At 36.4% G+C, this 60,948-nt stretch overlaps 2 protein-coding genes across 4 annotated transcripts; both read right to left on the bottom strand.

The window, feature by feature from the left end:
- Positions 1-250: 250 nt before the first annotated feature.
- Positions 251-31,381, bottom strand: LOC128514209 (uncharacterized). Of its 3 annotated transcripts, none has more exons than XM_053487952.1 (9): positions 31,213-31,381; positions 30,806-30,931; positions 30,211-30,395; positions 11,441-11,553; positions 6,703-6,792; positions 4,058-4,184; positions 3,318-3,451; positions 2,420-2,622; positions 251-2,287 (listed from the first exon to the last, which is right to left on the bottom strand). In XM_053487952.1, exons 2-9 carry the CDS (start codon positions 30,865-30,867, stop codon positions 1,243-1,245), a joined length of 1,959 nt encoding a protein of 652 aa, XP_053343927.1. In that variant the 5' UTR covers positions 30,868-30,931; positions 31,213-31,381; the 3' UTR covers positions 251-1,242. The 3 variants fall into 3 exon arrangements, with proteins under 3 accessions (XP_053343927.1, XP_053343928.1, XP_053343926.1); XM_053487953.1 differs by having other exon boundaries at positions 30,211-30,392; XM_053487951.1 differs by having other exon boundaries at positions 30,806-30,886.
- An 8,135-nt stretch (positions 31,382-39,516) lies between these two features.
- LOC128513778 (ankyrin repeat and SAM domain-containing protein 6-like) lies at positions 39,517-56,036 on the bottom strand. Its single transcript, XM_053487312.1, has 16 exons — positions 55,536-56,036; positions 52,145-52,671; positions 50,057-50,101; positions 49,680-49,884; positions 47,614-47,720; positions 47,362-47,501; positions 46,899-47,145; positions 46,600-46,646; positions 45,752-45,961; positions 45,071-45,239; positions 44,162-44,352; positions 42,993-43,179; positions 42,088-42,155; positions 41,673-41,789; positions 41,452-41,536; positions 39,517-40,923 (listed from the first exon to the last, which is right to left on the bottom strand). Exons 1-16 carry the CDS (start codon positions 55,868-55,870, stop codon positions 40,883-40,885), a joined length of 2,721 nt encoding a protein of 906 aa, XP_053343287.1. The 5' UTR covers positions 55,871-56,036; the 3' UTR covers positions 39,517-40,882.
- Between the last annotated feature and the right edge of the window lie 4,912 nt (positions 56,037-60,948).

Genomic DNA, 60,948 nt, shown 5'->3' with positions numbered 1-60,948 from the left:
ATACTGGATATAACTAATTGCCTATAGTTAAATGTTTTTATTCAATTATTCATCTTTACTGAATGCCTTATCTTGGTCAAAGCTGAGCAAGGCAGTGGTTTACCTATAAACTAAAGATTAAAAAAAAAAAAAAAAAATATATTATATATATATATATATATATATATATATATATATATATATATCTTTGAAACATCAAGAGATAAAGCCAGAGATAAGGCTAAGTATAGTCAAATTTAATGAGCTGTTTGGTGCATCATAAAGCCTAAACTCACATAAAGCATTATATCTGTTAGAAAGTGAGATAATTATTTATTTAAATTATTTAATTAAATGTTTTGGAGGCACTGGAGATCCTTTAATCTGAATCTACCATGTTTAACCTTCATCCATTTATTACTAGTCATAGGTAAAGTGTGACCTAAAATTACATTCACTTTATATTGTAGTCTAACAGTTTTAAAAGGGCACATTTACACGTGCATAAATATTTTTTAAAACAGCTGTCTAGACGAATTATAGCCTCAGATAGAGCAGAATCTGTGAAACTAGCATTATGCAGGCTGATACTGTAGCAGGATGAGTATGATCAGCAATATGGCTGTATCAACAAAATTCATGTGCCGGTGTGACATTACTGCAAAAGCTCTATACCCTGGAGGGAGCACCAGTCCATTGCAGGATATCATTCTCACACATGAACATTTACACCTAGGAGCAATTTAATGTATCCAATCCACATATCATTATGATTTTAGGAAGTGGGAGAAAACCCAAGAACATGGTGGAACCCCACATGGACAACGCTAGTTGGAATAACTACAATTTTAAATTATTTTTACTTGACAACTAACATCAGGGTAAAACAATTAACTAACATGTTCCCCAGACTACAGTTCAAATACAGGATCTCAAATAGCTACAAATACAAATACATACAAAATGTATGAGTTAGGCAAATATTAGGATATAATTTCATGAAAAGTGCATTTAAAAACTAGAGAAACAAATATAAAATACTTTTAATACAAACATTTATTTAATACAAAATATTCCTTCCCCATATTTTGAAATGTTAACAACTGTAACTGTAAATGTCTCATGTACTTATCCTAAAGAAGTTTACCTTTTTTAATAAGAACCATGTGTATGTATTTGCTAAAAGTTTCATTAAGCATCTTCGATCTTTGGTTCATTGATGATAAAAGAGGTAGCTGTCACATGGCAGACTGTCAGACTACGTTATTGCATAAACATATATGTATTAGCTTTGGCCTGATTCATTATACAATTTGGCATGTTATTCCATTGCCCACCTATTTGTTCATATTTATTTTCATGCCAGGGTGGAGAATCCATAGGCTCACGCTTGATGGAATGAAGCAGTCCTTGTCCTTTGAACTGACAGCCAGGTTTATAATCCTGATGTATGAAGCCCTTGTGCTCCAGAGCATTGGAGCTGTCTATACAGTTAGCACTTTGGTTACTGCAGAGTGGGTGTAGGTGTCCTAGCCTCTGGGGACAGAGATATTCTGGATCTTTTTCAAGGACACACTTTAGAGGTTGTGCAGTTGCTCCACAGGCATTTGGGTACTGGCTACCATACAGTTGTCCATTACTGCTTGTGCTTTTTTGGCAAGGCATGTACTGTTCATAGTAACCGTTTTCTGCTTTCATTTGTAGGCCATCATAGGAGATGAGATTATGTTCTCGGTCTGCCCAAGCCTGTTCATAGAAGTCATGCTCATTTTCAGTATCAGAGTCTTGCTCTACCTTAATTGGTAACTCAGCTATCAGATGCGCATCATAGACTTGTCTTTGGCCTTCAAAACAGGCATTTTCATTTTTGTTGCTGTCCACATAATTACCGTCCACCATTTCCTGAGGAGGAAGACCCCCATAGATCTTTGGAATATAATGCTCTGTTGTGCTGTTGCAATACACTGGCGACATTTTGCAGGGCTTCCCATAGTGACCATGCTTGTTTGCTCTACCACCAAGAAAAAAATTCACTCCATGACCAGTGCAGAAGGACCCATAAGCACCCCTGGCAGGCCATGGTGCGTCCAGGTCAGGGGCTTTATGGTCACCTAAAGAGTCTTTGCAGACATTGAGAGGCTCTTCCTTACTACAGGGCTCCTCGTTCTTGAATTTGACATTTTCTTTGGAAAAAGGTGCCCAAGGTGTATGGTGGAGTAAGGTGGCTCCTGGAGTGGAAGAGTTCAGAACGAGTGTGTCTCTGCCTTCGTTCATCAGTAAGTGTCTTCTTGAGTGTTCATCTCTTTCACTGCAGGTGAGAAATTTTTTAAGCATTTTTAAAAGGAGATTAAAAGACACATTGTTCAATACAAACACAACATCAAGTCAAACTTAGCCCGATGTAGTCTTAATTATGCAGTGAGAAGACAGTGAGGCATACCTATGATCCATGATCATATTACTGCCTGTGATTTTGTGCTTGCCCCTTATTACTGTGTTCTTCATCTTCATCTCTGTGATGGAGGACAAGAGTAGCGGCATGGCCACACAGAACAGAGCCAGCTGTGGGGGTAAAGATGTGCCAGATGCCGTCTTCTTCTTTTGTCCGTGCAAGAACTTTAGGTGCCCCTGAAATTGCATAGTCTTCAAAGAGAAGAAAATAGAGGCAGGTCATATTTTTATTTTCAAAAACAAGCTCAGAAACATGTTCATTTAGGTTTACCAATTTTGTTATTATTGTTCTTATTTGCCATGTTAACTGATCATAATAGGCAAAATACACCAAATCATTGGTGCGGGGTTAGTTTTTTTATATGTTTGAGATAGAGAATGTATCCTGAAATACAATATTAGAGCAAATGATAAAGCATTTATACAATGAAAGCATCCATTCATCCTTCCATCCCTTGCCATCTCTTGGGAGTCTATCCCAAGTTTCTCAGGGCACAAGGTAGGGTACATCTTGGGTGGGGTGCCAACCCATTGCAGTGCACAAGCATCCCCACTATGGGCAATTTAAAAATGCCAGTCAATGTCAATGCCAGACAACGCATGTCTGTGGACTGGGGGCGGAAACCCACTAAGCACAGGAAGGACTTGCAAGTTCCACACACAGATTTGATTCAGTTTCAAGCCCTGAGATGAGGTGAGGTGTCAGTCAATAAAATATATTAATACCATCCTGTGTTGTTTAAAAACACTCTTTGTAAAACTAATAGATTAAGTAATTCCTTCACCTTTAATGAACAAAATTACATCAAACATCATTACATCATTAAATCTAGATAAGGTCATGAAAATACAAATCTTTTAGGGCTCTCGAGCTGGACATCACTTACAAGAAATCCTGAGGTGCTGTCCAGCAGACAGCGCACTCTTGAGATGAAACATCGGTTAAGGAAGGAAGAAAACTCTGGAGGAACACCATCTGCATTCTGGGATTGGAATAAACTGCTAATCACAAAATCATCACCTGTAAAACACACAAACGTTATTACTCAGGGTCAGCGGCAGCCTGGTCCTCATGTAGGTTCAAACTAAATGCAGTCTTTATAGATAAAAAACATTGCTGAGACCAAGCCTGTCAATGTTGCAGTATTTGCGTTGTTTTAAGTAATTAACACAGTAGATGTAAACATCAGAAATAAAAGCTTATTGTCTCATTTTTATCTTTTGATCTCAAACCTAAATGTCTTCAGTGTATATACAAGAACAAAAGTACGGTACTGGAAATAGATTGAAATCACACTATGCTTAAAATACAATATACAGAGTGTGACAAAAGTCCCCATACATGTGGAAATGAACAATATATTTTCTTAAAATGTACTTTTCACAAAAATTAAGAATACCTTTAAAATAAGGAAGAACACAGAGAAATCATTTTCATGGCTAGATCATGTGTCGCATGGATATGATGGATGAACACATGAACTTATGAATGAGTGAGAGAGATGACCCTGTGTGTATTTAACTAGAAATGGCAATTGTATAAAGGATGTTTTGTAAAAGTGTTACAATATATATTTATACATATTGCAAAAAGACTGCAGGTTACATTTGATTTAATGAACCATACCGTTTCCTGTGGCTACATCCTGATTATAAGTCACTGAGGGATTCATGGACCAGTGGAGCTGTTGCCTGAACTCCTGCCTATCATCTATATGAATGTAGTCAAAGAAGTTCTGGTGCATCACATCAGTCTATAAACAGAAGAAGAAAAACAGAAAGATCATGAATACCGAATGAAGACTAACCGTAGTGGTGAGAATGGCTTAAGAGAGAGAGAAATAGAGAGAGAGAGAGAGAGAGAGAGAGGAAATATTATGATGTCATCTAACCACCAAATGCATTAGACAATCTCGTCTAAATACCCATAAATACTTCACAATATTTTAGTCTACTGTTATATACATGTTGCCTCCTCTGTAAAAAAAAAAAAAAAAGAGTTTGAGATATTAAGATTATTGTATATTATAAACTATATAAAGTATATATAAGTATATTCCTAATACAGTAAGCCAATGTCAAAACTATGGTCGAGAAATGCAGGTAGGGTGGAATGGGTGGAAAAGAGTAGCAGGAGTGATCTGTGACAGAAAGAATGAAAGGGAAAGGTTATAGGACAGTAGTGAGACCAACAATGTTGTATGGTTTAGAGATGTTGCCGCTGATAAACTGTCAGGAGGCAGAGCTGGAGGATGAAGATGCTGCCAACTTCAAAAGTTTGTGATCACTTTCTAACTTCATGGTCTTTCCTCATTGTTATTTCTTTCTACATCGTAAAGCAATGCTGAAGGCACCCAAAATATTCCTTCTTTGGACAGATGATGTTGAGACGTTTACATATCTGTAAAGCCTTCATAATGTTTCTTAATTGGTGATTTTTGTTACTCTAAATAAACTTCTCCTCTGCAGCAGACGTAAGTTTTGGTCTTGCCTTCCTGGGATGTTCTTTATAAGAGACAGTTTCATCATAGTGCTTGATGGGTTTTGCAAATGCACATGACAATACTAAAATTTGTTGTTCTTGGAAGAAACTATTCCAGAAAGCCTGACCTTCATGTCTTAAAATAACAGCTGACTGTTGTTGTTGTTGTTGTTGCTGTTACATAATTACCTAATTCCATATGTGCTATTTCGTAGTTTTGAAATCCCCAGTATTGTTGTAGAAGGTAGGAAATAAATCACTAAACAAAAACAAAGAAATTTGCAAGTGATCCCAAACTTTTAAGCGGTAGTGTAGACACGCTAGAAGTAAATAGCTTGAAATACATACACACCAAAATTTGTTGGCTTTTTTATGATAACTATTTGTTTCCCTGTTTTCAGATTTGAATATACTCTCAGATGGGAATATAAGGCATTCATGCATAGACATGCAAATGTCAAAGAAATTTATGATTTTTGGTTGCCAATCTTAAAGTGAACTACACCAAACTATATAAATAACTTGAAATCTTGAAACCTTCTTTTCCAAATTTAACAGAATTGTAGTTTGAATAAAATGGCACAACATCGACAGTCATGACCTGGTCGACCTGGGCCTTTAAAGCCACCAAAGGAAAGTTAACAAACTATTACTAATGTATTAATAAGTAAACCTTACTAGATCAGATATTTAACAAATCTTGGTGCATACATTTTATTATAAGACTATGGGTATCTATTTGCTTTTTATTTTGCCATGTCAAACTATACTGTGCAAAAGTCTTAGGCACCATATTATATGCTGTACCAATGTTGTTATACATGTTTATCATGTCTGGATAATTATGTACAAAATCATTCAGTATTTCCATATATAACTTAAAAATTAATAAATAAATAACATTACAGGAGAATATATGAATGGCTGTAAAGAAAAAAAAATGTACAATACAGACCAGTTTTCAGATGGAAACAAAAACCCTAATGTACGCTCCTGGGATTTGTATAAAAATAAAAAGGAGCGAGTGTGACAAAGTTACCAGACAAACTCTTATTCTCCAGCAAGCTCAGTAAAACCTAACAGCTGTTTTACTTATAATACTGCACAAATCTGTGTCGAAAACTCCTGATTTTAAGCAATGAGTTTTTACTCCAAATATTGACTGTTTATTTTTATTACTATTTATTGCTCTTTATAGAAGTCTCTTTTATGCAAAAATATTTTCAAAGGCATCTTTTGCTTATGCCATATTTTTGTATGTGCCCAAGACTTTTGCACAGTATTATAAGCAAAACAGCTGTTAGGTTTTACTGAGCTTGCTGGAGAATAAGAGTTCATCTGGTAACTGTGTTACACTCGCTCCTTTCTATTTTTATACAAATCCCAGGAGCGTACATTAGGTTTTTTGTTTTAATGTAAAAACTGGTCTGTCTTGTACTATATTTTTTTTCTTTTCAGCCATTTATATATTCTCCTGTAATGTTATTTATTTATACATTTTTAAGTTATATATGGAAATACTGAATGATTTTGTACATAATTATGCAGACATGATAAACATATATAACAAAATTGGTACAGCATACAATATGGTGCCTAAGACTTTTGCACAGTACTGTATGTATATATATATATATATATATATATATATATATATATATATATATACACAGTACAGTACTGTGCAAAAGTCTTAGGCATATATATATATATATATATATATATATATATATATATGGTCTACTGCCTAATTATATGTGAGATGTAACATAAGTAAGGTATAAATGTACCTGATGGAATCCCAGATAGTCCACTATAGTGGAGGAAGCATAGAAGACCATTCCATCACTGCTCACAACAAGAGCAAAGCCTGTTAGGGACTGAAAAAGCGAAACAAATAAATATTTTACACGATTTAACCGGATGTATGTTTAAAATATGATATCTAAAAGTTAATGTAGGATAATAACAACATGATGCTAGTTAATTTCTAGTTGTGGTTCTATGTACCCAGCATAACTGCCAGGAGTTGTCAGAACCATTTGGATATCTTTTGTGTGTGCATGCATGCCAAGGCCTTCAGGTCTACTACATCAAAACACCAGTACTATGTGATTATGTACATAGATGTACTTAAAGGGATAACACACAGTGCATTGGGTCCCCACGTTCAAAGTCACTATAATTTATAACGCTCTTCACTTTATTATTGATTAAAATAAATCCTATCCTAAAGGTAGTGGTTACTTTGTGCATCACTGCGTGACTTTCTGCATGCCTGAGTCACTTCTCGCTGATGTGGGCTCACTCATTGGTGTCATAAATATGAAAATCATGGAGGTCTTATGCAAAGGCCTTCAAAGCCACCACAGCACACCTCAATCGAACACTTATGGGAGATGTGTTACACAGCTGTCTTCACCACCATTATCAAAGCTATGTGCCTTAATTGTATATTTTTAAACTTGCTTTTCAATACATATGCTAAACAGAACAAAACATTCTTTAATTGTAAAACATTGGTGTGTTGTGACACCCACAACATTCCATAAAAGGTCGAGTGCACAGCCTGCTGGGAGGATGAAACGAATAATTATTGTTAAGGCTGAAAGACGGAAAGTGGAACTTATTTTGACTCCTATGCCAATAAAATACACTTACACAGCACTTTATCAGGGCCATTTTACTAATATGAGGGTACAGCCTTTTCGCTTTTAAAACAGCATGTATTTAAAGTATAATGGCATGGATTCCAGGAGATGTTGGAAACATTCATTTGAGTGTCTGGTCCATGATGACCTGAGTGCTTCATATAGTTTGCATCTTCATGCTTCCAGTCTCTCATTCTTCCACATCCCAAATATATGGTAATGAATTCAGATCTGGTGGCTGGGCAGGCCACTGAAGAACACTGTACTCATTGGTATGTTCATGCAACCAGTTTAAGACTTTTGCTTTGTGATATGGCGTATTATCATGCCTGATGTAGCCATTAGAAGATGTGCAAATTGTGGCCATGAGGGGATGCACATGGTCAGCAACAATACTCAAATAGGCTGTGGCATTCAAGTGATGGTTGATTTTTATTCACAGGCCAAAAGTGATCCAAGAACACATTCCCCACAACTAAAAAACCACCTCCACTAGCCAGGACTGTTGACACAAACCAGGTTGATGCTCTCGTTGCCAAATTCTGACCCTACCATCTGTGTACGTAAACAGAAATCAAGATAAATCAGACCAGGCTACATTTTTTCATTCTTCCCTTGTCCAGTTTGGGTGATTCTGTGCACAATGCAGCCTCAGTCTGCTGTTCTTTGTTGAGAGAGGTTGGACCTGATATGGTCTTCTGCCCCCAACGTGTTGTACAGTCTGGGGTGCTTTTCTGCTCGTCACAAACAAACAGTGTTACTGTAGTCTTTCCTGTATTTTCAACCAATCTGGACATTCTCCATTGACCTCTTTTATCATCAAAGCATTTCCTTTTACAGAAATGCCACCCACTAGATGTTTTTTTTATTTATTATTGCACAATTATGACTAAACTCGTATGGGAAAATCCCAGGAGATCATCAGTTATAGAAATACTCAAACCAGCCTGTTTGGCACCAATAATAATGCCATAGTTAAAATCACTAAAAACATATTTTTTTCCTTATTTTGATGGTTAAATACTCAAAATTGCTGGCCCGTATCTGATTTTATGTATTGCTTTGCAGCTACACAATTGGCTGATTAGATAATTCCACAAATTAGTAGTTTTGTAGGTGTTCTGATTAAAGTATTTGGTGGGTGTATATAATATTAATAATTATTAATGATAAGGCAAGCTCCATATCATTTTTGCACAGACAGAGCTCAAGTATGGTGGAACAAAGATTCCAGAGCACTTCTGTAAGTTGCTTTGTAAAACAAGCATCTGCTAGCCATATAAACTTAAATGTATTTCATATATAAATGTGTGGTAATCCAAGAACATTATATGATCTGAAGCCAATCAAGTAGAGGGTTTTATTTACACAAACTCAAGTGTAAGGGGAAAAAAAACAATGTTTTTTTTTTTATGATTAGTGAATTTAGGGGATTTTCATGAATATTAAATTTCTTTTGTAAATGCTCATATTAATTATTTACAAATACTGTAAATCCCTTTATATTCAGTTTCATAGATTATGTGTAATGTGATCAATTAAATCTAATAGTCTCTTATCTTAGTCTGAGCGGCTTTTTTTTCTTATGGAAAAATGTTCTTAAAACAAGTACAGTAGATAGGGAGGAGAAAGTGAAATATGACCTCTGAGCATTGTCATCTGTTACCAGCATTTGTTTCTACTGTGAGATGACTATTGCGTGAGTTGAAGTGCGCTGTGGGCCAAGCCTTGTCACCTTCACTTTAATCTGAGACAGAGCAGGCCAGCAGGGTGCTGAAAGCCAGAAACAGTGAAGACAAAAGTCTAATCATTTTGTTGTGATCATCTTATTGGGCTGTTCATATCACTTTATCATTGTGTGCATTTAGAGAATATAGCACATTCAGTGTTTTTTTAGTAACTGCCAGTATAAACACACCAAGAAACAGTTTTGACTTGTGTTGACATAGTGTTGTTCAGATGTTGAAATGATCCATCAGTCCTAACTTTACTCAGTTTTTCATCTTAAAGTCTCTGGTTCGGTGTTTTCTATGAGTGAAAGTGGGGGAATCGAAATCCTGGACTTTAGTAGACCATAACTACCTTAGATTATACTTTAAGAGGTTTCTTATGTATTATTATTATTATTATTATTATTATTATATTTGGTTACTACTTGGTTTTATGATATAAAATTCAAAAATCTTTTCAGTATTACTTTAACAATACAACAGTTTGGAAAACCTTTCTTTCACCAGTTGACCTAACATTTTGATTTCTTTTTCACATTGTTGGTGAGACTTCAACAAAGCATCACCAGACTTTATAAACCTTTCAGAATAATCCAAAAAAAGGGCAGGATGTAATGCTGTAATGCTGTAGTTTTCTGAAAGGCTAAGCAATCTTGATTCCCACAAGGCCCACAACTGGTGCAAAACATTTCCATATCCAACAGAAAGTCTCCTTGGGAATAACATCAGTCTGAGAGCAGGAAAATTTGTGTTATTGTTGGGTTTTAAGGGAGAAAAACTATAATTTACCCTGTATGAAGCACATTATCAATTAGCCAAACTCACCATTCATCAAGAAAATGAATAGAAGTTGGACAGTTTAATGCAAATGCAGGTAACCCATGTTTAATAAACTCCAGGCAAACCCAGAGAAACTAAAGTTTAAACAAGTTTTGGTAGACAACTGGTAACAAAGGACACAAAACATTTGTCAAATCGAGTGAGTGAACTGCAAGTCATTTTATACTGTGTGTGGTTGTGAAAGTATGTAATCAAGTCAAAGTGTTGTTAATTAGTAATCCGGTAAGTTGAAGCGTGTTTTAGTTTTCAGCATCCATGATTGTGTCATGTGTGTTGAGACCTGGACATGTGCTCATAGCAAGCAGAAGGATCTTTACAGGTATACAAAACAGACTCCCCAGCCAGAAAGCCAATGCACATAATTATTATTGTAACTGAACTTCCATTAAATACAATTAAAGACCTCCATCACGACAACTAATTGTAAGGGACAAACATGTTACATTAGCTTACATTTGCTGAAAAGCAGACTCCCATCACTGAGCTCATTACTAGATACTGTATATCCAAAGACAATTATTTTATATGTATCAATAACCGATTTGGCTTTTTTTCTTACTGTAGAATGTTAATTTGTGAGAAAGTTATCAACTAAATCAATCTATTTTACCAAAAGACAAGAAAAATATCAACAAAATTTTGAAAGGCCATAGTATTTATCCCGAATGTCATGTAAATCTATGCTTCTACTTATTCCTTATCTCTCTAGGCCTGCAACTGTGAACGTATGAACAGTTTGACAGCAAAATTAAATGTCTCCATTTAGCAGTTTTCTGAAGAATTAGCTTTTCAAACCATGCAAGAAGTATTACAATCATTTTAAGAATATTGTATGCATTGTTTCTTTGAGTCATAAAGATGTTAAAAAGCAGAATATCAATGTGAATTTTGTGTGATTTTGCAAAATGCTATAAATCCACTTTCCACAGTTTTCTCCCAATAGATAAACCAGCATGCAGTTGTTTTCATGGCCATGTCACTATGCAATTTTGTGTCTCACTAAATTTTCTTTCCTAAATATTACTTTCATAAGTATTAAAGTGCATAAATGTTAAACACCTGTGCTAGTCATGGATCTAAACTTCTAATGAAGAATATGTAGCAATTTTCAACAATTGTTTTGTATTAGACAGCCTTTTTTACTTTTCTTACCTGCAAAAATTAATTTGCCAAAATCAGTGAAAGTCAGAAAATGACATTCATCTAATTTTCCTGTGTTACTTATTTATGACAAGGTTCTTTTAAAGTAAGGTTATCAGCAAACAAGCATTTAAATTTATAGGAAAATGGGCACTGGAGACACACACCTCCAGCAGCAGTTCACTCTCAGATGTACAAGGCACGGGCGACATAGTTTCCCCTCTGATGTCATTAATGGATGGAGGGCTGGGTTGCTTCATCAACTGCTTCTCTTGACTAGCTGTAGAGAAAATAGAGAAAAAAAGAATATTTCGTATTTTATTTGGAAAATTTTATTGATGTGAGAATATAATAAAAAAAACTTTTTTAGGTTATGCTGTAGCAGTACATTTAGTAAGTGGAAAGTTCGGAAGATTTATCTTGCATTCCTAAATGTAATTAGAGAAACAATTTGAAGAAACAGTGTGATGATTTTTGGAACATTTGGCTCGTTTTAAGTATTTTTTTTTTAGCATGAAGCTTTAAAGAGGCACAAATGCTACTCAGGTCAAAAAAGAGGATGTGATGAGCAAATCTGACTCCGTTTCCCCGCACGCTCAATGCTGATAAATGCAAGTTCTTAGGTTACAAGTTCAGATTTTGTAAAGTTTCCCAACCTGAAGCAATGAAAGATATGATCAATGAAAAAATAATTTAGAAACAACTGGCATATACAACCCTTTGCCTAAACTTAGTTCTGATAGCAACATGTGAGGAGTGCCGTGCAAGCTATGGAAATACTGCTGGCTATTTATTACATTCCTCTGATGCAGCAAGGAGTGACATGAACAGCAGTTATGGCTGCAGAGCTTGCTGGGAATTAGTTTTCCTTAAATGCTTCAACACAATTTGTCTCATTTTCTCAAAACCTCAAATACAATCTCAAAACCCCTCACTGCACCCAATTCACTACAATTCCAAATTCTTCATATAAATAATAATAAAAAAATGTTTAACTTTAACAATTCATTCCTCATTAGCATACCTAAGGTGACAGTGGCAAGGAAAAAAACCCTGAGTTGACATATGGAAGAGACCTTGAAAGCAACCAGACTCAAAAGGAAACCCATCCTTATTTGGGTGAGACCAGATAGCGTGACTATAAATAAAGCCTTCCTATAACCATGTGCTATATGGTCAAAAGTGCAGTTGTATAACAGAAAATTCTACTCATTCTAGTTAACAGGAAGTTCACTTTGTTGAGGTTACCAGTTTTTCACTGATGTAGACCTGGGTAGAAACCACTAAAATCCGAATTATTCGCTCTTCCACTTTTACACAGATCACACACGCACAGGCATCAAACACACATATAGAATGCATACTGCATACTGTCATGATACATTCAGAACAGTGCAAAAAAAAAAACAACACGTTGACCCAGGACCCATAGCAAAGACACTCCAAGATGAGATCTCATGTTAGTCTGTTCTTTGTCTCCTAGACAGAAATGAGCCTTGAATGAGAAATGTCTTTGAGACTTGAATGAGATTTAGGCGTTTTCTGCATCTTCTTAAAGGTGCCTTAAATATGTGGCTCATCACCTTTAAATCTCAGAGATAGTTTACTTTTGTCTTGTGTGCGGCTCACATATTTATTGTTTCCCCAAAGCAGTGTTTCCCACACAGAAAGTACACAGTACTTATGTAAGTTTACATAGTTAAAATGAAATAAAATGTAGTTCTTAATACTAAACAATATATCCTGCTGAAAAAATGTCACTCTATATTTCACAGTCACAATCCGGACTCATATACAATATATTTATTAAAAGATAATGCAAAGAATGGCTAACTGCTAATGATTTGGGGTTTAAGGGTTCTCTGACAAACAGTGCCATCTACATTAAAGAGTGTTTATACTGTATACTTCATCTTACTCGGAGGGGATGGTTAGTAAGTTGGACCTCTGAAATGACGATATGTAGATATGTAGGTTTACATTACATTTACATTTAGGCATTTGGCAGACGCTCTTATCCAGAGCGACTTACATTTTTATCTCATTATACATCTGAGCAGTAGTGGGTTAGGGGCCTTGCTCAAGAGCCCAACAGTGGCAACTTGGTGGTTGTGAGGTTTGAACCTGGGATCAGGTTGGTAACAACTAAAGTCAACTAAAGTCAATTACAAAATTGCTTTGTAATATATAAATGTTTTATTTCGAAATCTAGCTTGTTTATTAAAAAAAAATCCAACCATTATACATTATATATTATTGTGTTATATTATTATTACACATTAATATATAATACTGTTATATTATTATACAGTATACCCTGGTGTCCCTAGTTGATTAACATGGCTAATCTTTTACAAATGTATACACCTTAATGAATTTATTGAAATTGTGGCAATAGGGCCTCCGAGTGGCGCAGTGGTAAAGTGCTCGCCCTATCATCCGGAGATTGTGAGTTCGATGCTGTAACCTCTCGCAGCTGGAGGTCTAAAGAGAGCTGATTGGCCGAGCTCTCTCAGAGGGGAAGGATGAGAGGTACCTTGTGCTTCACATTAATCATGGCTCTATAGCCAATTAGGTTGAGCTCACGCAAGCAGAAGCCAATTTCTGTGAGCTTGTGCAAGCAGAAGGAGCGTATAGCGCTGTCCTCCGAGTGTGTTACGCCGCCCCGAACAGCTAGCAGGTCGAAAAGATGCGGTTGGTGATGTCACGTTTGTTGGAGGAAACAGGTGATAGTATGCAGCCCTTCCGACTGAATGTAGCTCCTTTTTGACTGAATTTTAGCTCCTTTTTGACTGATTCTTTTTACTGGAAGATTGTCACAATGCTGTGGACTTTGTGTAACTCCTATATAAATACTTTGAGTTGAGCAGTGTTACACTTAATATCTTTGTCAGGTTGGGTGACATTATGAATCATGTACTGTAGTGTCTTGATTTGCCAGATTTTGCTGGTGTCTGTTTTATTGTGTGAATTGTAAATTTATTACACTGTATGTTACCTGAGGATTGATGATATGTTTAATAAAACTATAATATTTCTAATTTGTTTCATGCATTTCATTTATATTTGACTTTAATCTCTTTATGGTCTTATATATGGCTCATTTGCTTCTCCTTCAAATGCAGTTCTGTTTCTCATGTACATCACAGATTTCTTAAATGTTTCTCAAAAGTATGTCTCGCATTGTGTCTCAGTTATGTCTCTTTGTTTCTTCTAAGTGGGTTTTAGGAGAAATAGAAAAGACAAAGTCGAGCTTGTAATGAGACAGCTCAATTCAGTCTCATGAGACAAGAAAAAGCTTATTCTGAGCAACAAAATTTTGCTATGGGGAGTAACTTAAGCAATTACATGTGTTGAAGAACATTACACTATAGCCCTCAAAATACTATGTTTAATGATTTTAAATGGTGCAAATGAAAAATACAGTCAGCTACAGAACAAACATACACATAGAAATCAATGGAAAGTCCCGTAAAGTTGAACATCATTAACTATCAGAGACCTACATCACACACAATGATTGCCATCCCAAGGCAATGGAGGAAATAATCTATGGCTCTGATTTTCTCATTGGTGAATAATGATGTTTTTCATGACTATGTTCTCTATTGATGTTTACTGTTCATTTGACTGGCAAGGGTCATTGTCTGGCCTCATTATGATTTCTGCTCATTTGTGCAATAAATACAAAATAAAAAGTACTGTTAAAATTTTTTAATGAACTAATACTACATTCCTAGGGGAAGTGGTGCCTCAGAGGGCTAAGGCACTGAGTTATTGATCGGAGGATCGTCGGTTCAATCCCCAGCTCCACCAGGTTGCCACTGTTGACTATGACCCAATGCAATACAGGGCTAACCCTAACCCTAACCCAATGCAATACAAATCACTGAAAAATGCTGGCCATGATAGAAATGCATTAGAACACCAGGTGCATCACAGCCCTTGCACAGGGCCGATCAGTCAAAGAGCCAAAGTCTACTGACCCGAATTCAAACTCTCCAGGTCCCAATCCAATCGCGTGCCCATGGGATGCACCGGTGAAAATTCCAATTGGCCAGAGCTGCCAAGATGGCAAAAAGGAAACACAATACTAGGCTTAATGTTTTGAATTTGTAATTATGTTATGGTTATGCAATATAATGTACTGTTCCTTATAACAGCAGATTGCCGTAAATTAAATGTTTTCCTGACTAAAAATATAGACTGCAGAAGCAACCATGCAACTGCTCAGATTCGGCTGGACTTGTTGCTCAGTTGTTGCTGTAAGTCCAGTGGCCTGAAAGGTCTTTTTAGAAAGTTGTTATTTTGTCCCTGTCTCTTCCTTTTCCTTCTCACACTATGTGTTGTCATTGTTTTGGTTCTTTGTTAAATGAATGGCTCTTTTCTGATCTGCAACATGAAAACACAGGAATATAGGTTATAGGTAGATTTAAGTTCTAGAAAGTGTGTAACTTTTATATCTTATCAACTGTGATAGTTCTACGTGTATATGTAATTAAGCAGGCTATTTAAACTTTAAACGGAACGTTCCTCTGCCATGTTGCATGTAAAATATTCTTGCCAGCAAAGGGGAAAGATTAGCAGTTTGCTGCTGGGAGAAGTTGTATATTTCCAACCTACTGTACATGCAAAACTTTGGTACCACAGTGGGACCTGGACTAAGCCAGTTCTGCAACTTTCTAAATGAGCCAAAGGGAGTGATGCAAATATACAGAGGTTTTTTTTCTTCTTCTTTTTAAGACAGTTTTATTTCCTGCCATTAAAACGGTTGAACAGGACATAAATTTTGATGACGTTATTTAGGTTCTGGCTCAATAAAGTGTTTAAACAGGAGGTGACGGTAGCATATTTCCAGTATTCTAGACGTCTCTCTAATTATAACAGTGCTTAGGCACACTTTATTGATTTGACACTCTTATGTTATTTAAAGAACTTAAGAGTGCTATTTAATGTAGGTTTTGCTTGTATAGTATGAGACAATCTTTTGGTCAGTATTAAAACAATCTACCAATTTATATTAAATTAATTGTAATAATATATATTATATTTGTATACTTATATAGTATATATTTACCTTCTTGGTGCAACAACTTAAAATTAGCTAAAGTTAATATAAAACACTTAGCAATATAGAGATGGACTATAAAAATACAGGCTGATCTGGATGACTTAGAATTTAAAATGTAAAAAATGATGTAAATTATAATATATACATTATTATGTTTATATGCACATTGTAAAGGTTATACAGGTATTATTGTAAATGTAGGTTTAGAAGGGGTTCATCTATTACTGTATTATTTTAAATCGATTTACTACATTTGAAAAGGGTCTATTCCAGGTCATACAATGTAAGGAAAACTATTAAGCAATTATTCAAATCTACACGACATTTTGCATGCAGATTATTTTCCCTCTGATGTACATCCACCCTCGTGCTCGAGTAGGCCTACGTCCCAGGGCAATAGAGAAGATTTACTTGCTGTAAGCCAACTCTTCTGATGAAACATCACTCGCTAAAAAAACCCTCCTTCGTTCAAAGAAGCTGGAAGGATTAAAGCAGAGGGAGACAGAAACATAGCTAGGCACTGTTTTTAGAGCCTTGAGTTGGCTGACCGAGGTACTGTTGTCACGCGAACAAGCCTTCTGTCAATCTCCTCCTGTCCCTGACAGATGCTGGCACTCAGCCAAGCCCTTGCGTGCAAGCCTGTAAAGCCACATTAGTGGTAGAAAAAAAGTTCATAACAACAACAGCTGTTAAATATTGATGACTACTGGCACTGAGCGCTCCTTGCAACAGGTTAGGGCTGCAATGTAATGCAAACTAATTCTCTGACATTTGCTAAAGAATGTGCGTGGGCGTATTTCCTTTCTTTTACAAATCGAACTAAAGACATTCTCAAGAAAACAGAGGGATCTGTTTCTTTTCCATGTCATTGTAAATCGTTAACTGTAGTCCTTTAGTTCTTAGTTACTGTTACAGAAGGCACATTTCTCACCATTTAATCCCCTTCTATGTTCTTTGAAAGACAGAAATGTACAAGTGAAACGTGGCATCGTATTATTATATACGCTCCTACAATTCTACATCGGGTAGAGAGAGAAAGAGAGAGAGAGATCTATGCGAAAATGGGCATGTACACTTTTAAGTGGTATTTGTTCACTTAAAATCAAAACCTTGTGTTCCGTATTCTGGCATCTTGAGACAATAATCATGACACACTTAATATGGAGGCTTGGACAGACAACGCACATTGTGACAGAAGCCTAAAAAAGTCAAATGTCGTAAGATGAGTACACCATTAAATGTGTGACAGTAGAGTATCATACATTATTTGACTGTAAATAAATATAATAAGCAATGCCTTGCGTTTCCCACTGACTGCAGCATAGTGTGTGTGTAGCTGCTGCTGCTGAGTTTGAACAAGGGTATAAAGCATAGTATGACTCTATATCTATATATCTGTATTGTTTTTGTAAAAGTCACCACTTGGGTTTTCATTATGGTGGCTTTGTGTGAATATTACAATCTGGCACTCTCATCTCTTCCACATGCTTTTAATTCACAGGCTTCAAACTCCCCACAGAGCATTTGGGTAGGTGCTACAGTGAAACGTTAGGCTTAGGGTCTGACTTCTGGCTTTGTCTATGCAGCTGTATCCTGAGACATTATGGAAAGCACAATAAAGCCTGACCTTGATGTGTAAATGAAATGACCACCTGCATCTTCATAACAAAGCAATGGAAAACTGGCAAAGGCTCACATTCCCGATGCTAATTGTGTGTGCCGGCTCTGACTGACAGCCTGTGCTTCCACTTTACCTTTCTCAATGTATTCTTTTTTCTGGTAGCCTCTCCACAGTTAACGTGTTAGCTGAAATATTAAATCTAAAAGGTTTGCAGAAAATGAAAGTTAATTGGGAATTGTTAGTCCGTACAGTTTTAACATTGAACTGAATGTTTAATGTCTAACATGGGATCACCAACACATGAATGGAGTTATGCAAATTTTCTATTTAAAGTAAATCTGTAAATATTAGCAAAAGAATTTCCAAAATGTCAGCAGAGAGTTAGAGTCACTGGTTTCACATATGGCAGTAATTTGTTGTACACTTCTTAAGTTGCCAGGGTAATCAACTTCCTATAGTGATTAAAAGACTTTCATAGGCTAAGTTTCAATAGCAAAAAGGAAACAAAGCAGTATTTTTACGCCTCTTCTCTCTTCCACTTTTTCAAAGAAATGCCAAAAAAGTCAGAAATGACCTTCATCTTTAACAAAAGCCTAGGCTTAATGTTATTCTCATGAGGAACTGCTAAGTACAAGAAGTGACTTTTTTCCAGTTTGGTTAAGGAAGAAAGACAAAACAGAATCAATTTTGGCACAACAATAGACAGATGAAACAATAGGCTAAATAATGCACATAGAAAGTCGCAAACTACAAAGCATGTTCTAAAAGCATTAAAAGACTTAAAAGACACACCATTTTTGATGAGCACTTTCATCATATTTCAAATATGTTAGCTTAACAGAAAAGTGGTTAAATGAGGAAAATATGAGGCAAATGGTCCAGCACACTAACAATTTATCAGCATTTATTATTTTATATTGTAGATTTCCTTATCATGAACAAATAGATTTTAGTCTAGCAAAAAAAATTCACATCAACCACTGCTACACATTCGGTCAGCAGTAAACAGAATAGCATATTGAATAGATATTTGCTTTTGTTGGAACAACATGCAGAGATGCTGCTTGATAAATTCATAGCCTTGACTATACAGTTGGCGCTTTTGAGGAAGGAATGTTACATCACGCATTGCATTGAACTGGCTAGCTTTTTAACAAAAACCTAACAGGTGTTGAAATTGTGTTGGAGTACCACTGACTTTCTTTAACCGTAATTATAGCTGCAACTGTAATAATAATAATAATAATAATTATTATTATTATTATTATTATTAATTTATTCATCTTCTATATTGCTCATTCTGTACAGGGTCGCAGGAAGCCAGAAGACTTTAGGCACGGGGAGGGCAATCTAGGAACGCCAATTACTCCACTCACACAGACTTGAGGTATAAATCGAACCCTCAACCCTACCTACTATGCCTCTGTGCTGCCTAATAATAATAATAATAACAGTGCACATGTTTTCTGCTTAACATTCCAGCACCCGTAATGTTAAATGACTTCCCATTTCCCAGGCAACCGTATATGTTTGCCTCAGTATGTTTTCCCAACGTGCAAAATATTAGCACTATGAGAACACCAGGCTGATATTCAGCACAACAGTACTCCCTCTCTTGTGAGATGACTTAATTATAAGGAGTCACTGAACTTTATCAAAAAACACCTTGCCTGTACATGAGAAACTTATATCTTTTAATCAGTTGCGGGTTGCAAGTTGGATCGTTTTTGTGCAACTTGACAGTAACAGAAAGCAAATAATAAAAAAAACAACTTAATTTTGTGCAGCACATACACCAACAGCAGGCTAACAAAGTAACCCATCCCCAAACTGCTATTCACTGTGATGTCATGCTGAAGTTAATTTTACCAACAAAGTAGCTAGATAAACTATCCAGGTACAAGCAAATGCTAAATAATAAAATAAAGAAGAAAATTTTGGGAGATGAGAATAATCATCCAAAAGAAGATAGATGGATGATATTTTATGAACGCATTTCCATAATTAATAGACAAATATGGTCTTTCATCTGTTGTCGTGACTTCCCTAAAGGCTGTGATGACAACATTTAACATCATTCTATTTTCTGTTTATAAGTGTTGACAAAACGTATACAGATAATCATGACTAACGCGAAAGACGCTAACCACTTCTGTATTTACATACTCTATTACATTCTCACCTTTTAAAAATTATGTTCCACTTCTTTCTCTCTAAGCTGGACTCTGATGGGAAGCATCCTGGTCTCTCTTCCTACAGTAGTTCACATGCCTGCAACTAACCAGATGTCAGAACAGAAGTCCTTTATTTGTCAAACTCAGGCCTGATGTCTTAGTACAAGCCAAAACGTACAAATGTACCAAGTCAAAACACGATGACGCATTTACTTTATCTTTAAATGTATATACAGCACTTATGGGGAATTCTCTGCCTGTATATGACTGATGAGCTGTGCCACTTGAAGTCAATTCGCTGGTATGCCATCAACAGCATCTCACCAGCTGCACGAGTCTCTCCAGTGAGTGGTCAAGACGGCATAAACCATACGTGGCATGCTTTGCAAAAATTAGTCAGATATTGTTGTTTTAGTTGTTAGTTTTGATTCTGTGGTTTTGACGGTATGCCTGTTGAACAACACAAAATGCAGCTTCCTAAAGTTAAAGGAAACTTTGCCAGCTAAGTGTGATTATTACTATTACTACTACTACAATTACTAATGATACCACCGATAGTACCGATATTACTGCAATCTTTTACTTTGACAAACAGGGAAGGGCATGGAAAGATTGTATACTGCACTACAGAAATGAATCTCTAATTTAAAACAGGAGCTTGATTTAGTCTATGTGGAATGAGTAGAATGTATCAGCATGTATTCGAATAGAGGATGCCTGTGTTTTTTTAAATGTTCAGAAACCATTTTCCTTAAGGTATCTTTAATTTCCTGTAAAGGCAAACAAATTTTCAACAAATTTATCTCATTTTACTTTTCTTAATTCCTGTTTTACTGTAATAAATGCAGTGATTTTAGTAATTCTTTTTTCTGTGTACATTAGGAAAAACATGCAGTCCGTTTCTTTTTAAAGCTGCTTTTTCTCCTAACTCTCTCTCTCTCTCTCTCTCTCTCTCTCTCTGTGTGTGTGTGTGTGTGTGTGTGTGTGTTTGAGAGAGAGCGAAAGAGAGAAAGAGAGAGTGTGTGTGTGCGTGAGCGCACAGAGGAAGTACCCTGTCATTTCTGCAGGGCTGGTCTCCTGCACATGATTCGTCAGATCGTTTTCATAACCACTTCTCTGAGGTCAGCTTCTAGTCAGCTGCAGTCACGCAATCCCCCCCCCCCTCCTCCTCCTCCTCTCCTCCTCTTCCACTGATATTACTCTCTCTCTCTCTCTCTCTCTCTCTCTCTCTAAAAGACATAAAGCACTTGTTTTTTTCCGGGCTGAACACTGCAAACTATTAATTCTCTATTTCTATTGATGTCTTTCTGATTCAGGGTCTGTACAAACATCATTGTTTGTTTTTAGATTTATTAGCTAGATATACATAATACGTTCAAAATACCGTTAATGTATCTAGCACAGCATGATGAGTTGCAGGGAACACTAAAATTGGATTGATAGCTAGTTATTTATGGCTGTATTCACGGTGAAAGTGCAAAAGGGTATACAAGGTGCAAGAAGTAATCCGATCGAATTGCGTGTGAACACGCAGGCTAATGTCACATCTGGTTGAGTTAAGTCTCTTAATTTAATCCAAACTCTCCAACCACAGCAGATTCAAAAGACTCGCAGTGCATACACCACCACTGTGGCTACAGATGGCTAAAGTATTTTTGGACTAATTCTGTTGATTTCCTTAAACAACAACTCTTGTTTAATGTCCAATCTACAAAATCCCCAATCCCCAAAATTGGAAAAGCTTTAAATGAATTTGTTATTGAGTTTAAATTAATTATTTGTTTATTCTATGTGTTTAATTGTTTTACAAGAAAGCATTAATTTATTAATCACTATGCATATATTCCCAATAAAATACAAAAAATATATATATATATCATTAAAAAAAAAACATAAGACCCCTGTCTCCGGATGTTGTCCGTCGATACTTCGGGTGCTGTGGGTTGCAGGGTGGGGCCTCCGTGGGTCAGACTTGTTTGTCCGGTGCATCCCATGAATGCTCTATCAATTTGGGATCTGGGGACTTTGAAGGATATGTACATTACAGTGCAAAATCCGGAGCCACCCCTCATTTCTTTCTATTAAATTAAATTCAATTAAATTCAACAATGTAGACTAAATTAATCTTCTAAAGAAATATAAACAAATATTTTACTTTAAAAGTACAAAGCATCTAAAGATACAATTTAAAAAAATTGTTTTGTTTATGTAACAACCTACAGTAAGCAGCGACCTCATTTCCCCCCTCGTCTGTTCCAACCACTCAGCATTCAGCATCACCAGTACACTAACCACCAGCCTGATCATCTGTCATCATCCGCACCTGTTTCTTACTGGTTCAATTTAGGTGTTTTTTATGCTCGAATGATTCACAGGTCACTGTGCTGCTTACCGAAAGAATTCTTCTGAAACTGGTCAGGTTAGCCTGCTTAGGTTGGTAGGAATGTTACTCAACTAATTATGCTTTGCATCTGTTGTCAAAAAAAAAAATTTTTTTAGAATACATCAAAACCTGTGCTCCTACCTAGTATTTGCAGCCAATTAGTGCATGTTGTCATGGACATGTCTTCAACATAGTTTAATAAATATAATAATCTATAATTAATGCTGATATCGTTCTTGTTTGCAAATTAATACAGAGTACGCAATATTTTGTTTAAAAGATTTTAAATAAAAATGGCTTCGGGCTTACAACTACAGTACAGTTGCTGCGATAACTACAGTGTAGAACTGCAACTGCCTTGAACAGCTCTCAACTTTCTAATATGTTTTAAACCATAAACCATATTTCCTGCCATCACCTTTGCAACTTTTTTACTACATGACACAGCAAAAGAAGGGATTTATTCATAATTGCACTATCCGAGCTCATCCAAATGATAATGAGTGCCCATTTAATTTTGCATCCTTTGAAAGTTCAAAGCAATTTTTAATGCATTTTAAATTTTAGCTAATGTGGATCTGTTGCTATTTCCGTCCCTTGTTAGTCATTTGCCATGTGGGTAAGTTTACTAGTGGCAAAAGTTAAAGCAGTGTGTGCAAAGTGACCTGTTATACAGCCCTAGTGAGAAAGAGAAACTCAAACTACAGTAGCTAAGGTAAATAATGCTGAACAAATTTATATTCACATACTGGCAAACACAAAGGGTAACCATAGTTATAGTTATGTTATGTTCATAAGCAGCGTACAGACTGCAAATGCATTAAGACTGTTTATTGCAACTATGGTAGACTATAACGGCATGGTATTCATTATGTTCAATAATTGACCTACAATGTTAAATGAAAACAATAAATACAAATTATATTTACAAAACTTTGGTTAATTTATGTTACATTTTGGTGTTCCCAATATTCCAATAACAATAATGCATAAATACATGATATGGAATTTAAAAAGCTGTTTTAATAATTCTAAGTATTTACTAGTCCTTTAAATTGACCAGATTCTGAATAAGTTCTGGTCTGCAGAATGCAAAGTTAATATTATGAATATGTAATTATTACATAATTTATGTTAGAATTATGCTAAATTGTGTAATTTCTCCAGGTTGACAACAAATAAGCCACCGATTGTACTGGTATATATTAAATATATAGTAAATATTTACTGGTATATATTAAGTATATGGTAAATAGTTACTGGTATATATTAAGTATATGGTAAATATTTACTGGTTTATGCAAGTAGTAACAGCTCTGCGTCATATAACGCAATGTTTTAAATATTTACCCAACTACTGTACATAGCATGTTTACTATATTCAAATTGATCTAACTTCCTCTTCACACCAATATGCAGAAAAAAGTATTTCCCATATTTAAAGATATAATGGGGTGAGCTAAGGAACTAAGTGAGCGTGAGATGGATTTGCTTGAAAAAATGTCTTGAGCAAGCCTAAAAAATATTTTTAAAAAAGCTTACTAACAGGTCCACCTAGTGAAAGTAACTGCATGATTTACAAGTAAAGGATGGGTAAGTATTTTAAATAACATATTGTAATACTACTTCAAATGAGCAGACGGAAAAATAAAACAATGCATATATTATATTACTGAGCTTCACCAGTGAGGCTGTACTGACAAGAAAAAGGCCATTATATACAGTATTTAGACCACACTGATGTCTGGGACCCAAAGTCAAAACATTGCGTGCGAAGGACTGGCTAACATGGAGATCTGGTGACCAGCTACAAGGGAAGATGCATGTTCATGAATGTGTCCTTTGAATAGTGCCAACCATGGACTGGCTACATTTATATTCTAATGGAGGGTAATGAAACTTCAAACAGGCCCCTTCACTGTGAGTTGTGTTATTATGGTTTAACATAATAGGCGAGCTTAGTCATATCCATGGTCTCTGCTATTTGTGTCCTTAAATTAGTGTTACAATGAATGAGTGCAAAGGTTACTGTGGAGACGGAACAGACAAAAGAGAGAGAGGAGAAATGTAAAAACAACTGCACAATAATCTCATGCTTACTCTTCCCATCTGGGAAGCATCCACCCTTGATTGGCAAAAGCACATGTAGTATGTACTGCATCTGTAATGCGTATTTAAAACGAGACATTAGGTTAAAAATATACTGCATTCAGAAACTATTCAAACACCTTCACTTTTCCTCATTTTGTCACATTACCCTCTTCGTCTAAAACTGAATAAATTAATTATGTCGCAAAAATATACCATGACAAAAAGTATAGGTTTCATAGAATTCTATTTCTCCCCACATGTGGCCACTACTTTTACTTTATTATAGGGATGCCAGAAGATGAGCGGAGCCCTGTCTCCTCCACATTTTAATTTTACATTTTGACTATGGATTTTTTAATTTTTTTATTTAACCGTCAGAACTGTAGAAATCTCCCAGATTTCTGTGCTTTAAAAAAATCCTGCCTCAGACTATGATCTTTTTTTATTTATTATTTCTTTATCATAAGTGTTTTGTTTAAATGTGATATTACAAAAGCTGTTTATGTGTTTACTTCATGTTGAATTATGACTTTAATTCAATAACATCATATAATATAAATATAGAATGCAATGTACCTTCAGACTCTTACAAAGACAGTTTCTTATCTACAGGCGAACAGTATAGTGGTAAGCCAGGTATTGACAGCTGCAGAATAGGCAAAATAATCCTCCAACATCAATTCAACATTTAAATTTGACTCGCAGGCCATACCATGAAGATGCCCATCATATTCCACTAAGTCTGTATATAGTAAGGTATTGATACTATGCATCAGGCAGAAACATTTAATTCCGTTTGCCTTTTAAGATTCAGGAGGTTTATAGATGAGTAAAGATTGTACATTTGTTTTTTGATTCATTCATGTTAAAATACACAAATTAGTAAATTTGTATATAAGCTGCCTGACCCCCAAAAAAGTTGCACATTCAGTTATTTTGTTTGGCTGCCTTAATTCTGATTACAGTGCACAACATGGTGGTTAATTCAAGTGTGAAAATGATCCCAGAACCATTTTTTTTACCATTTGAGTGCTATTAAATTTCAATGCACATTTTAAGAATAAATAAATTATGCTGAAACGAAATTTAAAGCTGAATGTATTAGTCAAAAAGTGAAGCTGATTTTATACACTTTCAACATACTACAGTACTTTCATGCAAAAAAAAAAAAAAAAGATTAATTCACTAGAATATTTTGAATAGATTGACGTTACATATCTGAAGATTTTATAGATGCCGCTCCAAGTTGGTTATGATCCTCTATGCCATTTACCGGCCCTATATTCATGTCTCGTAATGTGCATGAGGCCAAAATCCACTAAAAAACTGCACTTCCCAGAACACGGCGTGGCCTACAATTATTGCCGCCTGGGACTACAATCTCGACCAGCACATTCACAGTCACCCAAATTCTAATCATGCATTTCTGTTCCTGATCACACTTTTTGGTTTCACCTTGTTTTTTTTTTGTTTTTTTTTTATGTTAATAAGCTCAGTTTTTGTGTTTTTGTGTTTTGGATTTCCCCACTCGCTACTGTTTGTGATCACTGCTTTGTGTCTGTTGCTTTACACTGTGGAATTGTTTGTCAGTGTCTTCTGATAAAAAGCAAGACTAAGGGAAACTCATATGAACCAGGCTGCAAATTAACATATGAAACGTAATAATGTAACAATGTTAAATCTGGTGCCCTCCTGTGGACTGGCTTCCCCTCCAAGGTAAATCCCACCTCATATCCATCCCAGAATAAGATAATAATGACGGAAAATTATATATTTACACTCAATTACCTCAGTTTTTAAATTAATGTTTGTTACCTATTAAATGTATGAAATGAAATGTATTAAATCATCAATTTTGCCAAAAATAGTTGATAAATATTTTCCTGATCCTTCAACAGAATTGAGAAAGTTTTCATACGAAACATTATTTTAAAGCACTTTAATGAACACTATCCAAACTAATTACGCTCAAGTAATTTTTTTGAGTAGTATGAAAATCCTGGGGTCAAAAAGAGGCTGAGGGTTCCCTCTTTCTTATACTATGTCAAGGGATCCTCATTTAAATATTCTCAAAAATATATATTTTTTTTACTGAAGGCTCCCTAATAATCAAACTCGCGCTTTTCATATCTCAGCAACCAGACACGATACAGTAATTAACCTGCTAACAAAACCGAGCTTATAGAAGTAGGAATAAAATAATATGCACCACTCACTTGCATGCAACCTGATTTGATGTGATGTGTCACAAATCTTCTTGTTTGGCTTGCTTAAGACAAAAAATAAAAATGCTGCAATACACACTGCACACTGCATCAATTTACATATATAGTCATGATAGACTCACTGGACAATTAAATAGAAACAGCTGTGGCCCTGATCATTTAAGAAATTATGTGATCAGTCAATCATGTGTCAGCAATGCAAAGCATAAAGTCACACAGATACAGATCAAGTCTTTAGTTAATGTTTTTACCAAACATCACAATAGGCAAAAATGTGATTTCATTGAATCTGTCATGGCATGACTGTAGGTGTCAGACTTCTGGTTTGGGTATTTTCTCATTTTCATACACATACTTTCATAGAAAGATCTTGTTCAAGGAAGTCTAAGAAGAAGAGCCAGACTGACAATAAAGCAGAAAAACCTCACAAAATGCACAACATGCCGGACATTGTGGTGGATGTATTACAACAACAGAAAACCTATGTCTCCACTCCAGTCAGCCAAGAAGAGGAAACTAAGCCTACAGTGGGTACAAACTCACTGAAACCAGACAGCTGAAGTTTGGAAAAAATGTAACCTCCTCAATTTTTAAGTTTTGGTGAGCCAGTTTCTTTAACTTTACTGCACGCAAGTGTATAAAAATATTTTTCTCTGCATGACTGTACCACAAAAATAACTTTCCTAATTAATTTGTGTTGAAATACACAGACAAATGTGTCAAGAAATTATTATTAATAATACTATGCATACAAACTGTAACAGGTCTGTTTTATTATATGATATATAATTTATTCTATATTACTAATAGTTTTTATGGCATAATATAATTTTTTTATATATATAATTAAATTAAATATTTTAGCTATATGTACTTTATCTATAGCAAATGTTATCACAACTACAGCAGATAAATATTAATACATCTCCCCATTATCAGTGAATAAAAATGTGACTATTGTAAATAAAATGTCCACATATCATAGTTTGTATATACTTTGAGAACAATGCTGATTAAGTTGACTTTCAGCCTACAAGGGTGTTGAATTTAAAAGAGATAAAATTATTATTATTATTATTATTATTATTATTATTATAAAAGACTTAAAGCACAGTACAATGACGAGACGTTTTTAAAGAAGGCCGTGCATCCGTGAATGACAATCCTTGTCGAGGTGGCTAGGAGCCCACTGCAGTTGTTTCCCAAGAACATTCAGCAAAGTGGAACGCCTGATGCATGGAAAACTACGGATAACTTGTTGCCAACTTGCATAAGAGATGCATCTGCCTGTGTCAACTGTAGACACAATCATCCAAGAATACCGCTTGCACATTACAGAAACTCGGCTGGGAGTTATAGCCACATCCCCCGTACAGTTCTAACCTTACGTCAAGCCACTTTCACATGTTTGGGCGATAAAAAGGAGTTCCTGGGAGGCTGGGAATTTCAGACGTGAACAGCATGAACATTTCCGCCACAGCGTACTGAGAAAACTTCCCACCCTGATGGCACCCACGCACTAATTATACACTGGAATAAGTGCATTAGTGTAGTGGGTGAGTATATACAAAAATAAGGTACTTTTTACTCTCATAAATCTATTTTGTTATCCAGCACAATCAAAAGTCCTTTTTTGACTAGAACATCCCTTGTAGTACAAGTAAACAGAACCCTCAATTGAGGTTATATGAAATGACAGGAAGTGCTGAAAAATATTGTCATGATAACGTATTACCCAGGAAATCATAGCATGCTTCAAATACAACAGGAGATTCAACTCTTTGCAATGATTTACTGGATTGAATTTAAATGTTTTAACAGTTCTTTTTTTTATTAACCAACAAAGCTTTGTATGCAAACTACAGTATATTATATATTATTTAAAATTCATTCAATATGTACCAGTATTTGTACAAGCATTAAACATTTTGAGCAGGATCATTTTAGGGAAGATACTTTGGTTAATTATGTTTGAACTTGGCATTGATCTTGGCATTTTTCCTACTGTCAACAAATGTCCTTGACCTTTTTTTTTCATACAATAAAAATAAATTCGTTGATGGCAGAATCACAAAAAATTTACCACTACTCTTTTTAACAAATTTAAAAAGCCACTGCACGCTTACAGCTAAACATGAACTGAATACCTTATTCAGTAGCTTATAATGCATTAGAAGGAAAGATTACAAGTAGAAATTGCTGTGTTGTAAATGTCAGCACTGTAGAGTACTGGGAAAGAGTAGTGCTGTAGGATAACACTTAGGGAACTATGACATAGAGAAATAAATAACAATCCCGTTTAGTACTGTTTTATGGATGTCAAACAATATCTAAATACTGTAATATATATATAATATAATATATAACTATATAAAAGCTGTTTAGCCATTCATCTCTTAATTACTTTGTAGTATAGCTTGTGTCTTGTTGTGTGTGTGGTTATTTGTCTGGTGTTGTACAGTACTGTATTGTTTTGTCTGGTATTGCTTTGTTTTCATTATTATGTTCTTAATTAGCATTGTTTTGTTGTTATGACTGTCTTTAATGTGACGTTTCAAGGGACTGCAGATAAGAATCAGCTCTGAGCTAATTATTTTACAATACATCAAATTCCAATATTTATGTTTAATAATATTAAACATAAATGTCTTTATGTGCTTATGTGAAAGAAATTTAATTTTCTAATAAATAATAAAATAAACTCGTCTTGAAACTAGTATCAAAGTGGTTTTGCTTAAAGTTCCATTCGTTATCTATACCTATTATATAGAAAATATATAGATTATATATATATAGATAATATAGTGTTGCAGGGGAGCCTATCCTAAAGAACCCAGGGCACAAGACACGGTACACCCTGAATTGGATGCCAACAATTTCAGGGCGTAATCACACACACACACACACACACACACACTACAGGCAATTTGGAAAGGCATGTCATTGAACTGCTAGAGGAAATCAGAGCACCCAAAGAAAGCAAACTCACACAGAGTAAAGGCAAGATTCAATCCCCCAAACCTGGAGTTGCGAGATGACAGTGCTAGCCAATAAGCCAGATTACAGTTGAGCCCATACAAACACTAGTATAAAGCAGGCCCAAAAGTTAACTGATTAGAACAACACATCACGATCGCTCACAAAACTCACAAAACTTCTAAATGGTTATGAGAAAAATCAAACTCTCTGATGAATGTACTGGAAACACTTTACAGGAGATGTTTTCACTTCAAACCTCTCAAGAAAATGTGGGTTTCCCAAAAAAAATAAACAAAAGCCACGTTCATGTGAGTCACGGCAATTTTCATCAGTCCCTTGCAGGAAAAAGAAATGTTCGGCCTTTGCACTACAGTTTAAAAGTGCATATCTTACCGTGGAAGAAGCTCTTGACACGAAGGTAACTGACGCTGAGGCGTAACACGGACAGCTTGTCGAGTTTGGAGATGATCTCCGGTGGGAAAGGTAGCAGACCGGCCAGACGATCTAGCTCTGCATTCAGCCGGTCTCTGTGCCGTTTTGATGGGTTCGACTTCTCGCTCACGGGTGCAGGTTTTCTACTGGATATAACAAAATACAATCCCGACATTAGGCTGAAACATGGCATTGATTTTTGCAATATATATTTTTTTAATCTATGGTTTTCAGTCGCCCTACAACAGGTGTTTCACATGTTCTCAAAACCCATGTGCAAGAGATGAGCTGAGCTCTATGAACTTAATGGACTTAATTGTTTTAAAGGTTTGAAAGCATATAGTGTGATCAGAAATTAAACGAATAGAAAGGAATAATTAATAGATTATTAGTTCTTACACTCATTACCACCATGTAAATGAAGCTTTTGGGACAAGAAAACTGACAGGATCACATGTACAGGCTGAACCAGACCTACACACATGCTTGATGAAAATTTGTGTCAAATATTTTGTTCATCCAGCATAAAATATAAAATAAAAATGAAATACTCAACTGCTTCTGTACGGGCTTCCTGCGCTTCCGACCGGCGTACATGCAGTCTCCCGGGGGTATCATCTCTCACACGGAAAGGGGGCTACAAGAGTGATATCCAAGGGCTTTAAATTCCCGAAAGTTATTTCTACAAACGTAGAAACCAAATATTCGCAATGGTTTAAAAAAGAAACGAACTGAAATACACGCAGCATCAATATTGTGCTATTTGTTTAGTTTATAATTAAATGATCTATTAAGTGTGTATACAATTCATATTCAAACTTGTTCTTAATTGTATTTCACCATCTCTATATCACTATACATATACTTACACACATAGACACACAAGCCAAAATGAACCGCTTGCTCTAACAAGGACTAATAAATAACATATTTAACATATCTGGATTAAAACAGGCTGCTTACCCAAATAATCTTCTGCGTCCCAAAGATGAGAAGTATCATTCAAATAATTATTCTACGAATTTTATATTGCATTGAATTAATGTCATTTATATTTTCCCCCTTTGAGAATAACTTTCCTCAGTTTGCACCGCTCCAGGCAGATAGATGACTGTTTTATACCAGACTTCACTTCCTCGCGTTTCAGGTGGCGGATTCCTCTGAATGACATGCTGCTCTCTTCGCACGCAATGCTGAGCCACGGCGCGTGCGCGCGCATACAGTCACACAGGCGCGCGCGCGCGCGTGCACGTGCACACAATAACTCGCTACTCCCGCTTCATATCTCACGCGGCACTGCCGGCTGGGACACGGTTCACACGGTTTTACTGTTTAAATCAACAAGCACGGTGTAGTTAAAGATAACTTATTCTGTTTCTAACATGTACTTCTCTCATATTACACTAATGTAGTCATCTTCAACCCAAGGGCTTCGTTTCACTAGCTATTTAAATCCAGTTAATGTCATGTAGTCATCCAGTACACCACTGGAACTGTACTGTAGCTACACTGCAGATTTGGTCCTGTTTTTATCACACGCACACACACAAACACACACTATATGGACAAAAGTATTTGTCCAAACCTGAAATGTTATTGAATCTTAATACATACTGTATACTCAATAGTAGTTTACCCCTTTGCACCTATAACAAGTTCTACTCTTCTTGGAAGGCTGTCCACAAGATTTTGGAGAGTTTATGTGCGAATTCCTGGCCATTTATTCTGTAGAGCATTTATGAGGTCAGGCGCTGATGTTGGATGAGAAGGCCTGGCTTGCAATCTGCGTTCCAGTTCATCCCAAAGGTGCGCGATGGGGTTGTGATCAGTCAAGTTCTTGGACACCGAATTAATCAAACCATGTCTTTATAGTCCATGGTTTGTTCCATGGCACAGTCAGTTTGGGATAGAATAGATAAGGGCCTTCCCCAATCTGTTGCCACAAAGTTACAAACATAGCATTGTCCAAGATGTCTTGGTATGCTGAAGCATTAAGATTGCCCTTTGCTTATAATAAGAGGCCTGGTTAAAACACATGACATTCAACAGTTAACAGGTTTGGCCAAATACTTTTGTCCATATAGTGTATAACACAGACAGTCTCACTCCGCCTACACTGCTTTATCCTATATACAGGGAGACAGGGAACCTTGAGCCTATTTTAGGAAACTTAGGACACGAGACGGGGTACACCCCGGACAGGGTGCCAATCCACATACACACACTCATTCACATGGGCACTTTGGGAACGCCAATTAGCCTAATCTGCCAATAAAGCACAGGGAGAAGACCTTACTCCATGCATACAGACACGGGGAGTGTAGAGGTGCAAGGCGACAGTGCTAACCACTAAGCCACCACAAGTGCCGCCATTATTGTAGACAATAAAATAATAATTTAGCTTATACGTATACTATCGGTATACTACATAACTCTGCATGCCCATCAGAGCAATCTGATAGCACTGAACTTCCAAAAACAGCAAAGGAAAGAGGAAACCATACTCATTCAATTAAAACCACACTGAAGTGTTACAAACCACATATTTGTTATTTACTATACATAAACATTGGGCCTTACTACGGATTTTGTCATACTCATTGACTCCTCTTTTAGTGGGAAAGGAGAAGTTTTGAATAAGAAAGAAAGAAATGGATAATTTCATGGGTACAATAAAATAACTCACTTTCAGGAACCACTGCATGCTGGTCAGGGTTACAGTAAATCCAGACGCTAACTGGATGTGAGGCAATGCACCTTGGATGGGATGCCGGTGCTTCTGAGGGCACCCTGCTCACACATTCATTTACAACTAGGGACAATATTACTTAAATGATTATGGTTTTTGAGATTTTGGAGGGAACCCAAGAACTCAGAGGAAACCCATTGGTGCTGTGAGTACATGAACAGAAATGTCAGACATACAGTAGAATTTAACTGTGAACTCCTACTACCTGTTATGTCACTGTGAAACATTTATTAAATAAATGATTTAGTAGTGCAAACATAAAAGCGAAATGCATATATTATTAATTTCATTTATTTCTTCCTTATGTATATTGCTTATCCTGTGTAGCGTTGCCGGGGGGCGTGAAGCCTATTCCAGGGAACTATGGGCACAAGGCACACCCACACACCCAATCACACACTTTAGATAACCTTTGGACTCAGAATCCGCATGATTCAATCCCCCAATGCTGGAAGTTCAAGGCAACAGTGTTAGAAACTAAGCCATCATGGCGCCTTATTTATTCATTCATTTATTAAAAACATATTTTGAACAAACAGACCCAAGATAACTGGTAAAGATGAAAATGTGCAATAGCAAGACTAAATAACAGTTCAAACAGGGACACAAATGTTTGTGTAGCATAGGAATCTTTCATTGGTCATGTTTTTTCAGATAATACTCAGCAGGAATCCCAAAGTTGGATAACCATTATTTCTGTATTATAGTTAGAACAAAGTTGTGATGATGTCCATCGTCAGGACAACAATATGTTGAAAGTTATAATGACATTGATAAAATTATTGAGATAACTAAATTAATTACCTAAATACAACATTACTAATACAAAACAAGAAATTTTAATCTTTATTTGACGCCTTTATGCCATTAAACAACCATGGTCGATCAAGGGAATTTAGAATATTAATCGGAGATTGCCAAGGACACAACAGCTTCCCACACACCGTGTGTGTATCTCATGTTATTTATCTCTTAGTGTTGTAATGCTACTTCTGTTTAATTTTCTTTCATAAATAACACTGTATTAAATGTATTATAACACTTTTAATTTATTATTTAATTAAATTGTAAATAGTCTACTTTTTTGTTTAATTCAATTCAATTCAATTTTATTTATATAGCGTTTTTAACAATGGTCATTGTCTCAAAGCAGCTCCACAAAAATTAAAGATTTATTTAGATTTATTTATTTATAAATTTATTTATTTATTTTTTAGAAAAAAAAGAAAAGAAAATATTTGGAAGTGTGTATGTGTGAGAAAAATGTGTCTAGATAATAATTAGGTGAATGAATGATAAATGAAATGTCTCTGCGTCTTGAGTCTACTTTTGAATTGGGAAACCGTGTCTGCTCCCTGAACACTGTCTGGAAAGCTATTCAAAGTTTTGGAGCTAAATATGAAAATGCCCTGCCCCTTTTGTAAATTTTCAAATTCTGGGAATTACCAGAAGTCCGAAGTTTTGTGATCTTAAGGAACGTGGTGGATTGTAGCGTATCAGAAGACTGGTTAGTCTGTTGGTGATTAGTTGGTGATTCTCATTGTTATGCATGTGCATTAACAGCCTTAACAGTGGTCCAGTGGTACGCATGCAGTACTATTGCCACTGTGACCAGACTTCAAGTCCTGCTCAGGCCACTGGTTTGGCATTCATATTGTTTATAATTCTTTTTATAACATTGTGTACCTTATTATCAGGTAGTCAACACTGTTCTGTCATCATTTAATCAAATTAATTCTAACTTTCAAAAAGGGTCAGTGGTGGCTCAGATGACTAAGGTACTGGGTTGCTGATGCTGCCACTGCTGGATCACCACTATTGGGTCCTTGAGCAAGACCCTTAACCCTACACCCCATACAACCCAGCCACTGCATGCAGTGCCGGTGCCAAGCCCAGTAAGGAAATGGGAAGGCTGTAACAGGAAAAAGCATTCAGCATAAAACTTATGCCAGATCTTGTGGATGAATGGATCGACCGACCACTAGAATAAAAGGGACAAAGCCCAAGAAAAACAAACAAACAAACCCAATTCCAACATTGTCCCAACATCTGTAATGTTGTCAAATTAGTGTTATGAATTAAGATATTTCTGTTAATGCTTCCTACTATTAATGATTATAATTTAAAAATGTGCACATTTGTACGAACAATGCTCAATTGCACACTTCTGGACATTTTCCACGTATCATTTGCATTTAAATTCATTTTTGTCTTGTACAGATAGGTTTATATTTCTTAAAAATTTTGAAAACTTGTATATTTTGTTCTACTTTCTTATAGTTAAGTTGCTGGTCTTTCGGCTGTTCCCGGCAAGGGTTCGCCACAGCGAAACATCCAGTCCGCACTACAACTTGGCACAGGTTTTACGCCGGATACCCTTCCTGACGCAACCCTTCCATTTTATCCAGGCTTGGGACCGGCACTGCGTCCAGTGGCTGGGATTTGGCCATTGGCTGGGAATCGAACCCAGGCCTTCCGCATGGCAGGCGAAATACCTATCATTGAGCCACCAGTTCCCCATACTTTCTTATAGTTAAGATATTTATTTATTTATTGCCTCTTTTCTGTTTTTTTTCTCTTTCTTATTTCTTGTTAATTTTTTTTTTTTTTTTTTTGGGGTCACAGGCGGTCCTGTAGGCATTTCACTGCATATTATACTGTGTATGACTGTGTATGGTACAAATAAAATTTGAATTTAAATTTGAAATGCAATCATTAATCATTGTTGTATGAAAAGGAAAAAAAAAACATTAGAATAAAGGGGTTTTGGCAAATACTTAACTTCTTTTTGGCAATGAAACATCACACATTGTTTTATTTTTTATACTCCTTAAAAGATTAGTAATGGATAGCAAATAATCATGACAATAATCAGCATTTCAGTTTTTTAAACTTACAAATATGCACCATATAAGGAACACAGATTTCCTCTTAGTTTGGTTAAATCTTGGATATAGTTTACACAAAAATTACTCACAAAAGACATGAAACTATAAAATTCCTTGCGCAGTGGCCCTTTGTTAGTGTTTGTTTCAGTTTCCATTTTCACCACTAGGTGCACACACATGCTGCCCAATGGTTGCACAATATTTAGACAGTTGAATCAATTAAATCTACAGAACATCACCATATATTTGTTAATTCATTTATTCAGTCATCTGAATAAATGAATAATCCTTACCTGCTTATCCTTACCTTGTGCTGGGACGTGGGCCAATCTATCGACAATCTATCTCAGCCCAGACACTACAGTCAATTTGGGAATGCCAATAAATCTAATCTGCATGCCCTTGGACTGTGGGAGGAAACTGAAGCACCCAGAGGAAACCCACCAAGCACAAAAAGAGGATATGCAAACTTTATGCACACAGACCCGAGATGGGAATTGAATCATCGACCCTGGAGCCACAGGGGTCCAAGGCCACAGTGCTAATAGCTCTGGGGTAACTTACATGTTAACAGTAAGATTTTTTATTAATTTATTTATCTTATTATGTTACAGTAAGAAAAACTACAACATCGGTAGGAAATACCATCTTTCTATATAAGAGTTGTGTTCCACTAATTTGATTGAATAAGTACCATTCCAAAAGTACGCTTGTTTGATGTCAGCGGCCTGTTCTCTGTAAGCATAAACACTGCTCTTAAATTCCACCAAATTGTTTTGTCTGTTCATGAAGGAGAACTGGGATCCTCCCTCCCAGCTTACCCTGGGTCCATTCTTGAAGATTGATATCATTTTTGTGAGTGGTTGAATTATTGGTTGTATACAGCACATGAGTGGACAATTTAGTGCTATTCACTTTATTCACACTATTTTTTAAACCTTGAAATCCCAGAGGGTCTGCGTCTCACCCACCAATGTGAGTGTACACGTGCGTCAATTCGTTATCTAAGATGCAATTTAAACAATGCATAGGCCAATTCAGTGTGGAGTTGGCAAATTGTTGAACTGGAACTGTATAATTTTAACAGGTATATGGGGTAGCTCAGTGGTTAAGGCATTGGACTATGGTTCGAAAGATGCCAGGTTCAAACCCCACAACCACCAAGTTGCCACTGTTGGGCCCTTAACCCTCAACTGCTCAGATGTGTAATGAGATAAAAATGTAAGTCGCTCTGGATAAGAGCGTCTGCCAAATGCCTAAATGTATATGGATTTGCTGTTGTCAAAAAGCGATTTTAGAACTCTGAAGCATGACTACCAGTGCTCCAAGTTTCAAGTTAGCTGTCAAGCTTGGTAAGAAGGCAGAAAGGAGTTCTTATAACAAAGTCTTATGGTTTATGCTTTGCCCATGATACCTCCATGCCGTGTTGTAAAAGACCGCATTAAGTCCATATTACATTCTTCTGGTGATTACCTCATTCATGGCATGTACACAGAAGGTTATAAGCATGTTTACTGTATGTCACGTTCAGAGTATTAAGTATAAATACTGTCCTGTGGAAGTGGTTGGTGATGACACAGACTGTAGTTTTTGTGGTTCTCTTCACTGTTCTTCCAGTGTTTTTTGTCATCACATGCTGTGTTTTCCTTGGCTAACTTCTTTAATGTCTGAGTATTTTTTCTTTTTGACGACTTACCAAATTGTTGCTATACCCAAAGCTCTGATAAAATTTTCCCCTTTTTTCTCAGCCTAAAAATGGCTCCAAGACAGCTCTCAAATAAATCAAAAAGATGAAAATGCACAAGGAATTCATTCAGCTTTACCTTGGTCAGGGTCATGGTGGAGCTAGAGCCAACTACAGAAAACTGGAAGTAAAGCGTGGGGGGATTCAACTAAAACAGGATGCCAGTTCATTGAATGGCATTACTCACAAACATTCCTACACTCATTAACCCCTGTCGGAAATACAGCACCACTTATCTGTCTTTCTGTATGCTTGTAAAAACTGGAAGAAAACTGGGCAGAGCATGCAAAATTGCACACAGACTGTAACCTGAGCTCAGTGCATAAAGTTGTGAGAAGGCACTAGTATCCACAGTGCCACCATGCTGCCCCCTACATATTTGTAATGTTAATAAAGCCTGGGCCTTTTAAAAGAGGATAATAAGGGAGGCTATTAGTATATAAGATATTATCTTATACTGAAAGGCATGCAAGACCTAGACAAGACGAAAAAAAAATAGTTGTAATAAATTATTGTTCCATTAAATTATTATTTTTTTTTTTCTGCACTGCATTAAAGCAGACGAAGAACAAGCTCAGGTTAATATCATTAAAATAAAACAAAGACACACAATTATAAAAAAAACCAAGGTAATACACACTCAATTTTTGTTTTTTTAAACAAAACTTTTTTTAAACATTTTATGCCACCATTTCCATCTGGGGCATTAGGGCATCCACATTAGGGCTTCAACAGTCAAAAATCCAAAAAAGGTGTAAATACTTTTGGAAGCTCCTTGTTGTCCAACTGTTAGAACTTAATGAGAGTGGTTGTATTTAACAGCAAGCGTCTTGTTTAAAAGGGAGAAATCCAAGCACCTCGGGCAAATTTAATTTAAAAAATGACATACACAGTTCTGGTTCAATGGGACCACCTACAGTACACTATAAGCATCTTTTAAAAATTGTCTAAATCTTGGGACCACATTGACACTAAATCATTAAGGAACAAGGTACACATTTACTCCCAGGAATGAACAAAATTTGGTTCAACACGTTCAACTAAACTCCAGGAAAACAATAAAAAAAATGGCAAAGGAGTTAAAACCTAGTACCTACTGTAAGTATTTATATACACCCAGCATAATGGCATGCCCTGAAAGGATGTTGTTCGAGGAAGAAGCCAATACTCAAGGAGAGAGATAAAAATTCAAACTGAAGTTTGCAGAGGATTGGCCAAATGTAGTACTTGCCTTCTGGTTAATGTTCTCTAATCAGCTAAAACAAAAATATATTTTTTATAATGATCAGAGCAATTGACTATAATGATCAGTACAGGGCATACAGGTACTTTTAATATAATAAACACCAATTCAGCTATGAAACAGTATCGTCTTATGAGTAAAGTTCTAAACAGAGATGGCATCATGCCATCAAGGTTTATTTAAACCCCCATGCAGAGATCAGGCAGGAAGTTAAAACTAGACCGAGGAGGTTCACAAAGCTGACTGAGTTACACCAGTTCATTTATTTGGAATGAGCAAAACTAGTGGCAGGGAAATGTGAAAAGCTTACAGAATGGAGGCTAGACCTGGGATCTGATTTTACTTTCAGTAAGCAAGGAAAAGGCAAATGTTACCAAAACCCGTATCTTAACTTAAAAAACTTTTTTTTTTATTATTATATCTTATGGAAATACTCCCTAATTCACTTATCACAGGAAATGCAGGGTAACATGAAACTAAGTTTTAAATGTCTTTTGCCTACATTTGACTTCAACTTTATATCTGGCCCAAATAAGAAACACAAGTTGTTGGCATGACAGCATTTCCTTTTATTATTTTTATTTGTATTTTTCTTTGTGGTAACACTCATGAGCTAGCTGATGATAACAGCTCTTTACCACCACGGTCCTATCAGATGCAAGGTCAAATGCTCTGATGACATATTTGTTCATTTCATTTGCAAAAAATCTGACTATAAATGAGGTGAAGAGATTTGTTTTGTTTTATGTTTTCATTTTATTTTTTCCAAGAAAAACTTTGTCCATTCATCTCGCCAGAAAGCAGATCCGTACCCTTAAAACTATGAAAACTGAGTTTAAGGAAAAATTGTTCATGTGAAGAAAGTGGGCCTTCAGGTCAGTTAATATTTTTTAAAAACACCCACACAAGTGTCATTGATGGTCTAGATTCCAGGCTCGCCCAGGAGGGAGGGAGTAACAGCATACTCCAGTGTTATATTAAGGTTTGAAGTAATGTGGCAACAGAAGAACCGCATTAAATGTAAGAGCTTCAGTGCTGCACAACTGATTGCATTTAAAAAAAAAAAAAATCTAAATTGCAACATGGACCTGTGCAGTTATTTAATCCCAAATGTCAGCAATTTATTACAGATAATATAAGCACATCCCTAAAGAAAGTACATGCTCAGTTTACCCGACAGTCGTAAAGTGCTCACAAACCTTTATAATGTTTGCTTTATGTTTGAGCTCCCTCACTAAAGCAGCTTATAAAAAAAATTTAAATATGGATGACCTTTTGACTTAATGTAATGTCTCTCAAGTTCTATTCATTCTCTCTAATTTTACACAAAGTTTATATTATGAAATGAAAAAACATTTTATAAAACAAAACAATGTTTAAAACACATATTTGATCCTTATTTTATAAATTATAAATGATCCACTATTAATGCCAAAAAGGTCTGTGAAAAATTATGCTTTTTTTTCTTGCAGCCTGTACATACAGTATACTAAATGCATCTATAATACATATAAATGAACATGATCATCATTCTCTCACCTGATGAACACCGGGCCGGTTCTTAAAATCTCAATATATTAGTATTTTTTAGGTAATATGGTAGTGTTAGCTCCCAGCAGTGTCAGAGTCCCAGGTTCGATCATGAGCTTGGGTGTCGCTGCATGTTTTCCAGTAGTAACACTAAATCTCACATTTTCTTTTCTACACTAAAATATGTTTAAATTACATTTTGGATACATTTTTGTTTTTAATTAAAAACAAATACATGTAAGTGTTACCTATTATGCCCTTTCACATTTGTGACCCAAGGCATGCTCGCTTACGAGGAGTAATGTGTGAGGTCCACTGCCACTTTTTTGTCGCATTGGTACAATTTGACAGATCCTCAAGTAGCTCATTATCAATCAAACCTCAGAGTTTCTTGAAAAAGTTATAAAAACTAAATAGAAGTTCCAGGACAAGCACTTTGAGAAGGCACCATTCTCCAGTTCCTCATCTGGCAAGATGTGTTACCTTTTGTTAAGAGTGTGCAGTTGATGTCTTGCCCAAGCTAAAGTAAAAAAAAAAAAGAGAGAGAACTTGAGTTTATTACATCCAGATACAATGATATAGTAATAAGTACACGAGGATTCTGAAAAAAATCTGTAGAGTATACACTATACACCATTCAGCCATAACACTCGAACCATTAACATTAAAAAACACCTAGGTTTTTTGGGTTCCCCTTGTGTCACTGGAGCAGTTCCGGCCCCTCCGGGTTTGTCTCTGCAGGTTGTCTGGGGGTGTGCTGTGGTGTCTGACACCAGGCTGTCAAACATGCAGCCTTTCTATCATGGCCAGAACTAATTCGTTTAGGGCTTTTTGTCTTTTCTGTTAGATTTGACTGGATAGACTGGCCTTCGGTCCCCACTGGCATGGGTGAGCCTTGGATGCCTATAATCAAGTCACCAGTTTGCTGGTGTATAGTTGGTGATCAATGGTGTCCACTTTACTTATCAGTTACTTCACTATTATAATGTTATGACTTATCTATAAATCAGGATAAGCTTTTATGCGTGATATTCAAAACATGAATAACCTGTAGGATGCTGGTTACTTGCACTACTCCCAAAAGATGACTGGAAATTGTGGATCGTTTCCTGCAGTATCTGTCTTTCTCTTCCCTGAAATTAAAACATAACATTACAACAGACCTGTTTATAATCTTGATACCAAATTCCTACATATATTAATAGTAAGACATATGAAAATTGAGACAACGTTGACTACTAGTCTTTAAAAAAAAAAAAAAAACAACACCTTTCCAGCATTAAGCTCAGAAATGGCTGCCAAAATCTGTTGTCTGGGCCCGTCTGTTTTAATCCCCAACTCCTGCAGATCTCTGTCAGTTAGAGTCAAAAAGGCCTCCATGTCTACCTGCAATTAATAGTAATGAGTGCACAGATGATTACATGCAAGCATGTAATTACAGGTTTTGGAAATAGCTGTAACAGGGCCAAATAGGAAATAAAACTATATAATCCACTGCAAATCTTTGTGCTTATTCTGAACATTTCAAATTCAAATTTCAAATTCAAAATTTATTTGTCACATACACAAACATACACAGTACGAAATGTAGTGAAATGCATTAGCATCCTTTGCCGTTGAAGTTATTTAAATAATGTCTAAGCACAAAGAAAAGTTATATATCTACATATATCTAGGTCTGTACCTCCTGTTCTTCAAAGATGGGCTGATATTTCTCCAAGGACAGTTTTCTTAGTATACCTGAAAGCTCATCTGTAAAAAAGGATAGAAGGTAAAGATAACAATCACAGTGATATCACTTGGTTTGGAAACAATTCAAAACAGTTTACAATTTTAATTTGTGCACACTTTACTGTGTTATATCTCTACAGCTCCAAATTGTCTTGTCTTGGGTAAGTCTCTACAGGCTTCTCTACAAGTAAGTCCTAGGGGTTTGAAGCCTGGGATTTGCCTGGGCCATTCAAAGACATTCAGAAAACCACTTTTCTTTAGCATTTTTTTTTAGGCTGAATACTTTAATTTGTTATTATGCTGAAAGGTTGAACCACATGATCAGGTTTCCTTCAAATACTTCTCTGTATTTGTATGCATTCCTACTTCAATCAAATATGACCAGTCTCCTACTCCTGCTGCTGACCAACCCTCCCCCATCATGATACTGCCACCACCATGCTTTACTGCAGGCACAGAACTAGGGGTAGGGTTAGGGCGTGGTGGCCGTAAGAATGGTTTCACAATTCATAGTGAGTTTTGGCAGTCTTGGAGTAGTGATTACGTTTCCAATCTTTCCACACAAAAAATTAAACATGTTAATGAAATAAAATGTTAATTAAATGTCTTTGAATGGCCCAGGCAAATTAAACGTGTTTAATTTTTTGGCGGTCCTAGAAGTAGCTCTCAGACCCTGGGGAACCTTGCAGAACAGATGAGATAGGGGTGTTATACACCTTTAACACAAATATACAACGTAAAGCATAAAAAACCAAACACAGGTTTTGTGTTTTGCATTATACTCTCGTGAGACTGCGCCTTTAAATTGTTAACTGCTACTGGTACAGAAAAAAGCCTGAACATTTTTATTGCACTGACCTTCATCAGTGATGGTGCCACTACTTGATCCACCACTACTTTTAGAGCATGGCTGTGAGGAAGCAGATGATAGGGTTTCTCCGATGAGAGGTTTGGGAGTTGGGGATGGTGATGGAGTCAGTGTGGGGGATGTACTCTTAGATGTGGAGGAATTTCCAGACTGTGGCCTCTTCTTTAGGTCAACCTTCTGTGGAAATTAAAGGTTGATGTTAGACTGATGAAAATTAAAATACTTATAGCACATACTTGGGGTAGCTAATATAATTTTCAACCAGAATATACACACATATTTGTTAAGAAAACCTGCACATTACCCTCTGAAAATACAAAGTCAACTATTCTGTTATTGCTATTCATTGAATGTGGACTTGACATCAAAAGATTGATATGAGATTGGAGTTTGATGCAATAAGCAACTTCTCCATCTATTTTCTTTCTTTCTTTTTTTTTTAATGTGTAATATTTAAGAACATGTGACCAATGTGTCTCCTGTTGCCCAGATGTTAGGTATTAAATTAAAAGATGTCTACTCTTATTCTGGAGTTTCTCATGTGAAGACTACAGAAAAGAACAGCAGTTAATGACAGAAACATTGTGAGAAAAAACAAAAACAAAAGTCAGTTTTCAACACCCACAACACGGCATATGATAATCCTTTGAAAAATACTTTGAGCGCAGAACCACAAAGGCTATACCGCAAGATGCTAACCACTCCTCAGCAGTAAGAATCTAAAAACAAGGCTGGAATTCATAATGAAGTATAAAGAACCAAGAATAAACTCAATCAAAAATCCCCGTAAAATCAGCAAAATAATCTTTACATTAAGAAATCTTAGCTAAGAATATAAATCAACAAAAGATAGTTCAGGTGAAATAACAGCTCAAAACCTACATTAGTGAGCACTTTATCTCACTCTCATTTTACCTTCCATTCAAAAATATTTAGTAAAGTAATTACAGTAAATTGTGTCAGTAACTCTTATATCCAAATGTTGCAAAATATGGTGAAAGCTAAAAAAATATATATATCATATCTTACATTATAGTTTCGTCTACTAAACATCTGTGGTTAGCCACATGTAAATGATTGTAAATTATGAAGGCAATATAAAAGTAGACTTAATTATTTTGTATCTTATGTGAGAGAAAAAAATCAGCAGGACTCATACCCATCTGGAGTGCAAGTCGCTTGTTACCAGGCTTGGGTTGCTTTGAATGCTGGGCAGGCTATTGTCAGGCATGGTGGGCAGTGGTGTAGTGGTTGATGCCTCATGGGTTGGCGCTTTGACATCAAGCAGGCCAGCAGCCCTTTTCCTTTGGGCAGCAATTTGAGACAGTACGCTGTCAGATGCACTGCCTCCTGAGAAAAGTCGAATGAGATAAAATTGGCAAGATGGAGAAAAGCTGTAGAAAGCAAGCACCAAGATCAAGGATTCCATATTTTCTACAAAAAGACATCATAGTAATATATGTTACATATTTGTGTCAAACAAGATAAATTAAGCCCAAACAGGAAAGTCATACAGCAAGCACCTGAGCACACATGCTAGCCTGCTCTTATTCCCACCACATAACATAGTATTAATAGATTAGCCATGCAGCACAGAAAACAGGCAGGCAGTACCAATTTGCACAGCGGATGTATTCAAACTAGGTGTGGCGATATGGTGCACATATTCAAATTTGCTTCCAGTTCCATGAAATCAGAGCTCATAGAGACATGCATGGTGACATTAGGTGGCCAGGACTGAGCACAGCTAAAAAAAATCTGCTAATGCAAAGCAGAAAACAGCTGATGCTGTCATGCACCTCTGTGCCAAGGAGAATGCACCAAGGTTGTGTGACATTGATTAGAACATTAACAGTAAAATATATTTACACAGATCCTACCACAGCACTTTAAAACAGCTGCTTTTTACTACTACTACAAATAATAATAATAATAATAAATAAATAAAATAACATATATACACCAAACACCTTTTTCATGCAGATTCCAACCTACATGGTACTGTTGGCTTTTTATGTGAAATTAGCAAAAGCCTCAATATCAATTATTATACTGTGTTTGAGTGTACCTGAACGATTATGCATGTCAGATGCATGGCGGTTGATCCCTCCTACTCCATTGGAACCCCCTGATGAATGAGGTGAGTTATAGTTGCCCGAGTTAGAGGGGGAGGAGGATGGGACCTTACTGATACTGGAAAACTTCATTGACCTGCTCACCACTCGACTAATGGACGTCTATAATACCAGCAGAAAACAGATACAGATGACCAGGGGAAAAAAGCATTGTCTGTTAATTCTAGAAATAAAAACTTAATGCTGAATGAATATTATACTATTTTATCCCTGATTTGCCTGTGTCACATATAAATAACTGCACAGTAAAATTCTTTATTGTTTGCATATCCCAGCTTTGTTTGTAGACTGAAGTCAGAGCGCAGGGTCAGCCATTATATGGCACCTCTGAAGCAGACAGGGTTAAGGGCCTTGCTCAAGGGCCCAACAGTGGCAACCTGTCCTTCCAATCAGTAACTCAGAGGATTACCACACTGAGTCACCACTGCCCCCTATAAGCAATGATTGGTCATGTCATACCCTAATAGATGCTAAAAAAAAAAAATACAGAAAAAAAATTAGCAGAATAAAAAGTGATGTGAGCAGTACTGCACATTTGAAAAGTCATGTTGTGTCCACCTGGCATAAATCATACCGTAGAAAATACTGTACGCTTACAATATTTAGACACTTACAATATCAGAGTTTCCACTGGTGTTAAAGTTGGCTTTGCTTGGTCTCTGAGGCATAGTCAGACGAGACTGCTCACTTGTCTTGCCTCCCTCCTTTAAAACCCTTGAACGGTCTGAGTTCCACGGCTCAAAGTTGGATGGAGGCAGGAAGGGTGGGATGACGGCTTTCAGCTTTTCATTGGGCAAGCGGGTCAGAGGTGCACCGTTTCTCAGCTAAACAGAAAGAGATTATATTATACTTGTTTTAAAATCGTACTGCGCAAACTAAAAAGCTCAATATGGACATCTGCAATTATTTAATCGCAAAAGGCTGCAATTTATTACAGGTATGCATAGTCTGGAATTTATGTCGAGATGCAAATAATGTGAGTATTTTTTTATTTTCATTCTAATTCTAATTCTAATTCTAGAATTCTAAACTCTAATTCTAATACTTTTGAGGTGATAAATGAATATTTATCAACGACCACCTCCAGCTGGATTCTGCTTATGATGGTCTGGAGCTACACATGCTGCTTCTGAGCTACCAGTGATCCAGATCTCATTTGCACTCTGCACCTATCTGACTCATCCAGGTGACGAACTGGACTCTAACACAGTATGTCAGCATTAAATTATTGCTAAGCACTATATAAATAGAATAGAATATAATTGAAATATTGGCATTTTCTTCATGAGATGTGTGCCGTTATTTGCTGTTAGCTTAATAAATACGTTTAAATACGAAATAGCAAATAGTTTAAATCACAATATGTGTCAAAATAATTGCAATTGTGATAAAAAAAAAATCAAATCATGCAAGTCTATTGCAAAAAAAGGTTTCAGATACATGAGAGTGTGAAAATGCTTACCATTGTGGAAATGAGAAAATAATCTTTGTCACTGTTTCTGCCAAGACCTTAAAAAATCATAGAATAACATAACTGACTTACATGCTTCATAATCTTTTACACTTTGTGATAAATTAGTTCTGTTTTGCCATCATATTTGATATAATCCTGCAGTTACCACAGTTAAATATCACACACAAAAATTCTAAATGAATGAAATTATTCTTAGCTGCATATTTTTTTTTAGGGTTAAGTAAAAGTACTGTCAGTCTAATCTAGTATTACTTAATCAAACCTATAGTTCATGAATAACATCTTACCACTGTCTTTGTTCTTATCAGTCCATGCAATGGTGAGGTCATCAATGTGTGTGCCAGCAGGAGAAACCATTGCACTACTTGGTTCTGAGCTGTTTGTGTCTATTCTGTTCTCTGCCTTCATGGTAGCATCCAGCAGAACCCCTGAGTTATCATGAAATGGAGCTAAGCGATTGGGATGGAGCCCATGCCTTAAGGTGTGTGTTAGCTTGAGTCTACGAAAGCGATTGGACATGCGGTTCCACCAGGACTGGAAAGAAAAAATAGAAAAGCAAAAAAAAAAAACATTAATAATCTTGTGAGAATAAGCTGAATGTCTGTTTTGTAAGGAGCTATATTCCAGCTAATCCAAAACATTAATAATGACTTAAACAATGGTGAGGAACATTTTTACATGGATCTGCACAGTAACACATGGAGACATTAAATTATGCATCAATTACTGTGTACATGTACAGAGACCCACCTTCAGGCCTCCTTTATCATCCGGTGGTGTAAGTACACTGGGAGACAGGTGTTTCTTGTTGGAGATCTTGTCTCTGTGCCTACTCTTGTCTTTTTCTACTGTCATACACACAGCAGCCAGAAGTCTCACTAATTCAGTATCTTAAGAAAAACAGAAGAATTGGGACAAAGAAGAAATTAATTAAATAATTAATTTACTCTAGTGGGACAAAGCTGTACCTCTTGATAAGTACTTCCTCTTTTTTTACTCTACCTGGGTCATTTAAAAGCATGACTAGGTCAAAGGCTGTGTATCCATTCTTGGCTCTTAGGTTTACATCAGCTCCCTGACTCAGCAGATATTTCACCACATCTTTATTTCTGCAAAAGGAAAAAAGGACAGAATTTCTAAACCTTCTGTGTGTCTTTGGAGTGCAGCATGTATTGTATTTACAGTTATGTGTAAAAGTTAGTGCCCCCTCTTTCAAGTTCCTGTTTTTGTGTAAGAAAATCATCTGATCACAGCAGATTATACAACATATAACTTTTTTTTTACTATGTCATTATTCATTTAACAAAAAAAGAACAAAATTTACATACAGGAATTGTTTCATGTACAACTTTCTCAGTCTCTCACATTGTTTTGATCCCTTCTTCTGGATGCAGGACACTGTTAAGGTCCCAACAACATTTCAACTGGGTGGAGATCTGGAGATCTGGACTATTCCAAAACCTTAATTATTTATATTTTTATCCATGACCTTTTTAGACAGAAGAGGCTTAAACCACACTTGTTCAGTCTTCTTCTAATTGTACCATCATGAACTTTAACATTTAAGCCCAATCCCAATTCTACCCCTTACCCCTACCCCTCCGTTTGGCGCGTTCACGTGAAGGGGTAGGGGTGTCTCATTTCTCTTAAGGTTGGAGGGGTAGGGGTAAGGGGAAGGGCCAGATAGCCCTCCAAACAAAGATTTTTCGGGACCTCACTTCAAATGAAGGGCTAAGAGAAATTTTCAAGATGGCTGCTCACTCGAGCAAGCAGACCCATAAATGTAACAGTTTTTGCCATTAATAAGGATTTTTATGACAAGTTTTAATTATATGTATATTACCTTTAGTCTTGTGTTTATGGTGTTTTTCTGTAAAAAAAAAAAGTTTGCAAAAAAATCGCTAGCATGTGATAACGCATTGTTTGTTTTGCTTACGGCCATATGTGTACATGTAAATGAACGGATACGTATGATGACGTATAACAGTGTTGTAGTGGTGTCCCATTTTTTAGAGGAAAATATTTTAACTCTTCCCCTTTCCACTTCGTTTCAAGGGACAAGGGGAAGGGGCGAGGGGTAGGGGAAGGGGTAGAAAATAGAATTGGGATTAGGCTTTAACATGCTCAGTAAGGCATGTAGGGTCTGAGATGTAAATCTTTTTTTTTTTTCCTGAGCATTGCACAGTCTGACCTTGAGGTGAACGCCTTGGGATGCAAACTCTTGGAAAGACTGAAATTGCTTGGAAATGGTTTCATAACAATTATTATATACATTTTATTACCAGATTGACATGCAGTGACAATTACTTCTTTAAAATCATTGCTTAAGTTTTTCCCTCTTGTCATTGTGTTAACCTGAATGCTTCAGACAAGCAAACTATCAAAACTTCTGCTTTTATAGATGTTTGCACAACTGTTAATAATCAAGGGTTAATAATAAGTATAACCTGGCTGCAACTTACTCTATTAATTTTTTTTTTTGCTTCATTCTTGTTAAATATATAATGGCATAGTGAAAAGAAGGTTTTGAAAAACATTTCGTTGTTCCTCTGAGGTTGTGTTTGCCCAACACTAAGACCTGCTATAATCAGATAATTTTTATTATGTTTTTCCACATAAACTTAAATTTAAAAAAAGAGGATATAAACTTTAACACATAACTATATAAAAATAAAAGAAAGGTTTTCTCTGTACATTAGTCAAAACTCGCTCTTTCAATGATATATATGTCTGTTCAGCCAGAGTTTGTGAGTGCGTAAATCGTAAATCGCCTGCTGGACAGAATGCTGTCATTTACTCTCTAAATAAACCAAACAGGCAGTGTATTTGGCTAATGATAAAGGAAGTTCTGCAGAGAACCACTGGAAAACAAGGTGTAAGATACTCAACCTGCAAAATTGTATTTCTTTGTATTAATAAGTTAGGCAGAGAGTTCTGCCATAGAGAAAGACGAGAAGAAATGTACGTGGGCTTCAACTTGAAGCTGATTAGCTTATTTTTAGCTTTAACCTTTTGCTATTTCTAAAAGCTTAGTGAAAGTAGTGAAAATTAGGAGATTCAAGCCTCACCCATGATATGTTGCCTGCATAAGGGCCGTCCAGCCATGGGCTCCATCTTGCTTGTCTATGTCCGCATTCCTCTCAACCAGAAGCTGCACCACTTCCAGCAGTCCACTCACAGCAGCAATCATCAAAGGCGATGCCCCATCTGCATTAGCCAAGTTCACCTGAGATGGATCCTCCTCTAGTATCTCCTTCACCAGTTGAGAATTTCCTATCTCACACACACACAAACAGACAGAGAGAGAGAGAGAGAGAGCGAGAAAGAGAATTAACACAAATCTGGGGCATCAGTATAAATTATTTACGGTTTACAAATTTAATGATCAGTGAAGCCCTATTTAGTGGGATATGGTAAAACATTCCTTATCCTCAGTTGCACTTACCTAGCTTTAGAGCACTGAAAACATCAGGTCTTTTCTTCTCATCATCTAGTGGAAATAAAAAAAGAGCAAAATACATGAAAAAATATGGACAGGATTATACAGTATTTATTAATGTATTCTAAACACATACAAACACATACAATACTCCAATCACATACAATACTTCAAGCACATACAATAGACACTGACACATGTTTATAATAAAGTGCACTGCTATTTAATAAATCATTCTGCACCACATCTCTAAATGTTTCCCATGTTGCCCATGCCAGAGCAAAGTAAACATTAAAATTACTGGAATTGGGTAAAGAACTGTTCAACACATTATGGAATTTTGGATAGTGCTGAACCGTCAACTTCAGGAAATAAACAAAGTTGGAAAATACATGAATGAGATCACTTAAATGTATGGTAAGATGCATTGTAAAAATTGATCAGCAGAAATTTTTTATAATGAAAGTAAGAACTCACAGGTTTGGGAATAAACAGCTTTGTGGTCATGATTAGTGAGAATAATCAGAACAAAGGCTTCAATCCATCATGTGGCATCATGTGGTGTTGAGCCTTCAATATCATTTAAATTGGGAAGGCATTAACTGTACATACACAAGCTCTTATTTTGACCTACTGTTGAAAACAGTCAATGTGATGACATTCATTTACAATGCATCTGGAAAGTATTCACAGCGCCTCACTTTCCACATTTTGTTATGTCACAGCCTTATTCTAAAATGGATTAAATTCATTTTTTTCCTCAGAATTCTACACACAACACCCCATAATGACAACATGAAAAAAGTTCACTTGAGATTTTTGCAAATTTATTACAAATAAAAAAATTGAGAAAGCACATGTACATAAGTATTCACAACCTTTGCCATGAAGCTCAGAATTGAGCTCAGGCGCATCCTGTTTCCCCTGATCATCCTTGAGATGTTTCTGCAGCTTAATTGAAGTATGTCTGTGGTAAATTCAGTTAATTGTACATGATTTAAAAAGGCACACACCTGTCTATATAAGGTCCCACAGTTGACAGTTCATGTCAGAGCACAAACCAAGCATAAAGTAAAAGGAATTGTCTGTAGACCTCCGATACTGGGGAAATGGGAGAAATCTGGGTAAGGTTACAAATAAATTTCTGCTGCTTTGAAGGTCCCAATAAGCACAGTGGCCTTTATCATCAGTAAGTGGAAGAAGCTCAAAACCACCAGGACTCTTACTAGAGCTGGCCGGCCATCTAAACTGAGCGATCGGGGGAGAAGGGCCATAGTCAGGGAGGTGACCAAGAACCTGATGGTTACTCTGTCAGAGCTCCAGAGGTCCTCTGTGAAGAGAGGAGAACCTTCCAGAAGGACAACCACCTCTGCAGCAATCCACCAATCAGGCCTATATGGTAGAGTGGCCAGACGGAAGCCACTTCTTAGTAAAAGGCAGCGCTTAGGCACCGCTTATCACCAGGCCAATACCATCCCTACAGTGAAGCATGGTGCTGGCATGTACAAAGTATTGAGCAAAGGCCGTGAATACTTATGTACATGTGATTTCTCAGTTGTTGTTTTTTTTATAAATTTGCAAAAACCTTAAGTAAACTTTTTTCAAGTTGTCATTATGGGGTGTTGTGTGTAGAATTCTGAGGGAAAAAATGGCTGTAACATAACAAAATGTAGAAAAGGTAATGCGCTGTAAATACTTTTCGGATGCACTGTAAACCTAATTAAGGATCAAAACTGTACAAATGAAGTAAATTAATTTCAATGTTCCCACCACGTGACTAAATAGCACTGAAAAACTAGTCAGAGCTAGAACCTTTAATTCAGGTTTTTGATTAAGTCATATCATAGGTCTTCAATAGCCACTGAATGAGAGTGGTACAGTTCAGAGATATTTGCAACTTTGGAAGGACAGGAGATGGGTACCTGGTGGGAAGTTAAATATAATGGCTTGGTTTGATCTTACTAAGAGTGACCTCTACAGTATGTATACTGGTGGTGTTTGTCTAAATGAAAAGTTACCCAGAACATTTAATAACATATAAGTTAAAAAAAATGCCATTCTTCATCCCACACTGCTTTAAATTAAAGATCTTACCTGGTTGTGGACGAACTGTGGTGATGGAATCCAGATAACTCTTCACCTCTTTTTGATTAAGATGCAGTGCCACTTCAAAAGCTGTTTTGGACAAAACATTAAGCTGATCAGGATCAGCACCCCTCTCTACTAGCTGCTGAGCTATACTAGCCTTTCCGCTCAACGTGGCTAACATTAGTGCACTCCACCCCGTGGTCTTCTGGGAAAAGTTCACATCAGCTCCCCACTCCAAAAGCAGTCTGACCATAGCATCATGACCATGCTGAGCGCTAACCAATAAAGACGTGATATCCAAGAAGTTCTTCCCGTTATCACTGTGATTACTGTTGTTTCCATTAGCATTCCTTTCAGCTGCAGAAAGGTGGTCAAAGTCATCCACAAATGCTTCATGTTCAAGGAGGAGTTTAGCAACATGTGTGTGCCCCCCACGGGCTGCCATAGTGAGCACACTGGCTCCCATGCGATTCCTTCCATTGATCTCAGCCCCATTCTCAAGCAAGATATGAGACACATTTAAATGGCCAAACCTGTACAAAAAAAAAAGAAAAAAGATTCAATTCACATAGATTGCTTAGATCGTAAGAACAGTCTAAGAATATAGATCTTTTATACCGAGAGATCCACAAGTATTTGGACAGCAAAAAAACAACAACACAATATTTGTATTTGTGCCTGTATTTTTTACCTCTGTAAGCCATGACAATGGATTTAAAATGAAGCAATCAAGAAATGCAATGCACAAGGCGTAGTCTCAGTGCTGATGCTAGGTTAACTTCCCTAACCGCGGAAATGGCCTAAGCATTCAATATCTTATATCACCACCTTATGGACTTGATTACCTTCACAGGTACGTAACAGGGTACGTTGAGTAGGTTTTTACTAGAGATGCACATTAATGCAAGCTGGGCCAAGCAATGTCATTTGTAGATGTACTTGCGTGAACCATGTTATAGGCCATACTCATACTCAAGCCCACACTGCCTCCTCTAAAAAGCAGCTTTGTCTTCATCTCACACCATCAACTCTTCTACTACGTACTCGTTTTTTTCTAAACCAATAGCTATGCACCCTAGGATGGGGGCAGGTATTTTATGGTTTTAATGGAAACCTTATCCTTCAAACAGGTAAACAGAAAATCATGGGAATAAAACACTTAACACTTGAACTGTAGGCCGTTTTATCATTCATTTTAGTGTAGGCTATACAGAATATTGGCCTAAACTAGTTGCTTGCAATTAGGAGGGAACCGAGCTGTCAGAAGTGTAAAACAGAATAGTGTGAAATTTGACAAAAGAATGCTAGGCAACAGAGAACTTCTGGAAAAGAAAATTTCCTGTTGTAAAGTGTTTTATCGTTTAATTCATGATTGAGACACTTGCAATTTTCTCTTTTCAGAAGCCCTGTGCGATGCTATAAAGGCAATGCAGCATAATCCCGATATAACAGAGGGGTCTAGTAGAATAGGGTGGTACCTGCAATAGGAAATACCTGCAGTCCTCCTTAAAATAATACTTCATTCTGGTAGGTGTGATAAGTCAAAGTCAGCCAGTATTGCAATTTAGCTGACTCATGGGAGACAGGGCTATTTACAGCAAATCTTGCACTTTTTAAAGTTTTCAGCACACATGCTGGCTTAGACTAGCAGATGTCTCTAACATTTTACACAAAACAGTGCATGTGCCATCATTATGTCTGCCCAAGAGTAGTTAACAAGGAGCATATGCGACCTGTTAGTTCAAAGAACAGTTAATAAGCTATCCATGGATGCTATTCTGAACCTAACCAGAGCCCTGACATCACTGACAACACAGAAGTATTGCTGCTGTGCTGTGTTAAGTCATAGTTATTTATAAACTGTGACAGTCGGCCATTAATCAGTCAGACAGTCATTGTACTGCATGTTTATATGAATGTCTGACCAGTACCTGTAGTCCTCGTCCTTTATAGTCAAGATTCCATTATAACTCAAATTATAGTTTAGTAAGACCCCCTCAATATAGCACTTTCCTTTACTCTTTGTAGCTACACTTTTTTTTTCTTTTAGAGACCGCAGTTTTTCAACCTTAGAGAAGGGCATGACAACATTTGCACTGATTATGTTGCCTCATTCTCTGGTACGACTGGATTCCATATTTAACTTGATCCATGCCCAAGTATGTTGTATCGTTCTTTAAACAACCCTGGGCCCTAATCTGAAAATGCCCCCTGATTTCAGCTAATCTTTTAGTTCATTGTTTTTGCTGGATGAGGTTTCAATACTTGATTTTTTAGCAATGTTAATTTAGAAAAAAAAATTAAGTGGTTTGCCTCCTAACTTACTAACAAGATTTTTTTCAGGAAGATTGTTAACCTCTCCTCTTCTTTGGCTACTATTAAGTCTGGGGTATGTCTGGGACCTATCCTGGGCCCAGTTTTGTTTTCCTTGTACATGCTTCCTCTTAGAATAGAACAAAGCAATGAACTCTTCACACTGCTTAGCGAAACATTAACTGTTGTATCTTTCATTAAAACCAGGTTAAAAAAATAATCTAATTTTTGACTGACTCATGGATATTGCATGTTAAAGATCAAACACCTTAATGAAAGCAAAAAGTTTTTTTTTGTTTTGCCTTGCCACCGTCCCCCTCAGCTTGCTCACCAGGGACAATTTTTGATTTTGTAAAGCTGCTTTGTGACAATGACCATTGTTAAAATTGCGAATAAAATGTACAGTAACTGAACTGAATTGAATGGGGTTTTGCGTCTTCTCCTCGTGCTTGGTGGGTTTACTCCTCGTGCTCCGGTTTCCTCACACATTACAAAAACAAGCAGATTAGGCTAATTGGTGTTCCTAAATTGGCCATAGTGTGTGAACGAGCATACGAGTGTGTTTCTGCCTTTTGCTGGATTGGTACCCTGTACCAATGGGGGTGAACCCCACTTTGTGCCCTATGTCTCCTTGAATAGGCTCCAGGCCCCCTGTGACCCTGTATACAGTATGAAACTGTATATACAATGATTGAGTGAGAGTAACTGAACTAAACTGAATTCTGCCAGTAGAAGCATTTAAACCGTTATTCAGCTTACTATGGGCTGTTGACCAGTATGTGCGTTGGCATGGCAACACCCAACGCTCTACCCAGCTGTGGGGACTATTTTCTTTGACGGAGCAAAGATTAACAGAATGTTTTGAGATATTCTGTCTGGAATGTCAGTTACTCGATATATTTTATTCTACAGAATTGTTGCATAAAAAGCAAGATCACACAAACACACACACACACACACTCACACTGCACTATATAAACTCATCTGTGATTACTTTAGTGCACGGCCTAGAGCACGGCCTTACAGCTGTGCTGCTATTCACTACAACAGCACATTCTCACCATGTCTCGGGTAAAGGTCCTACCTCGCTGCCTGCATCAGCGGTGTCCATCCATAATTATTCCTGCTATCAACAGACGCCCCTTTCCGCAGTAAGAATCGAACTAAATGCTCGTGTCCGCTCGCAGCCGCGAAGTGTAACGCCGTGTTCCCTTCTTCGTCCGTACAATCGACGTGTACGAGCGGCAGCCCTCCCCGTACGATGTCCACACTGCATTCCGAGACAGAGTCCAGCCGTGTTTTGGACTGTCTTCCCGAGTCGTTCCCGGCGGGCTCAAGAATGCTCTTAGCGCTCTCATAGTCTCCCTCATCGCAAGCTCGGAACAACAAGAGCGAATTTGCTGGAACGCCGAAATTCATCTCGGAACTTGCAGTAAACACGCACTTTCTTTCCTGGTTCTATGTGTCTGTGCGGGCATTACCGGCATCATCGGCATGCAGTGATGTTAACCTCAGGGAAAAAAAAAAAACGTTAGTCAACTACCAGAACATTATAGGAATTCTTGGAAACTTTTTCCGTGCAACGCTTGCGCGCGCACGTTCATTGTTGCGCATGCTCACTGTAGGGTCATCCAGACTCCAGAGAGACCACCACGAACCAGTTCCGTTTGTCAAAATACATGCTGAGGAAAAAGTGACCCAGACATTATTCCCTGTCATATCGAGCATGTAGGAGAGGCTTGTTTTAATAGCATTTAATTAATAAGTCTTAGATGTGAAATTTAACAGTTACTAGATGCTGGAGATTTGTATAATAACTACACAATTATAACATAACATAATAACAGCAAAAAACAGGGACAAAACTACATTACCTAAAATATAGTTGACACACATGGTGAAGGCATTTTTGTACATTCATAAATATTCCCAAATGACTGTGGCCCAGCTAAATGAAATTGCTTTTCAGTTATATTTTTATTCACACTGTTATTAATACAGTTAAGATGTATTCACTATGTGTCCACTACACTCAAATTTAACACCTGTAATTTCACTCCTGACACCAGACTACACGGACTACAATTCTCATCTGTACACTGTGACTACAGTAAAAATTGTAAAAACTGCTACACTGAAGAAGTATTTTACATAAGTCACTTAGATATCACTTTAAACGAAGTGTACTGCACTAATCAATTTTTGTTTGGAAATGAACAGCTGAGCAAATATCAAAAATGTACTATATAACAGAAAGAAAGATTTCGAAAACCACATAAGCTTGTGCTCTATGAATGTACGTAAATGTGCTTATTCTGCTGTAACAAATCTGACTAAAATTTAGGACATGAATAAGGCATGAAAAAATGTTTTTTAATCAAATTATCTTCTAATTCCAAAGGCCACTTTTGTAAACTTCATTTTAGTTACATGCTATAGGTTTGATAGACATATAAAGTGAAAATATTCTTTTTATTTTTATCACTATTTACAACAGCCTCTAGGTACTGACACTTTGCATTCCTATGTGGTCTTTAAACATTGCCTTCCAGATTTAGATCCGCCTAATCTCCAATCTTCTAAGACCTTCCACAAATTTTTTAGTATTGGCATGGGGAATTGAACCCACTGATTCACAAGAGCAGAAGAATTTGGACACTGATGTCAGGCAAAGAAGCCTCAGGTTACTTTGCAACTGTGGTCTGTAGGATTTAAGTCAAGTAGGCATTTTATTGTCATTTCAACCTTATACAGTTTAGTACGCAGTAAACCGAAACGCCGTTCCTCCAGGACCAAGGTGCTGCTAGATACAGTACATGTAACATAAATTAACAGAAACGTACTAGCTAACTAGGACACCTCATTAGCTGAATATCTAAGACAAACCAAATTTACACCAAAAATAACACAGTACAGAAGAATAGATAGCAATACATTTAATAGTCATAGTTTATGGTTCCTTAAAAAGCTCACAAACCTGAAATGCTGGCATGGTCTAATATAGCCTGGTCAGAATTAGACCATTCCCCAAATCATAAATTGTGAAGCTATTGAGTTTTTTTTTTCCTGTTGTTCTGTTATCTTACTGTTTGTAAGTAACACAGTGATCAGCTTTTCATCTCTTATTTGCCAGTTTATTTCAGGGTTAAATTTCAGTCCCCCTCTAAAAGGTTTAGTAGTTATGTTCTCATGCCTGTAGATGGCATAGTTAAACAGTACTACACTTACACAAGACTGTACCAACCCTGGGGAAAATGGCATAATGCATAATACTGTGCACTTCATTCATTTAAAATGTATCTTTAATTATATAAATAAATTAAATGTAAAAACTAAAACTAAAATAATTTGTTACAATTATTTATAAATTTCATTTTCTCAATTTATTTCAACTAAAGAATGTATGTGTAGCTTTGTTTTAGCCACTATTTCTTATAGAAAAATCTTTCTATGGATTTAAATAAATGAACCATTTAACTACCTTATTTGAACATAATTAAACTATTAAAAAATAAGAATAATTAATTAGATGGGTACAGAAATATTTTGCATGTTTATTGGGAATATTTTACGCTGGTAGAACACATTAGATACAAATGCCTTTTTATGTTCTATTTCAGTAGTATAATCAAATGTCAAATGATTTCCTTGCAATAGTATTGTTAGTAGGCAATGCTGAGCTTTACACCACTATCAAATAGCACACCATGTGGAAATGGATTTCATACTAAATAAAGTGCACATGTTGGGATGCATTACAATTCAGTTTTTCGTTTGGAACATTTGGCTTTCGGAATAGAAACTGTACACATGTCAAATTATTTATTTATTTTATTTATAGTCTCTTATTTATAATCTCTCAATCATCATATGGAGAAGCCACAAATCTAGGTAAGAAAAGCAGCGTTCCTGTGCAATAAATGTAGATGAGATTTTTTATTTTTTTTTTGAAAGCTCATGATGAATCCATAGATGCTGTGCCTCATTGGAGTTGTACAGTAGGAGCTTAGGGGCTTTAAAAGAAATTTTATATTCATAAGTCTGTCACTTTCGACAGTCTGTCATTCTATCGGGTATTATCCAAATTAGGATGAGATCCCTTTTAAGTCTGGTTTCTCTAAAAGTGTGTTCCTCATGTTTTTTCTCAGGGAGCTTTGGCTGTAAAAAAAAGTATTTGCCTAATAGATATTTCATACTAAAATGATTCAGATCACACTTATATTATTCAGATCATCGTACCAATTTTAATATTACATAAAAATAACTAGAGTAAAATACTCTGCAAAATACCCGCCAGATGAACTGTAATCAGCCTCATTTTTTGGAAAGCTGAGTTAAATTTCTCTTGCCACACACAGTACTGCCAGACCTGTTGAATCAAGAAATCACTTCAATAGAACCTGTCAGACAAAGTGAAGCATGGTTAAAGATCTCACAATGCCAAAAAAAACATCTTGATTGCCCCCAAGACTTTTTGGTAAAATATTCTGTGGACTGATGAAAATTTGGGAGGTGTGCGACTGTCATTAAACATTTCAGAAAAAGTACATCATACCAACAGTCAAACATGGTGGTAGTAGTGTGATGGTCTTCAGAGCCTGGACATAATTGATGGAACAATGAATTCTATGCTCTACCAGAAAATCCTGAAGGAGAATATTGGGCCATCAGTTCGTGACCTCAAGCTCAAGCACACTTTTTTTGCAGCAGGCCAATAATCCAAAACACACCAGCAAGTCTGTCTCTGAATGGCTAAAAAAATAAATAAATTAATACTAAACCTGATCCTGCTCGTTCATGCTCAAAAACCCTCGGATGTGGCTTAATTAAAACAATTCTGCACAGAAGAATGGGCCAAAATTGGCAGTTATCACCAATGCTTGATTGCAGTTGTTGTCGCCAGGGGTGAAGCAAACAGTTATAGGGTTTAGGGGTGATCATTAAAGAAAATCCATTTAGTATTTTCCTTAGGTTATGTTTATCATAAAATATGTAATATTAAAATTTGTTTGATGTTCTGAATCATTTAAGTGTGACAAATATGCAAAAAAAAAAAGTCAAAATACTTTTTTACAGCATTGTCTTTCCTCAGCGGCAAAGTTATACTTAGAATCAGCAGAGTGGGAATTAAAGTATAAACAGGAAATTAATATCTGAGGGTTTCATTGTATTAAAAAAGGTTCCGTACGGGCTGTCTTTTATTTAAATGGCATGTTGCTGCGCTAGTTTTAAATTCTTTAGCATATACTTCTGTACCATATACTGTAACAGATAACACATCATACAAAATTAAATGCATGCATCAAAGCAACAATATTTGGACTGATTTTTGACCTACAAAGGTTCTTGTAAGATAGTATTGGAAGTATAACACACTTTTGGAAAACCAAGTTAAAAAATATTGCTAATTACTAAAAATATAAAAATACTAGCTTTCAAAGAGTTACTATGATAGTAGGCTGGGTCACTCACCATAAAAAAAAGCTTATTTATACTGTAGGTCTTAAACCCAGAGGAATCAGAACATGTGTGGATATGCCATACCAGTTGCAGTAATATGGAGAAATAAAGAAAAAAGGTCAGCTGGGGGTGGGGGCGGAGGTTGACATCCTGTTTGGACGGTCTGCTTTTGAGTGTGGGAAAGTTGTAAAAAGTGATGTTAGTGAGAAAGAGACATAGAGAAGGATAAAGAAAGTCACAAACTATATGCTATGTGCATATACAATATCTCTATACTTATGTTTTTCCTCTCAATTCACATATAATCTATATAATTATGTTTTATTTTATCATAGGTATATGAATAGTGTATATAGATTAAAAAAAATGTCACTTTTATGATCATGTTGAAGCAACAGGTCTAGTAAAATACATACAGTTTCAGACATGTGGCAGTTATTGTACCTCAAGCCAGCCTTTCCTGTTTCAATGCTGATTCTGGGAAAGATTTGTCATGTCCTTCTCAGAGTTTAGTATGAAAGACCAGTGCCTCATATTACATTCATTAAGGGCATGAGGCAAGAGAGATGGAAATAGTTTACTCCTCCCAGTTTGTGTCCCCACATCATTTGCAATGAAAACTTCTCCTTGTCATGTACCCTGTCATACTTAATTTGTTGTACATGCTTTGTACTCATTGTTTAATACACAGTTCACTATGTCCCTATCAAGCTCATGATTTCTGTCCCATTGCAAATTCGGGTCGGTAGATTCAAAGCATATTCATTTTTTTTGTTCTCTTAGACTTTTACTGCTTAGGCTTGTTTACTCTCTATCCCATTTCTTATCAACAATTTTCTTTTACAAAAAAAGCAAAAGTGAGAAAAGCAAATACATCATTGCACCAAGATTGTGCAAGGTTATTTGAAGATAAATTCTGCATACATTGTTCAGCCATAACATTAAAAACATTAACATTCAAACCATCTAGACTGTGGATTTCCATCGTGCAAACAGCTCTGGCCCCTCAGCACTCTGGGATGTGGGGTGGGGTGTTT

Source organism: Clarias gariepinus, chromosome 26 (genome assembly GCF_024256425.1).
Source record: "Clarias gariepinus isolate MV-2021 ecotype Netherlands chromosome 26, CGAR_prim_01v2, whole genome shotgun sequence".
Classification (NCBI taxonomy): domain Eukaryota; kingdom Metazoa; phylum Chordata; class Actinopteri; order Siluriformes; family Clariidae; genus Clarias; species Clarias gariepinus.
Note: the sequence above shows the minus strand (reverse complement) of the source record. Positions and strands in the feature narration are given on the sequence as shown.

What these genes read in the sequence shown, in the direction of transcription:
- LOC128513778 (XM_053487312.1), bottom strand. Translation starts at nt 55,870, where the DNA reads ATGAATTTCGGCGTTCCAGCAAATTCGCTCTTGTTGTTCCGAGCTTGC. An exon ending in ATGCAGGCAACATATCATGG is followed by an intron (nt 47,721 to 49,679) that starts GTGAGGCTTGAA and finishes TTCCTTTTGCAG; the next exon opens with AAATAAAGATGTGGTGAAAT. An exon ending in ATTTTCTCATTTCCACAATG is followed by an intron (nt 45,962 to 46,599) that starts GTAAGCATTTTC and finishes CTTTCTGTTTAG; the next exon opens with CTGAGAAACGGTGCACCTCT.
- LOC128514209 (XM_053487952.1), bottom strand. Translation starts at nt 30,867, where the DNA reads ATGATACCCCCGGGAGACTGCATGTACGCCGGTCGGAAGCGCAGGAAG. An exon ending in ACTATCTGGGATTCCATCAG is followed by an intron (nt 4,185 to 6,702) that starts GTACATTTATAC and finishes TTCTGTTTATAG; the next exon opens with ACTGATGTGATGCACCAGAA. An exon ending in AATATGATCATGGATCATAG is followed by an intron (nt 2,288 to 2,419) that starts GTATGCCTCACT and finishes TCTCACCTGCAG; the next exon opens with TGAAAGAGATGAACACTCAA.